General features: G+C 47.2%; 3 protein-coding genes and 1 pseudogene across 9 annotated transcripts; all 4 read right to left on the reverse strand.

The window, feature by feature from the left end:
• Window positions 1–2427: 2427 nt before the first annotated feature.
• Window positions 2428–22915, reverse strand: LOC110504893 (protocadherin alpha-C2). Of its 6 annotated transcripts, none has more exons than XM_021583755.3 (3): window positions 19400–22915; window positions 5971–6006; window positions 2428–4074 (listed from the first exon to the last, which is right to left on the reverse strand). In XM_021583755.3, exons 1-2 carry the CDS (start codon window positions 21806–21808, stop codon window positions 5995–5997), a joined length of 2421 nt encoding a protein of 806 aa, XP_021439430.1. In that variant the 5' UTR covers window positions 21809–22915; the 3' UTR covers window positions 2428–4074; window positions 5971–5994. The 6 variants fall into 6 exon arrangements, with proteins under 6 accessions (XP_021439430.1, XP_021439431.2, XP_021439429.3 ...); XM_021583756.3 differs by lacking the exon at window positions 19400–22915 and adding an exon at window positions 13382–18307; XM_021583754.3 differs by lacking the exon at window positions 19400–22915 and adding an exon at window positions 10417–13035.
• LOC149971602 (protocadherin alpha-C2-like) lies at window positions 15210–18909 on the reverse strand. Its single transcript, XM_090219554.1, has one exon. The coding sequence runs from the start codon at window positions 18712–18714 to the stop codon at window positions 16222–16224; it is 2493 nt and encodes an 830-aa protein (XP_090075680.1). The 5' UTR covers window positions 18715–18909; the 3' UTR covers window positions 15210–16221.
• On the reverse strand, window positions 22453–25063 carry LOC110504894 (protocadherin alpha-C2 pseudogene; annotated as a pseudogene). The gene has a single exon (XR_016491612.1). The product of XR_016491612.1 is annotated as a protocadherin alpha-C2 pseudogene (transcript).
• A 25068-nt stretch (window positions 25064–50131) lies between these two features.
• LOC110504896 (protocadherin gamma-C3-like) lies at window positions 50132–57585 on the reverse strand. Its single transcript, XM_021583760.3, has 4 exons — window positions 54679–57585; window positions 51730–51788; window positions 51470–51585; window positions 50132–51096 (listed from the first exon to the last, which is right to left on the reverse strand). Exons 1-4 carry the CDS (start codon window positions 57208–57210, stop codon window positions 50735–50737), a joined length of 3069 nt encoding a protein of 1022 aa, XP_021439435.3. The 5' UTR covers window positions 57211–57585; the 3' UTR covers window positions 50132–50734.
• Between the last annotated feature and the right edge of the window lie 13332 nt (window positions 57586–70917).

Consider the following 70917-nt stretch of genomic DNA (forward strand, 5'->3'; position numbering starts at 1 on the left):
TCCCACCATGCATTGGTCATGATTTGTTTGAGAGGATAGTGGCATATGAAGTGGCATATGACCTAGCCATTTATATAATGTACTTTGTTAAAGTAAATACATTCTTTACACACTCAGAGCTTAACCGCAGCATCAGGCAGTTTAGCTACCAAGGATCTCATGCCAATTCCACACCCTCAGAAGTTGGTGAAAAGGGAATTCAACTAGGTGGTCAGGCAACAGAAAACTGGTCTCTTTTGAGGCTCCTCCCTGTGATAATAGGCAAAAAGATTGCTGATACAGAAGATTGGGTATGGCAACTAACAATCCTACTTAAAGAACTTGTGGAATGAATCTGTGCCCCCTCCATTTCTGTGGCTCAAGTTACTTTGCTCAATGTTCTGATTCCTGAGTATACAGACAAGAAACAATCTGTTTCTTTTCACAAACTGAAACCAGAGCACCACTATCTGATCCACTATCCTGCTCTGATACTAATGTTTGGCCCACTTATAAGGCTGTGGACAATGAGGTTTGAAAGTAACAATTCACATTTCAAAAGATATGTCCGTATTTGATACCATTCAACTGTTTCCGCTCCAGCCATTACCACCAGCCCCTCCTTCCCAATGATAGTGGCATCAACCTCCTGTGATAAACACAGACTCAAGCATCAAGACCCCTCTGGCCATCATTTCCGTCAAGGAAATGGTCACATATGGTCATGAGCCATGGCCTGTCTCTCACTGTAAATGGTGAATAGCAGGATAAAACCACATTTACGTGAGCATGTATGTAAATCAAATCTGATGTGCCATTTCACCAGTAACTAGCCAGCTCCATCATATTTAAAGTGAAAATGTATCTGCCTCTTCCTCACGACTAGGCCTACAGAACATTTTAGACCACAAAGTGAAATAGCAAATATCCGCTAGTTAACGCCACTCGTTTTGCCATCAGAATAAACAGACCTGGGCTTATCAAAATATTGCACATATCACGATAACTGTATTGTTGACATATTCTCTGCGCTGAATTTACGCAATTTACGATTTGAAACAATATCGCATTGGTCATTGTTGGCCTAATTGAACGACGTTCCTGTTTACCTTTGTAGTAAAATCGTATTGTTTTCCTCAAATGCCCGAACTCACAGTTCAATTAAGTTAATATCGGGCAGATATTGTTCAGTTTTCCACTTATTGCGTGCATAAACACTCATTAGAATTACGGAAGTCAAGGAACAATTGAGGTCTGGACATGTTGGGGAGTAGGCCACCTCTTTACATACCAAATGTATTATTTTAAAAATCCTTTGTGATCAATATGATCTCTGTATGTATTACTTACTTTTTTGTGGGGGGGGGGGGGGGGGGGGGGCAGCCTATGGGTACATGTGGTATAAACTAAGTGTGCAACATGAATATTATAGCTGTAAACCCCCCAAACTAAAAAATTGTTGAAGCAAAAAATGAACCATAATGGATTTCTACCAGTCACTTAAAGAGAAATTCCACCCAATAACTATCTTTTGGTATTTGTTTCATTAGTCCATTGTTAATAAGGTTCCCAAAAGGTTTTGCTTGTCAGCAATCAAGTTTTCAACATATGTAACTATCAAAATACAGAAATCAGCCTTGTATGATGCATTTGCATAATAGGATGCAAAACACTGCATGATAAGACGCAAAATGCACCATCGAGGGCTTCCACCATGCCAATTTAAAGTAGTCCAAGTGTCAACTGCGTGGGGATTCCTATGGGTTGTAACCTCTATGGTGCTGCCCATGCTGTCACAGACGCCATAATGGCACAAATGTAAAGATGAGTGAGTCTTTTGTCACTTTACACACCTTCCATATCCACCTATCACGTTTCATCCATCGGTAAAGTATTAACCAATGAGATTCAATCATTTTAAAATGACTTTCTTCCTATCACTTTCCTGTTGTTGCTTCTGTTTTACAGATCACCACCTACACCCCAGCATCACCAGGTTAGGCCAGGGTTTCCCAAACTTGGTCCTGGGGCCCCGCTGGGTGCACGTTTTGTTTTTTTCCCTAACTAATTGTGCACCCAGGGGGGCCCCAGGACCAAGTTTGGGAAACACTGCGTCAGGCTATTGATATGTTTATTAAACATTTCAAATAATCAGTTCAACCGTGAAGCTTTAGTCTGGTAGAACTGCTAATGTACAGTTACTTCCAAAGTTGAATTGAGTAGGCTTCAGTAGCTAGCATGTCAACCAATGAGCTGCTGTGGAACTGCTCAGCTGACCTAGCAAAAGCTGCCCCTACACCACAGATCCAGGATCAGATACCTACCAACCTTGACCTTAACCATATCTGAAAAATATCTGACCTCGTATCAGCGGTTAGGGGCATCTTTTGTGTCCTACGGATGAGTGGGCCCACCTTGGAGAGCTAAAAGAACCAGAGAGCAAAGAGGTAATTCATCATGAATGTAATAGTCTTATACATCAGATCCACATGGCATGCAGTACAATACATAAAGACTGACTACATATGGCACCATCAATAGATACTACAGGCTACACAAAGCACATATATACTTGCCTTGATCAGAACTAAAAGCAGGAATAGTAGTTGCTGTAGTAATATTTTAAATACATATTGGAGTTTCATTTTGTTTAGCAGTCACATTTTGTACATAGTTTTAAAAATAAAGAAATGTAAACTTTAAAAACAGATTCATTTGGCCAGTGTATTGTTTTCTTTGTTTAGTTCAATACTAAAGCATTGGCATCAAATACATCCAGCATTACACATAAAATAACACAGTCATTCATTTCAGTGATTAAAATGAACTTATTCACTGATAAAGGTTTAAAGCGAACGTATAAGGCAGTGAAACAATATAAAAAATGTACTTATTATATTTGGATGAAACTGTATTTGCCATAGGGCCTAATTCAAAATGATACCAGATACTTCCAATACTTCCCCTCACTGGCAAAGCCCAGACATCCCCCAACCTCACATAGGAGTAGACCATGGATGTTTTTAGGAGGGAACTATGTGCAGTTTGCTCTGCTCTGGGGTGGAGGAGGAGGGTGAGAGGAGCTGTGCAGGGAGAGAGCATAGGCCGATGACCTCTGACCCCTCCTCCAGACCAGCAGTCTTTGATGTCAGAAGGGTGTCTTTGTCATTGCACCTTCATCAGAGAGGTGTCCTAATTGTGACTTCATCATAGTGGCTATAAGTATTCTTTGTAATGACACTCTTGTTATGAAAAGTAAAAAATAAAAAAAAAACAGAATAAACAGTGATGTTAGAGTGACACCTTGGTAGACACTGTGAGTCACTTCAAATATCCCGGACCACATCTAACACATTTCCCAACAAAGCAGTTACATTGAAATCTCCATGCACATGAAGGAAAGGGCTGATATACGTACATATACAGTATTGATAAAGAAGGGCTCACTCTTTGCTGTTTGATAAACGGATTGATGAAAGTATTCTAAATTCCTTTTTAGGATATATTGGTTTGTTTGATTCTACATTTACACACGTGTGCTCTGACCGAACAAGGACAAATACTTAAGTAAAAACCTAACATCCAAGGTCTTTCCTTTTGGAAAGGGGGTACAGTCTTTGAAGGCAATTCCACATTCCTATGTCTGTCTCTGTATATTCATAGTGGCTGTTTTAACTCCTGCAGTATGTCCTGTAGTACCCTCCTGCATTCTGTCTCTCTAGTGTATGTTCTCTTCACTGTGGTTAGTTGAAACGTGTGGGGCCCTCAGTGATGGGCCATAGCCATGCAGAACCATGCGTGTTGAATGGACGTTGAAGTTGATTGGGGCTAGTGTGTGCTTATAGAGAGATCATGGCTGGGGGATAGGGGGGCAGAGTGTCCTTTAGGTCCTTGGGATGACAGGCATTGTTTGGCCAAGGGGGTGTAGGTGAAGTGTCACTAGGGGCCTGGTTACTTAAGGGAGGGGGCTGAGTAGGGTAAGGACGGGGGTTCCTTTCATCAGTGGATGCGGGGTTCCTTCTGATGTAAATCTGGTGGACCAATGGGGATGGGTCCTTATGAGGAACTGCTGCCGCTGCCGGTGGTGGTGGACCCCTGAGAATGAGAGAAGAGGATTAGACAAAGGTGGGAGGGATCTGGGACAATCACAGCCTTGTGATTGGCCAGACTATGACACGTCTCATGCAGCCGAGGTCTGTCAGTCTGACAAGGCATCAGGCAGAACGACAGAGTGGAGGATTCTGGTGGTGGTGGGGCTATCGATGTACACCATGCTCCAAGATTTACGTGAGGGAGAGAGTGGTTGCTAAGTAACTGGGTGATACGTTTCATTTTCTGTCCCTCTGCACAAAGAATTAGGTCAGGCATCACATCGCAGTGAAGACGAATTCACAAGGATCATTGTGTTATTGTGAACTCATCAACAGTCAGTCAAACAATCAAACAGTTAATCATTCACACCACAAACAGTACAGTCCAATCCACCAAACAAACAGTCTAAGATACAGTACATGTCCCTGATCTGCATTAGTGATGGGAGTGAAGGAGATGAACACATATTAATATTACATGCAGAGGACAGTATAGTTCTGTTTAGGGTTGCAGAAATCCAGGAACTTTCCCAAAATCCCCTGTCTTTCCAGAAGCCCAGGTTGGAAGATTACCTGAATCAGGAGGGAAAAGCAGGAAATCCATCATCTTCCAACTAGGATTACTGGAAAACCTAGGGATTTGGGGGAAGTTCTGCTACATGCTAACGTGTATGTCAGCCTGGGTTGTAATGTGTCTGCGGTGGTTGCAGGGAGGGCCTGGGAGGGCCGGGGTAGGATGCTGTGAGATGCATCAGTCAGGGATCAGTTGTGGTGTGCAAGAGAGGGCCGGACAATTGTCAGATTTCCGGGGGGGGGGGGGGTTGTCTGTCATTCTGCGGCCCCCGGGGGCCAGATGCAGGGTTGAGTGCTCAGTAACTGGTTGCAATCAGGAGTTACACACAGGTGTGTGCCCTAAACAAAAAAGGAATCGCAGGAGAGAGGGCATACCGTCATCCATCCCCCTCTTTAATCTGGATTACAACTAAAGCCAGAGTTTCTGCCAAATAGATCACAGATTATTATTATTATCAGCAGCATTATGATTATCACAACGTCTCTGTCTGATGTCCTCTGAGGTCAATCAATGCCATTAGTTTGTTTCCCTGATAGGAAACCGTCCAAAGGTCACTGTTCCGCCAGAGAAGAAAAACCAAATGTACTTTAGAGTTAGGAAACTAGGGCAGCAGAACCTAGATATCAGCATTATAATAGTAGCATTGCTACAGAATATCATTATGTAGTCAGAGCTGAGACAGGCCCAATAGGAGGAGGATATTATTATGTAGTCAGAGCTGAGACAGGCCCAATAGGAGGAGGATATTATTATGTAGTCAGAGCTGAGACAGGCCCAATAGGAGAAGGATATTATTATGTAGTCAGAGCTGAGACAGGCCCAATAGGAGGAGGATGTTATTATGTAGTCAGAGCTGAGACAGGCCCAATAGGAGAAGGATATTATTATGTAGTCAGCACTGAGACAGGCCCAATAGGAGGAGGATGTTATTATGTAGTCAGAGCTGAGACAGGCCCAATAGGAGAAGGATATTATTATGTAGTCAGCACTGAGACAGGCCCAATAGGAGGAGCCTTGAGGATAAGAGTCTAACACGGGCAGCATTGGCTAGTTTGGGGATGAGGTTCTGTTAAAAAGGGGCAAAAGGTTGATGCAGGACAGACCCAATCTGGTGCTTTTCATGGATGAAGCCATTAGGAACGGGGCAGGGGTATCACCAGAGTGACATTTGTGATCAAAACCACCGCTCCTCTTAACGAGAGGGGAAAGACACAGAACGAGAAGAACTCCACTGAAACAAAACCAGACACGAAAAAGAAAACACATCATTTCTGTAAGGTCATTTAAAAAGGGTTCCCGGGGCGGTTGAGTGAGACTCCTCCATACCTCCAGCTGCACAGTGGACTTCCCTCATTTAGGGTACTTAAGAACAGGGAGAAAAGAAATAAGCATTTCAATGGTCAAGACATTGCAGAACACAAGGAATCTTTCTGTATGCATGGTTATGGCCTATGGCTATACTCTCATTTTGTCATATTAATCACTCCATTTCTACTGAAGCGATTATCTGATAAATCTTGGGGAAAGTCAATATTTCAAAAATATATAGCCTACAGCCCAAAACAGACAAAACAGGATAGAAGGAAAAATGCCATGGCAACCTGAAAAGGGTAACATGAGTTGGTTAGGAAAACAACCGTTTCAGCAATCCATTCACACACACACAGTCTCCCTCACACACAAGCGCACACACAATAACTTATTCTACAAATACTTACCTTTTTACAAGAACCAGCCTTGATCAAGTAAAACATTTGTTATACATTGGAACGAGCGCATAAATGTATAATAACATGAGAACAGATATTGCAGAACATGTAGGTAGACTATGGATAGGCTAAGGCTGGATTTTGAGAAATGACAGTGCACATTATTAGGTATAGAGAGAGTGGTGCACAGCAAAACAAGTTCACTACAACCCTGACCCCTCTCTTGCTGCAGACCTCCTCCTGCTCTCTCTTCCCTACTGAGTGACGTAAGAGGAGGAGAGACAACCTCTGCAGCATGGAGGCGGGAGTGGCCTCATTGAGGCGTTCAGCTTGACTGGGCTCACTGAGAGAGAGGGGGGGGGGGGGTTATTCTGATGCATTTTAATTCAGGGGATGGAGATATTTGATGAAATGAAAGTCTGTAAACAAATACCGAATTAGAAGAGATCATGTGATGTCAATAATGAGAGGAAGCCATTTGGTCCATCTAGACTAATAAAGGACAGGAAGTCTAATGTGAAAGCGTAACCTTGTTTGTTTTGAAAGCTCAAGGGGTTTCTGTCTCATTGTCTTGTAGGCTGTACCATATATAAACAACATTGCTGCTGGCGCTGTGTAATCTCCATCACGGTGAGTTAGCTCTACACGGATGCAGTATGCAGGCACAGTCAGTGCAGTGAAATATAAGCCACACGCCATTCAACCTGTCAGACCAAATTAGAGGCCTTTTTCCCAGCAGGTGCTGCAGCTGTTTGTTGAGGTGCTAGAGGGAGAAAATATAAATTCATAACAGATGAATGAATTTCAGAGATAAAGGAACTAGGCCTGATTACCCGGCAGAAGGGGACCTGTTTTTAGACTGGTAATGTGGTGGAAGGTGGAAAAGTAACACCTGCCCTCTCAACACCTGACACTTTGTATACGGTATAACTGGGTAAACAGTATGCGACAAGTTTGTGTGAAAAGGTTATATGATGCCAAAAACATTATCAAATTTGATCTTACACATTTTAAGTTTCAGTCATTTTCCAAGTTGCTGTTATTGAACAGTATTTTATAAAATCATCATTGCTTCTTCTCAGAAATAAACAGAACTTTTGCCCAAAGTGTTATATTTGTGTTATTCACGATGCCATCTTGGATTTACTTGTTGTTCTTACACAGTAGTGTGGTTCTAATGAACATTTGGTGTTGCTCTCTCATTACTGTAACTTCCCAACAACTTCACTGGGTTCACGCTACTTTGCTTGTTGTGGAACTGGAGGCGTATGCGTTGCCAATACAGTCATGTCCATAATTAACAGCACCCTTGATAAAGATGAGCAAAAAAGACTGTATAAAATAAATAATACAAATATTGAGATATATTGTATGCCCCAAAAATATAGATATTGTTGTAACCCAATGATAAAATGTATAGAATTGCAGGAAATAAGCTTTAAAGCTGCTAAATTATTTTCAGCAACAAGAGGGGTGTGAACAGTTTGTGTCATGAACTGTGCTTGTGCCCGTAGAAATAGACTTGGCGTGCGTGGGGGGGATGCAGGATATTCCCCAATGTTGGGGCCCCGAGTAAAAGAGTTTGGGAACTCCTGTTTTAGGGCACACACTCTTAGAAAAAAATGTGATGGAAACTTCCGTTCATATGGTCTCCAGCAGCTGACCGGACGTTCTGAGACCTCAAGCAGCGATTCACTACAGCGTCCATCTTAATCCATCCGGACCCATCCCGTCAGTTCGTGGTGGAGGTCGACACCTTGGACGTCAGAGTGGGGGCTGTCCTATCCCAGCGTTCTGCCCAGTACCAGAAGCTGCATCCCACTTCCTTTCCCATTGTCTTAACCCCGCTGAGAGGAACCACCTCAACTCCAAGCAGGCGAGATAGGGAAAAGGAAATTAGTGAATAAAAAGGACTATCTCCTACCGCCCGGGGTCCAAGAATGTGAAGCCTGACGCACTTTCAAGTCTGTACAGCCCTGCTACTACACCATCGGACCCCGAGACCACCCTCCCTACTTCCTGCACCGCAAGGTGTTCCCAGCCAACTGGATGTTTGTTTCCACACTTACCTGTCATCCTGGCTCCCATCGGACCTTTGCTTTCATCCAACAACATTTTTGGTGGCCCGGCATGGTTCCTGACATCTCCTCGTCCGTTGCCACCTGCACTGTGTGTGCGCAGAACAAGACTCCGGGGCAAACTCCGGCTGGCCTCCTTCAACAACTCCCTGTCCCTCACCGCCACTGGTCCCATATATCCTTGGACTTTATCACAATTCTCCCTCCGTCAGATGGCAACACCACCATCCTTACGGTGGTGGATAGGTTTTCCAAAGCCACGCTAAGTTGCCCTCAGCTAAGGAGACGGCCCAGCTCATGGTGCAGCACTCCATGAACTTCCGGACGACATTGTCTCCAATCACGGAGTTCTCATCCCGGTTCTGGAAGGCGTTCTGCACCCTCATTGGGTAGTCGGCCAGCCTGTCTTCTGGTTTTCATCCATCCAAATTTTAACGACCAGTCGGAAGCGAGACAATCAGGACCTGGAGATGACACTTTGTTGCCTCGTCTCCACCAATCCCACCTGGAGCCAGCAATTCGTGTAGGTGGATTATGCCTGCAGCACCCTTCCCTGTTCTGATACTGGTCTCTCGACTTTTAAGAGTTCTCTGGGATATCAGCCCCGCCTTTCCCAGAGCAAGAAAATTAAGATAGACATACCTTCTGCCCAGATGTTTGTCCGTTGCTGTCGCTGTATCTGGAAGAGAGCCCAGGCCGCTCTTCTCAGACCACCTCCAGGTATCGATGACAGGCGGACAGATCCCTGCTTCCCGCTACCGTCTTGGGAAAAGGGTATGACTTTCCACTTGGGATCTGCCCCTCCGGGTGGAGTTCCGCAAACTTTCCCCCCATTTTATCGACCTTTTCCCCATCTCTAAGATCCTTCTGTTGCCCCGCACCCTCCGTATACATCCAACTTTCCATGTATCTAGAATGAAACCCCTGTCTCACAGCCCTTTGTCTCCTGTTTCCAGGCCCACCCCTCTCCCCCGTCTCATCGATGGCCATATGGCATACACAGTTTGGCGACTCCTGAGTGTTCGACCGCAGGGCAGGGGATTCCAGTACCTGGTTGACTGGCCCGGAGGAGAGGTGTTGGGTCCCCACCAGGAATATCCTAGACCCAGCCGTCATCTCGGACTTCTGCCGGCGACAACGCGGTCAACCAGGTATGTCACCGGGTAGGACATCAGGTGGTGCTCCTGGGTGGGGTGGGGGGGAGACTGTCACACCCTGATCTGTTTCACCTGTCTTGATATTGGCTCCAACCCCCACCAGGTGTCTCCCATTACCTCATGTGTATTTATACATGCGTTTTCTGTTTGTCTGTTGCCAGTTCGTCTTGTCCCGTAAAGTCTTACCAGCATGTTCCTGTGGTTCCTATGCTCTACTTTTTGTTTTTCCTAGTCTTCCCAGTTCTGACCTTTCTGCCTGTCCTGACCCTGATCCTGCCTGCCGTCCGGTACCTGCCTGACTCTGATTTGGATTACGACTCTTTGCCTGCCTGAACCTACCGACTGCCTGCTCCTTGAACTAATAAACTCTGAGACTCATACTTTCCACCTCCTGTGTCTACATCTGGGTCTTAGCCTGAGCCGTGATAATTATGGCCTATTGTGTGTAGATTGATGAGGAAATTAAAAATATATATTTTAGAACAAGGCTGTTACGTAACAAAATGTGGAAAAAGTCAAGGGGTCTGAATACTTTCAGGTGGCACTGGAGAACCTAAAAGGGTTATTTGGCATTCCCCATAGGAGAATCCTTTGAAGAACTAGTTCTGGTTCCAGGTAAAACTATTTGGGTTCCAGTTAGAATCATTTTCGGTACCATGTAGAACCCTTTCCAAAGAGGGTTCTACATGGAAACCAAAAGGGTTCTCCTATGGGAATATCTGAAGAACCCTTTTGGAACCCTTTTTCTAAAATTGCAGTGACTCAGTCATACTGTTGTTGCATTGTGCTTTGCTGTGGAGGTCATTCAGAGGTGGAGGTCCTTCTTACCTGCAGAGTAGAGGCTGCTGATTCGCTAGTCTCTGTCAGGCCGGTGCTCCTTGGTAAACTGGACACAATGTATCTGGAGCCCGCCTTTGGCACAGGCTGTCTGACTACCAGCTTTCCTTTCCTGGTCTCTGCTAGAAACATACTGTACCAGTAGGCATCGTTGGAGACCAGAGTGGAATCTGCGATGGTCGAGTTCCTCTCGCTGATCACGCTGTTCCTACTGGGAGGAGCCGCTTTGCTGGGCATCGGTTTCTGACACTTCAGCACACAGGTGACCAATATGGTGATCAATAACAGAAAGGACACAGAGCCCAAGCCAATCACCAAATACAGGTTTAAGTCTGAAAATATGTCATATTCTAGAGGCACTTCAGTCATGTCAGAGTAGGCTTTAACGGCAGTCTCCACTGTTGACAGCTTGATGGTAACTGTAGCAGACAGAGCAGGTTCCCCGTTGTCCTTGGCGATGACAACCAGCCGTTGATGACGCGGATCTCTGTAACTGAACATTCTCATGGTCCGGATATCTCCATTGTATTGGTCCAGACTGAATAAGGTGGCGTCAGTAACCTGTAGAAACTGGTATGTAATCCGAGAGTTCTGGACCGAGTCCGTGTCTATGGCTATCACCTTGGAGACCAGGGATCCTTTATCAGTGGATCTGGGAATCTTTTCCTCCACAACGGAGCCGTGCACGCGCCACGGAGAGACTATGACCGGGGTGTTGTCGTTCTGATCTACAATAATGATGTGGACAGTCACATTACTTCTGAGCGGAGGAACACCAGAGTCTCTGGCCTCAATGTGGAAAAGGAACTCTTTCTCTATCTCATAGTCAAACGTCTTTAGTGCATAAAGATTACCATTCTCCGGATTGATGGAAAACAGCATGGACATGGAGGTGTTCACTATCTCCTTCTCTATGATGAAATAAACTAGATACTGGTTTTCATGGAGGTCTGGATCAAACGCAGTGAGGGAACTTAGCAAGGCCCCGGGCGCGTTATTCTCCATTACGGGAATAGTGTAGAACGACTTTGGGAACTGTGGAACGTTGTCGTTAACGTCTAGTAGTTCTAAAGTCATCGTTTCATTGTCAGATAGCGGAGGGGAACCCCTGTCTGTTACGGTAAAAGTTATGTCATATTCTGGGACCTTCTCACGGTCGAGAGGTTCTGATACTACTAACTCATAATAGTTATCGGAATTCTCTCTTAGTGCAAAAGGTAATTCATCCGCAATATGGATATCGACAATACCATTTTCACCTGAATCTTTATCGCTGACACTGACAACTGCTATCACCGTGTCTACCGCTATATCCTCCTTTATGGGACTTTGATATGATTTGATTGATATTTCAGGATGATTGTCATTCATATCCGTCACTAGAATAGTTATTTTACACTGACCTGACAATGAGTTGGTCCCCTTATCAGTTGCTATGACTTCCATATCATAGATCCTGAAGTCTTCATAATTGATCATTTCTTTCACCGTTATTTCTCCGTTATTAGGGTTTAAATTGAACGTTTCATGTGTTTTCTCTGATGTATACAAACTATATGAATATAATATTACCGAATTGATACCCTCATCTAAGTCTGTTGCATTCAATTTAACCACAAGGCTTCCTATTGGAGAGTTTTCCATTATATTTATATTATATGAATCTTTGTCGAACTGAGGGGCATTATCATTTGTGTCCAGGACACGAACAATTATGTTGGCTGTACCAGAGCGCGCGGGGACTCCACCATCTACAGCGGTGAGTATTAGGTTATGAACGGCGTGCTCCTCTCGGTTTAAAGCCTTTTTCAGTATCAAATCGGCAAACTTCGATCCATCCCTCCCGGTCTGAATTTCAATATCAAAATGATCACTTTCACTGATGTGGTAGGTTTTTACAGAATTCGTGCCCACATCGGGGTCAATTGCATTGCTTAGAGAAAAACGCTCCCCGGCTGGGGTCGATTCAGAAATATCTAGGTTTATGATATCTCTACGAAAACGTGGCGCGTTGTCATTTATATCAACGATTTCCAATTCTATGTTAAATATCCGAACTGGATTTTCAATGATTACCTCCATTTTTAGAAAACAAGTTGTAGCTGTTTTAGAACTACAGAGGTATTCCCTGTCCATATTTTCAACAATATACAGCTCCCCCGTCTCTTTGTTCACGTCAAGATATTTCTTACCGGCGATGACATCTAACCGCATCTTGCGTTTGCTCAAGGTTTTCATATCTAGTCCCAAATCAGCAGCTAAATTAGCAACAACGGATCCTTCCTCCATTTCCTCGGGAATAGAATAGTGAGTAACAGCAGACGCCGTATTCATGACTGCAGAGAGAAGAATAAAGGCCGAGACGTACCTTCTCCAGGACTGTCCATTAATACGCGAATCCATTGTTATAAATAGTTTGCTTTACTCCCAGTGTGAAGCAATTCCAAAACATACAATTTAACAGTGAAAATATTGAATAAGACAACAGTCGTTGTGACTGTTTCTAATAAGTGCCAGGTTGTGTTTCAAATGATCCGTTCAAACGTGGTAGTTTCAGCACCATAGAGCTGTCCATATCACAATGCTCCCCTCTCGTCCCTGTGACGCAGCTGCCATGGAGACTATTACATCACAAACTAATGCTTTTCACTGGTGAACAGCGACGCTTTGCGTGTTTAACAAAACTTTGCACCTTTCATTTTAAAGTACTACAGACCTCATAGTATTACTGTATTACCAGTTAATTAAAAGTGTGCACATTTAGATAGAAAATGAGTTGTCAAGTATATTAATTCAAACGTTTACATCAGCAACAAGGAAAACATGCAATGCATGTCAGAGCAAATAAGTTCCAACATTTAAGGTTGTATAAAATGGAGTAAGACTCTACCTGGGCAACACACACAGATAAAGTTATAGCAAATTATGTTGAATTCGAGGTGAAGATATTTCTTACCTGCAGAGTAGAGGCTGCTGAGTCGCTGGTCTCTGTCAGGCCCGTGCTCCTTGGTAAACTGGACACAATGTATCTGGAGCCCGCCTTTGGCACAGGCTGTCTGACTACCAGCTTTCCTTTCCTGGTCTCTGCTAGAAACATACTGTACCAGTAGGCATCGTTGGAGACCAGAGTGGAATCTGCGATGGTCGAGTTCCTCTCGCTGATCACGCTGTTCCTACTGGGAGGAGCCGCTTTGCTGGGCATCGGTTTCTGACACTTCAGCACACAGGTGACCAATATGGTGATCAATAACAGAAAGGACACCGAGCCCAAGCCGATCACCAAATACAGGTTTAAGTCTGAAAATATGTCATATTCTAGAGGCACTTCAGTCATGTCAGAGTAGGCTTTAACGGCAGTCTCCACTGTTGACAGCTTGATGGTAACTGTAGCAGACAGAGCAGGTTCCCCGTTGTCCTTGGCGATGACAACCAGCCGTTGATGACGCGGATCTCTGTAACTGAACATTCTCATGGTCCGGATATCTCCATTGTATTGGTCCAGACTGAATAAGGTGGCGTCAGTAACCTGTAGAAACTGGTATGTAATCCGAGAGTTCTGGACCGAGTCCGTGTCTATGGCTATCACCTTGGAGACCAGGGATCCTTTATCGGTGGATCTGGGAATCTTTTCCTCCACCACGGAGCCGTGCACGCGCCACGGAGAGACTATGACCGGGGTGTTGTCGTTCTGATCAACAATGATGATGTGGACAGTCACATTACTGCTGAGCGGAGGAACACCAGAGTCTCTGGCCTCAATGTGGAAAAGGAACTCTTTCTCTATCTCATAGTCAAACGTCTTTAGTGCGTAAAGATTACCGTTCTCCGGATTGATGGAAAACAGCATGGAAATGGAGGTGTTCACTATCTCCTTCTCTATGATGAAATAAACTAGATACTGGTTTTCATGGAGGTCTGGATCAAACGCAGTGAGGGAACTTAGCAAGGCCCCAGGCGCGTTATTCTCCATTACGGGCATAGTGTAGAACGACTGGGGGAACTGTGGAACGTTGTCGTTAACGTCTAGTAGTTCTAAAGTCATCGTTTCATTGTCAGATAGCGGAGGGGAACCCCTGTCTGTTACGGTAAAAGTTATGTCATATTCTGGGACCTTCTCACGGTCGAGAGGTTCTGATACTACTAACTCATAATAGTTATCGGAAGACTCTCTTAGTGCAAAAGGTAATTCATCCGCAATATGGATATCGACAATACCATTTTCACCTGAATCTTTATCGCTGACACTGACAACTGCTATCACCGTGTCTACGGCTATATCCTCCTTTATAGGACTTTGATATGATTTGATTGATATTTCAGGATGATTGTCATTCATATCCGTCACTAGAATAGTTATTTTACACTGACCTGACAATGAGTTGGTCCCCTTATCAGTTGCTATGACTTCCATATCATAGATCCTGAAGTCTTCATAATTGATCATTTCTTTCACCGTTATTTCTCCGTTATTAGAATTCAAACTGAAAGTGGCTTGAGTTTTCTCTGATGTATAGAGGCTATATGAATATAATATTTCCGAATTGGTTCCCTCATCTAAGTCAGTTGCATTCAGTGTAACCACAAGGCTTCCAATTGGAAAGTTTTCCATCACATTGATGGTGTAGCTTTCTTTATCAAATTGAGGGGCGTTGTCATTCGTATCTAGAACGGGAACAATGATGTTGGCTGTGCCTGTGCGGGCAGGGACTCCGCCGTCTACAGCCGTGAGTATTAGATTATGAACCTCCTGCTCCTCTCGGTCTAAAGCCTTTTTCAGAATCAAATCAGCAAACTTTGACCCGTCTCGTCCGGCCTGAATTTCTATATTGAAATGATCACTTTCTCTTAGATGGTAGGTTTTCACAGAATTAGTGCCAACGTCAGGATCCACGGCATTGTTCAGTGAGAATCGTTCTCCTATTGCAGTTGACTCGGATATATCCAAATGCATTTCGTCTCTTCGAAAATAAGGTGAATTGTCGTTGATATCCATGATTTCTAGCTCAATATTAAACATTCGTAATGGGTTTTCAATTGTAGCGTCCAGTTTTAGAAAGCAATTGGTTTTAGAGCTGCATAGATGTTCTCTATCCATTTTCTGTAAAATGTAAAGCTCTCCGGTTTCTTTGTTAACCTCCAGATATTTTTTATTGGCGACAACATCCAATCGCATCTTGCGCCTATTCAATGTTTTCACATCCAGTCCCAAATCAGTAGCTAAATTGGCAACTACGGAGCCTTCCTCCATTTCCTCTGGAATAGAATAATGGGTTACGGCAGACGCCGTGTTCATGGTGGTAGAGAGAAGAAGAAAGACCGATACGTACCTTCTCCACCGTTGAACGAGGCAATGCGACTCCATCGCTTGATTGTTGTTATCCGTGGGTAATGCAATACAAAAATCGGGACCTTCTGATGATGATTTGAGAAGCCAAACGAGTCGACTATTGTATCGATATGTATTTTAGATAATCGTTTTACAGCGATGGATTCAGCACCATGGAGATGTCCACATTCATTGCTTTGCTTTCTTCGCTGTGACGACCTGTCATGGCAACTGTTACTTCACAGAACAGTGCCTTTTATTGGTGAGCAGCGACACTTTGCGCATTTTACCAGCATTCACACATGCGAATTAAAACCTTGCAGGCAAGTTTTCAATTGCCTAAAATAGGTAGAATAGAAGAGAGAGTAGGCCTGTGCTCAGTTTTTTTTTTCGGTTATGATACTTGTTCACAACTACCCCAATATTATATGCATCAATGTCTCACCATTCCTTCACTTTGTGCCCTGGTTTTACACGAAGAGATCCAGCACATCAGTGTCAAAGCGATTGATGATAAGTAATTTGGTTAAAACAGATGGAGATTGTTTTCTTACCTGCAGAGTAGAGGCTGCTGAGTCGCTGGTCTCTGTCAGGCCCGTGCTCCTTGGTAAACTGGACACGATGTATCTGGAGCCCGCCTTTGGTACAGGCTGTCTGACTACCAGCTTTCCTTTCCTGGTCTCTGCTAGAAACATACTGTACCAGTAGGCATCGTTGGAGATCAGGGTGGAATCTGCGATAGTCGAGTTCCTCTCGCTGATCACGCTGTTCCTACTAGGAGGAGCCGCTTTGCTGGGCATCGGTTTCTGACACTTCAGCACACAGGTGACCAATATGGTGATCAATAACAGAAAAGACACCGAGCCCAAGCCGATCACCAAATACAGGTTTAAGTCTGAAAATATGTCATATTCTAGAGGCACTTCAGTCATGTCAGAGTAGGCTTTAACGGCAGTCTCCACTGTTGACAGCTTGATGGTAACTGTAGCAGACAGAGCAGGCTCCCCGTTGTCCTTGGCGATGACAACCAGCCGTTGATGACGCGGATCTCTGTAACTGAACATTCTCATGGTCCGGATATCTCCATTGTATTGGTCCAGACTGAATAAGGTGGCGTCAGTAACCTGTAGAAACTGGTATGTAATCCGAGAGTTCTGGACCGAGTCTGTGTCTATGGCTATCACCTTGGAGACCAGGGATCCTTTATCGGTGGATCTGGGAATCTTTTCCTCCACAACGGAGCCGTGCACGCGCCACGGAGAGACTATGACCGGGGTGTTGTCATTCTGATCAACAATAATGATGTGGACAGTCACATTACTTCTGAGCGGAAGAACACCAGAGTCTCTGGCCTCAATGTGGAAAAGGAACTCTTTCTCTATCTCATAGTCAAACGTCTTTAGTGCGTAAAGATTACCGTTCTCCGGATTGATGGAAAACAGCATGGACATGGAGGTGTTCACTATCTCCTTCTCTATGATGAAATAAACTAGATACTGGTTTTCATGGAGGTCTGGATCAAACGCAGTGAGGGAACTTAGCAAGGCCCCGGGCGCGTTATTCTCCATAACGGGAATAGTGTAGAACGACTGGGGGAACTGTGGAACGTTGTCGTTAACGTCTAGTAGTTCTAAAGTCATCGTTTCATTGTCAGATAGCGGAGGGGAACCCCTGTCTGTTACGGTAAAAGTTATGTCATATTCTGGGACCTTCTCACGGTCGAGAGGTTCTGATACTACTAACTCATAATAGTTATCGGAATTCTCTCTTAGTGCAAAAGGTAATTCATCCGCAATATGGATATCGACAATACCATTTTCACCTGAATCTTTATCGCTGACACTGACAACTGCTATCACCGTGTCTACCGCTATATCCTCCTTTATGGGACTTTGATATGATTTGATTGATATTTCAGGATGATTGTCATTCATATCCGTCACTAGAATAGTCATTTTACACTGACCTGACAATGAGTTGGTCCCCTTATCAGTTGCTATGACTTCCATATCATAGATCCTGAAGTCTTCATAATTGATCATTTCTTTCACCGTTATTTCTCCGTTATTAGAATTCAAACTGAAAGTGGCTTGAGTTTTCTCTGATGTATAGAGGCTATATGAATATAATATTTCCGAATTGGTTCCCTCATCTAAGTCAGTTGCATTCAGTGTAACCACAAGACTTCCGATTGGAGAGTTTTCCATTATTTCTATATTGTAGCTTTCTTTGTCAAATTTAGGGGCGTTGTCGTTTGTATCCAGCACTCGAACAATTATGTTGGCTGTGCCCGAACGCGCTTGTACTCCGCCATCTACAGCGGTGAGAATTAGATGATGAACCTCCTGCTGCTCGCGGTCTAAAGCTGTCTGCAAAATTAGATCAGCAAACTTTGACCCATCTCTCCCGGTCTGAATTTCTAAAGTAAAATGATTACTTTCGCTCAGGTGGTAGGTTTTAACAGAATTGTCTCCGACATCAGGGTCTATGGCATTGTTCAAAGAGAATCGCTCTCCAACTGCAGTTGACTCCGATATATCCAAATGCATTTTATCCCTTCGAAAATGAGGTGCATTGTCGTTGATATCCATGATTTCTAGTTCGATATTAAACATTCGTATTGGGTTTTCAATTGTAACATCCAATTTAAGGAAGCAAGATGCCGTTTTGATGGGGCAAAACAATTCTCTATCCATCTTCTCTAAAATGTACAGCTCCCCCGTGTCTTTGTTAATCTGCAAATACTTCTTATTTCCAACAACATCTAACCGTATCTCCCGTTTACTCAAAGTGTTAACATCTAGTCCCAAATCAGCAGCTAAATTAGCAACAACGGAGCCTTCCTCCATTTCTTCGGGAATAGTATAATGGGTAACGGCAGACACGACGTTCAGGGCAGCAGAGAAAATAAGAAAAACCGAGACATACCTTCTCCATGGCTGTCCGCGTCTGTGCGCCTCCATTGTTGTCTTTGTAAACTCTGTTTACAAGAAAGTAATCTCAAACACAATGTCAACCAGCAGAAAATATAGGTAAATTACAATATCGCAAGGCCTTAAGCGTTTTAGAGCGAACAGAGCAGAATAATATATTTTTTGACCGATTCAGCACCAGGAGTAGGTTACACTGCCTTCCTAATGACGAACTGTCATGGCAACCACTGCATCACAAACGTATGTGGTTAGCTAGTAAACAGCGACGCTTTGCGCATATTACGAGCTTGTACTTATCTACTGCTGTCTATGTTGTTGGGCTGTCTTCGTAATATAGCTGAATGTCGACGCAAATAAGCAAACATCTGGAGCACTATTGCCTGCAAGATTTTTATCGATTTCAAGATTGAAACAAGACCAAGGTAGCTGGTGGGATTTCATTTGTTTTGCCGAACATATTTTTGAATTTATATTAGACCTGAAAGGTAGGCATATTAACACGATGACCCCAGAAGTGTCTTCCATTGAATGACGAAGAAAAAAGGCATTTACGCATAAGGTGAATGCGTAAACAGTCACACACGGACCAATACCACTGGTCACAGAGGTCAATTCAACGTCTTTCCACGTTGGTTTATATGTGGAAACAAGGTTGATTCAGCTAGTCGGTTATAGAAACATTTGAGAAGATCTGAAATGAATGATCAAGTCTTACCTGCAGAGTAGAGGCTGCTGATTCGCTGGTCTCTGTCAGGCCGGTGCTCCTTGGTAAACTGGACACGATGTATCTGGAGCCCGCCTTTGGTACAGGCTGTCTGACTACCAGCTTTCCTTTCCTGGTCTCTGCTAGAAACATACTGTACCAGTAGGCATCGTTGGAGACCAGAGTGGAATCTGCGATGGTCGAGTTCCTATCACTGATCACGCTGTTCCTACTGGGAGGAGCCGCTTTGCTGGGCATCGGTTTCTGACACTTCAGCACACAGGTGACCAATATGGTGATCAATAACAGAAAGGACACCGAGCCCAAGCCGATCACCAAATACAGGTTTAAGTCTGAAAATATGTCATATTCTAGAGGTACTTCAGTCATGTCAGAGTAGGCTTTAACGGCAGTCTCCACTGTTGACAGCTTGATGGTAACTGTAGCAGACAGAGCAGGTTCCCCGTTGTCCTTGGCGATGACAACCAGCCGTTGATGACGCGGATCTCTGTAACTGAACATTCTCATGGTCCGGATATCTCCATTGTATTGGTCCAGACTGAATAAGGTGGCGTCAGTAACCTGTAGAAACTGGTATGTAATCCGAGAGTTCTGGACCGAGTCCGTGTCTATGGCTATCACCTTGGAGACCAGGGATCCTTTATCGGTGGATCTGGGAATCTTTTCCTCAACCACAGAGCCGTGCACGCGCCACGGAGAGACTATGACCGGGGTGTTGTCGTTCTGATCAACAATAATGATGTGGACAGTCACATTACTTCTGAGCGGAGGAACACCAGAGTCTCTGGCCTCAATGTGGAAAAGGAATTCTTTCTCTATCTCATAGTCAAACGTCTTTAGTGCATAAAGATTACCGTTCTCCGGATTGATGGAAAACAGCATGGACATGGAGGTGTTCACTATCTCCTTCTCTATGATGAAATAAACTAGATACTGGTTTTCATGGAGGTCTGGATCAAACGCAGTGAGGGAACTTAGCAAGGCCCCAGGCGCGTTATTCTCCATTACGGGAATAGTGTAGAACGACTTTGGGAACTGTGGAACGTTGTCGTTAACGTCTAGTAGTTCTAAAGTCATCGTTTCATTGTCAGATAGCGGAGGGGAACCCCTGTCTGTTACGGTAAAAGTTATGTCATATTCTGGGACCTTCTCACGGTCGAGAGGTTCTGATACTACTAACTCATAATAGTTATCGGAATTCTCTCTTAGTGCAAAAGGTAATTCATCCGCAATATGGATATCGACAATACCATTTTCACCTGAATCTTTATCGCTGACACTGACAACTGCTATCACCGTGTCTACCGCTATATCCTCCTTTATGGGACTTTGAAATGATTTGATTGATATTTCAGGATGATTGTCATTCATATCCGTCACTAGAATAGTTATTTTACACTGACCTGACAACGAATTGGTCCCCTTATCAGTTGCTATGACTTCCATATCATAGATCCTGAAGTCTTCATAATTGATCATTTCCTTTACAGTTATCTCACCGCTACCAGGATTTAATTTGAACGTGCCCTGTGTCTTTTCTGATGTATAAAGACTGTATGAGTATATTACTTCTGCATTTGACCCTTCGTCTAAGTCTGTTGCGTTTAACTTCACTACAAGATTTCCGATTGGGGAGTTCTCCGGTACGTTTATGCGAAAGCTTTCCTTTTCAAAATAAGGGGCGTTGTCATTTGTATCTAACACATGAACAATGATGCTGGCTGTACCGGAGCGCGTGGGTACCCCGCTGTCTACAGCCGTGAGTATTAGATTTTGAAACGCCTGCTTCTCTCGATCTAAAGCCTTTTTCAGAATCAAATCAGCAAACTTCGATCCGTCTCTTCCAGTCTGAATTTCAATACCAAAATGGTGGCTTTCGCTAAGATGATAGGTTTTCACCGAGTTCGCACCAATATCAGGGTCAACTGCATTGCTTAAAGAGAATCGCTCACCTAACGGTGTCGACTCGGATATATCTAAATGTATTGTATCTCTTCGAAATTGTGGCGCATTATCATTGATATCCATTATTTCTAACTCTATGTTAAATATCCTCAGTGGGTTCTCAAGGACAACTTCCATTTTTAGAAAACAAGTAGCTGTCTTCATGTTGCAAAGCAGTTCCCTGTCTATCTTCTCAGCGATATACATTTCTCCTGTGTCCTTATTAACGTCCACATATTTCTTATTAGCTATGGTATCTAACCGTATCTTGCGGTTGCTTAAGGTTTTCATGTCCAGTCCCAAATCAGTGGCTAGATTGGCAACAATAGAGCCTTCCTCCATTTCTTCGGGAATAGAATAATGGGTAACGGTAGATGCCATGTTCAGGACTGCAGAGAAAAGAAGAAAGACCGAGACGTACCTCCTCGAGGGCTGAATGATCCGATGTACATCCATTGTTTCAAATGATTGCTTATCATGCGCAGCGCAAAATTGAAAACGTGAGGATTATGATAATATGGAAATAGTCAACCGTTTGGGAGTAGAAGCGAGACGTGTTTCAGATAATCCTTTGTCAAAGAGATGGTTTCAGAACCAGGGAGCTGTCCAGATAAAAAAAAAATACCTTGCTTTCCTCCTTGTTACAAACTGTCATTGCGACTCTTACATCACAAGAGGTGTGTTTTATTGGTGAGCAGCGACACTTTGTGCATTTACCAGCATTTACACATCTCTACATTAAAAACGGTCCACTTTTTTTGTGGTCTATGAATGGTGTATAATGAGAAAGAAAAGTTGACGTCGTTATTTTTAATAAATAGTTTTTAATTAAAGGGCATGGGAATATATATATATTGTCCATTTCGCTATGGTTGTAAAATCTAATGTTGTCATAATTTTTATAAACATTGCATGGCATTGTATAATTGAAACGTTTGGTGGAGGGAGTAAAGCTTTATCAGTTTGTTGTTTTGGTCATTCTGGTTGCTCACAGCTACCCCTTATCAGATTTGATTTTTGTACCATATTACGCCCTAAATTATGGCTTTTACGCATTATGATTATCAAAAAAAGGATGTAGGTGATTTGTTTAAAACAGATTAAGATTGTTTTCTTACCTGCAGAGTAGAGGCTGCTGAGTCGCTGGTCTCTGTCAGGCCCGTGCTCCTTGGTAAACTGGACACGATGTATCTGGAGCCCGCCTTTGGTACAGGCTGTCTGACTACCAGCTTTCCTTTCCTGGTCTCTGCTAGAAACATACTGTACCAGTAGGCATCGTTGGAGACCAGAGTGGAATCTGCGATGGTCGAGTTCCTCTCGCTGATCACGCTGTTCCTACTGGGAGGAGCCGCTTTGCTGGGCATCGGTTTCTGACACTTCAACACACAGGTGACCAATATGGTGATCAATAACAGAAAGGACACCGAGCCCAAGCCGATCACCAAATACAGGTTTAAGTCTGAAAATATGTCATGTTCTAGAGGCACTTCAGTCATGTCAGAGTAGGCTTTAACGGCAGTCTCCGCTGTTGACAGCTTGATGGTAACTGTAGCAGACAGAGCAGGTTCCCCGTTGTCCTTGGCGATGACAACCAGCCGTTGATGACGCGGATCTCTGTAACTGAACATTCTCATGGTCCTGATATCTCCATTGTATTGGTCCAGACTGAATAAGGTGGCGTCAGTAACCTGTAGAAACTGGTATGTAATCCGAGAGTTCTGGACCGAGTCCGTGTCTATGGCTATCACCTTGGAGACCAGGGATCCTTTATCGGTGGATCTGGGAATCTTTTCCTCCACCACGGAGCCGTGCACGCGCCACGGAGAGACTATGACCGGGGTGTTGTCGTTCTGATCAACAATAATGATGTGGACAGTCACATTACTGCTGAGCGGAGGAACACCAGAGTCTCTGGCCTCAATGTGGAAAAGGAACTCTTTCTCTATCTCATAGTCAAACGTCTTTAGTGCGTAAAGATTACCGTTCTCCGGATTGATGGAAAACAGCATGGAAATGGAGGTGTTCACTATCTCCTTCTCTATGATGAAATAAACTAGATACTGGTTTTCATGGAGGTCTGGATCAAACGCAGTGAGGGAATTTAGCAAGGCCCCAGGCGCGTTATTCTCTATAACAGGAATAGTGTAGAACGACTGGGGGAAGAGTGGCGCGTTGTCATTGACGTCCAACAGATGTAAAGTTATCGTTTCATTATCAGACAAGGAGGGCCTTCCTCCGTCCGTCACAACGAGCGTGATATCATATTCTGGAACTTTCTCACGATCTAATGTTTCCGAGACAATGAGCTCGTAAAGGAAGTCAGACGACTTGTGCAAAACAAATGGCACCTGTTGGTTTATAGATAGGTTCATTTTGCCATTGTCACCTGTGTCCCTGTCGCTTATACCTACGATTGCTATGACTGTCCCAACTGGAATGTTCTCATTAACTGTACTCTTATATGATTTAACGGTTATCTCGGGATAGTTGTCGTTTGTATCTGTAACGCCAACTACAATTTTACATTGGCCGAATAGGGGATGCTGTCCTTTGTCCTTAGCCTCAACATGCATCTCGTAAAACTTCATATCTTCATAATCAATAGTTCCTTTCACTGTTATCTCCCCTGTGTTTGGATTCAGTGCAAATACGTATTGTGTTTTCTCTGACGTGTAAAGTGTGAATGAATACTTGATGTCTGCATTTGACCCTTCATCTAAATCTGTGGCGTTTAGCTTCATTACTAGAGTTCCAATCGCGGAGTTTTCTGTCACATTCACGGAATAAACCGAACGGTCGAATCTAGGGGCGTTGTCGTTTGTATCCAGCACTCTAACAACGATATTAGCTGTACCAGATTGCGATGGGACCCCGCCATCTACAGCCGTGAGTATTAAGTTATGAACGGCGTGCTCTTCCCGGTCTAAAGCCTTTGTCAAGACCAGGTCAACATATTTAGTACCATCACTTCCAGTCTGGATTTCTATGGTAAAATGCTCGCTAGCACTGAGCTGGTAGGTTTTGACTGTATTTATACCAACATCCGGGTCCACTGCATTAGGAAGGGAGAATTTCTCTCCTGGTGTAGCTGATTCTGAAACATCAAGCTCTATTTTGTCCCTGCGAAAATGAGGTGCGTTATCGTTAATATCTGTTATTCCCAATTCTATGTTAAATATGCGTAAAGGGCTTTCAATGATAACGTCCAATTTTAAAAAACAGTCGGTAGTCTTAGTAGTACAAAGATACTCCCTGTCTATTTTCTCTACAATATACAGCTCACCTGTCTTTTTGATGACGTCCAAGAACTTCTTGCTATGGAAAATATCAAGTTTTACCTCGCGATGAGCCAGACCTGCAAGTTCCAGTCCCAAATCTGCGGCTAAATTGGCCACTACAGAACCTCTCTCCATCTCTTCGGGTATGGAATACCGCGTCACAGACAAAGCGCTGCCCCATAACGCGCAGAACACAAAGACAGCGGCGAAAAACCTTCTCTCCCGATGCATCCTGGACGTTGAACTCCAGTCAGATTTAGCTAGACTCCTTATATTCGGATGCTATTAAGGCGTGTATAAAATCCTATATAGTAGCCTGATGTTCAGACCAGTGTTGTTGTTGTAAATTAAATAGCCATGTTTGTTTATGCTAAAACAGGTCTGTCCTACAGCAGAGATGGATGAGAATGTCATGGCTCCCTCTAAGCAGAGCTGAGATATTTACTGGTGAACAGCGACACCATCTGGCTAACGCAGAAGGGGAGTCAAGGAGAGGCCACGGATTGTTGTGATGTTGCAGAATTGGCTACTTAAGCAAGACAGTATTGATAGATATATAAAGAATAGTAAATATTGTGCTGTACTACTAAGTAGGCTGTTGATATTCATTTTACTAAGAATGAAGGACATGTTAACCTGTACTATTGTATTAGGCCTATCTATTGTTTTCACGGTTGATGTGATAATCACTGAATAAATCAAAAAGAGTGAAATCAAAACCCCACTTATTTTTCATAGTCCTAGTCCAAATCTAAAATGTATTTAGCATCTAGCCCACAATCGTTATTTTATCTTCCTAGACACTAAATGTATGTTGCTTTTATTGCATATAGTTGTATGTTTTTCAATATAACTCTGTAATGAAAGCGCAATACAAATTAAATGTATTATTATTAAATCTGGCACCAAATCCATGTGATTGAAATTATCTGACTTCCATTCACTGATTATGACATCACCGGTGATTTAAAAAAAAAAAAACATTTTTGCTGTCTAGAATCTTATAATATGACGCAACAATAGACCATTGGCTTGAATTTCAGCACTGCGCCAGTGGACAGCTCCCGGAGAACACGTCATAATCACAAACTAGGTTTCCATCCAATTTGTGATAGATTTTCAAAAATCTGCCTAAAACAATATGCGCATTTCCCCACCAGAGATGTGTTTCCATTGAACTGATTTTTTGCGGATTAAAGACTGTGCGTGATGACATTGTGCACCGGATGAAAAATACAAGTTAAATGGGTTTCCAGGGCGTGACACAAACCTAGATGCACAATACGGTAATGTACATTCAGGAAGTATTCATACATACCCCTTGTCATTTTCCACATGTTGTTACCTTGCAGCTTTATTCTAAAATAGATTCAATTACATTTTCCTCATCTATCGACACACAATACCCCAGAATGACAAAGTGAAAACAGATTTTTTGAAATTTTGGCAAATGTTATAAAAAAAAACATTTAAAAAACTGTATTCAGACCCTTTGCTATGAGACTTGAAATTGAGCTCAGGTGCATCCTGCTGCCATTGATCATCCTTGAGGTGTTTCTACAACTTGATTGAAGTCCACCTGTGGTAAACTCTTTTGATTGGACATGATTTGGAAAGGCACACACCTGTCTATGTAAAGTCCCACAGATGACAGTGCATGTCAGAGCAAGAACCAAGCCATAGAGGTTGAAGGAATTGTCCGTAGAGCTCCGAGACAGGATGGTGTCGAGGCACAGATCTGGCCAAGGGTACCGAAACATTTCTGCAGCATTGAAGGTCCCCAAGAACACAGTGGCCTCCATCATTCTTAAATGGAAGAAGTTTGGAACCACCAAGACTCTTCCCAGAGCTGGCCGCCCGGCCAAACTGAAGAATTGGGGGAGAAGAGACTTGGTCAGGGAGGTGACCAAGAACCCTATGGTCACTCTGACAGAGCTCCAGAGTTCCTCTGTGGAGATGGGAGAACCTTCCAGAAGGACAACCATTTCTGCAGCACTCCACCAATCAGGTAGAGTGGCCAGACAGAAGCCACACCTCAGTACAAGGCACATGACAGCCCACTTGGAGTTTTCCAAAAGGCACCTAAAGACTCTCAGATCATGAGAAACAAGATTCTCTGGTCTGATGAACCCAAGATTGAACTCTTTGACCTGAATTCCAGCATCATGCTGGGGGGATGATTTTCAGAGGCAGGGACTGGGAGACTAATCAGGATCGAGGGAAAGATGAACGGAGCAAAGTCTAAAGAGATCCTTGATGAAAACATGCTTCAGAGCGCTGAGGACCTCAGACCAGGGTGAATGTTCACCTTCCAATAGGACAACGACCCTAAGCACACAGCCAGGAGTGGTTTCGGGACAAGTCTCTGAATGTCCTTGAATGGCCCAGGCAGAGCTCAGACTTGAACTAGATCAAACATCTCTGGAGAGACCTGAAAATAAATTTGTAGCGACGCTCCCCATCCAACCTTACAAAGCATGAGAGGATCTGCATTGAAGAATGGGAGAAATTCACGAAATACAGGTGTGCCAAGCTTGTAGAGTCATACCCAAGGAGACTCGAGGCTGTAATCGCTGCCAAAGGTGCTTCAACAAAGTACTGAGTAAAGGGTCTGAATACTTATTTAAATGGGGCTGCTGAGAGGAGGACGGCTCATAATAATGGCTGAAACGGAGCAAATGGAATAGCATTGACCACATGGAAAACACGTGTTTGATGTAGAGTATGTCAATTTGATATATTATTTTTTATTTGTAATACATTTCCAAAAATGTATAAAAACACGTTTTTGCTTCGTCATTATGGGGACTTGTGTGTAGATTGATGAGTAAAAAAAACAAATGTAATCCGTTTTTGAATAACTCTGTACTGTAACAAAATGTGGAAAACGTCCAGGGGTCTGAATACTTACTGAATGCACTTTATATCAGGAAATTAAAAGTTCAAAAATGGCTGTGGCAATTGCAGATTACCCCTTTCATTAATATAATGTATTGCAATGCTGTATGTAAATATATATATATATACAGCTTTTTTCCCCCACTCTGTCACTATCTAACTTGCGCTGTATTCTGTGTTATTTTGTCATCACAGGTCACTTCCTGATGAACCAGAGGATACCTCAGTCAACAGATGACTCTACAGACTACCTCTACAGATTACCGCTACAGATGACCAGCAAGCCACAGAATCCACAAACTGATATCGCCTTTCTCAAATCAATATCCAACACGTGTTAACTTCTGCAAACATATCTGTAATTTCTGAAACACAACTAGGCCTTATGTGCTGTCTGAGATTTAGTCATGTTTGTTATGTGATCTGTTCCATTATTATATTGAAGGTGTACTTTACGTGATTAAATCTTTATTGTGAAATGCAACAAGCTCTCCTATTCCATCATGTCTGCTCCTTTTCCATCTTTCTCCCTCTGTGACTGAATGGTGCCCCCTGGTGGAGATACAGCAGGTAGACCACACATACAGATCTACTGTCTTTACACTATACAGATACTGTATGTCTAGATACATACTGTGCCATGCCTGATCACATTGGTCATGCCTTGTGAAACCACAATGTGTTTCATTCAGTTCTCTAAATGGTTTACTATCCTTGTATTCAGTCACAATAACACATATCTAGGTCATGGTGTTCCCTGCTGGTTTGAAAGAGCATTTTTGCATTTACTTCAACTTTATGTACGTGTTTTGTTTACATAACTATTGTTGTGGTCTCTGTGTATTTAATAGACTTTTATTGATCCAGTGATCGGGAAGAGGGAAGCTGACATGGAGGAGAATGTGTGGGGGGAGGTGAGGATGGGCTATGTATTGGGGGGAGGTGAGGATGGGCTATGTATTGGGGGGAGGTGAGGATGGGCTATATATTGGGGGGAGGTGAGGATGGGCTATGTATTGGGGGGAGGTGAGGATGGGCTATGTATTGGGGGGAGGTGAGGATGGGCTATGTATTGGGGGGGGGGGGGTGGGGGGCTATGTATTGGGGGGGGTGGGCTATGTATTGGGGGGGTGAGGATGGGCTATGTATTGGGGGGAGGTGAGGATGGGCTATGTATTGGGGGGGGAGGTGAGGATGGGCTATGTATTGGGGGGGGGGGGGGGTGAGGATGGGCTATGTATTGGGGGGAGGTGAGGATGGGCTATGTATTGGGGGAGGTGAGGATGGGGATTAGAGGGACGTGAGGATGGGACAGGGATTAGAAGGAGGTGAGGATGGGACAGGGATTAGAAGGAGGTGAGGATGGGACAGGGTTTAGAAGGAGGTGAGAATTGGACAGGGGTCAGAAGGAGGTGAGGATGGGACAGGGATTAGAGGGAGGTGAGGATGGGACAGGGATTAGAGGGAGGTGAGGATGGGACAGGGATTAGAGGGACGTGAGGATGGGACAGGGTTTAGAAGGAGGTGAGAATTGGACAGGGGTCAGAAGGAGGTGAGGATGGGACAGGGATTAGAGGGAGGTGAGGATGGGACAGGGATTAGAGGGACGTGAGGATGGGACAGGGATTAGAGGGAGGTGAGGATGGGCGAAGTTTTGGGGAGATGAACAGTATGTTTATGGGGAGGAGGTAGGTACAGTATGATGAGAGGAGAAGAACATTGTACCACGCAGAAGAAGCCCCATGGCTCACAGAGCTGCTGGAGGTACACATTGTGCAATGAGACAGACTGTAGGTGTTCCCTCTGAGGTTCAGGTGAAGAGGCTTGACTAGGCCTCAATAAGGTCAAGACTTTATGTCCTGAGGGGAAATGTAATTTAGCAGCCCTCGTCATTATGAATGTGGGGTACTTCGTTTATTAGACCATGAGAAGAATGCCTGTTTGTTCATGCATCCTATGGAACGCAACACTGCTTCAGAATCATTCGAACCATGAAATCTACTAAACAACACCCCAGTTTTTTATACCAGGCTTTGGTTTCCATTCACAGACACATATTGCTTGGTGATATTTTAGTGGGTGTGAAAAATTGTATGTCTCTATTTTGCAAGCTGATACAGTAGCTCCACGTGCCATATCACGCTGATTGAAATTATGTCTAGCTGACCTGTAACTCCAGGCCTGCTATACCGTCCCTATGGTTCTCCTCCTCCTCTCCAGCCCTGCTATACTGTCCCTATGGTTCTCCTCCTCCTCTCCAGCCCTGCTATACTGTCCCTATGGTTCTCCTCCTCCTCTCCAGCCCTGCTATACTGTCCCTATGGTTCTCCTCCTCCTCTCCAGCCCTGCTATACCGTCCCTATGGTTCTCCTCCTCCTCTCCAGCCCTGCTATACTGTCCCTATGGTTCTCCTCCTCCTCTCCAGCCCTGCTATACCGTCCCTATGGTTCTCCTCCTCCTCTCCAGCCCTGCTATACTGTCCCTATGGTTCTCCTCGTCCTCTCCAGCCCTGCTATACCGTCCCTATGGTTCTCCTCCTCCTCTCCAGCCCTGCTATAATGTCGCTATGGTTCTCCTCCTCCTCTCCAGCCCTGCTATACTGTCCCTATGGTTCTCCTCCTCCTCTCCAGCCCTGCTATACTGTCCCTATGGTTCTCCTCCTCCTCTCCAGCCCTGCTATACTGTCCCTATGGTTCTCCTCCTCCTCTCCAGCCCTGCTATACCGTCCCTATGGTTCTCCTCCTCCTCTCCAGCCCTGCTATACCGTCCCTATGGTTCTCCTCCTCCTCTCCAGCCCTGCTATACCGTCCCTATGGTTCTCCTCCTCCTCTCCAGCCCTGCTATACTGTCCCTATGGTTCTCCTCGTCCTCTCCAGCCCTGCTATACCGTCCCTATGGTTCTCCTCCTCCCAGCCCTGCTATACTGTCCCTATGATTCAGCTCCTCTCCAGCCCTGCTATACCATCCCTATGGTTCTCCTCCTCCTCTCCAGCCCTGCTATACTGTCCCTATGGTTCTCCTCCTCCTCTCCAGCCCTGCTATACTGTCCCTATGGTTCTCCTCCTCCTCTCCAGCCCTGCTATACCGTCCCTATGGTTCTCCTCCTCATCTCCAGCCCTGCTACACCGTCCCTATGGTTCTCCTCCTCCTCTCCAGCCCTGCTATACCGTCCCTATGGTTCTCCTCCTCCTCTCCAGCCCTGTTATACCATCCCTATGGTTCTCCTCCTCCTCTCCAGCCCTGCTATACCGTCCCTATGGTTCTCCTCCTCCTCTCCAGCCCTGCTATACCGTCCCTATGGTTCTCCTCGTCCTCTCAAGCCCTACTATACTGTCCCTATGGTTCTCATCCTCCACACCAGCCCTGCTATTAGGTCCCTATGGTTCTCCTCCTCCTCTCCAGCCCTGCTATACTGTCCCTATGGTTCTCCTCATCCTCTCCAGCCCTGCTATACTGTCCCTATGGTTCTCCTCCTCCTCTCCAGCCCTGCTATACCGTCCCTATGGTTCTCCTCCTCCTCTCCAGCCCTGCTATACTGTCCCTATGGTTCTCCTCCTCCTCTCCAGCCCTGCTATACCGTCCCTATGGTTCTCCTCCTCCCAGCCCTGCTATACTGTCCCTATGATTCTCCTCCTCTCCAGCCCTGCTATACTGTCCCTATGGTTCTCCTCCTCCTCTCCAGCCCTGCTATACTGTCCCTATGGTTCTCCTCCTCCTCTCCAGCCCTGCTATACTGTCCCTATGGTTCTCCTCCTCCTCTCCAGCCCTGCTATACCGTCCCTATGGTTCTCCTCCTCCTCTCCAGCCCTGCTATACTGTCCCTATGGTTCTCCTCCTCCTCTCAAGCCCTGCTATACTGTCCCTATGGTTCTCCTCCTCCTCTCCAGCCCTGCTATACCGTCCCTATGGTTCTCCTCCTCCTCTCCAGCCCTGCTATACTGTCCCTATGGTTCTCCTCCTCCTCTCCAGCCCTGCTATACCGTCCCTATGGTTCTCCTCCTCCTCTCCAGCCCTGCTATACTGTCCCTATGGTTCTCCTCCTCCTCTCCAGCCCTGCTATACTGTCCCTATGGTTCTCCTCCTCCTCTCCAGCCCTGCTATACTGTCCCTATGGTTCTCCTCCTCCTCTCCAGCCCTGCTATACCGTCCCTATGGTTCTCCTCCTCTCCAGCCCTGCTATACTGTCCCTATGGTTCTCCTCGTCCTCTCAAGCCCTACTATACTGTCCCTATGGTTCTCATCCTCCACACCAGCCCTGCTATTAGGTCCCTATGGTTCTCCTCCTCCTCTCCAGCCCTGCTATACTGTCCCTATGGTTCTCCTCATCCTCTCCAGCCCTGCTATACTGTCCCTATGGTTCTCCTCCTCCTCTCCAGCCCTGCTATACCGTCCCTATGGTTCTCCTCCTCCTCTCCAGCCCTGCTATACTGTCCCTATGGTTCTCCTCCTCCTCTCCAGCCCTGCTATACCGTCCCTATGGTTCTCCTCCTCCCAGCCCTGCTATACTGTCCCTATGATTCTCCTCCTCTCCAGCCCTGCTATACTGTCCCTATGGTTCTCCTCCTCCTCTCCAGCCCTGCTATACTGTCCCTATGGTTCTCCTCCTCCTCTCCAGCCCTGCTATACTGTCCCTATGGTTCTCCTCCTCCTCTCCAGCCCTGCTATACCGTCCCTATGGTTCTCCTCCTCCTCTCCAGCCCTGCTATACTGTCCCTATGGTTCTCCTCCTCCTCTCAAGCCCTGCTATACTGTCCCTATGGTTCTCCTCCTCCTCTCCAGCCCTGCTATACCGTCCCTATGGTTCTCCTCCTCCTCTCCAGCCCTGCTATACTGTCCCTATGGTTCTCCTCCTCCTCTCCAGCCCTGCTATACTGTCCCTATGGTTCTCCTCCTCCTCTCCAGCCCTGCTATACTGTCCCTATGGTTCTCCTCCTCCTCTCCAGCCCTGCTATACCGTCCCTATGGTTCTCCTCCTCTCCAGCCCTGCTATACTGTCCCTATGGTTCTCCTCTTCCCAGCCCTGCTATTCGGTCCCTATGGTTCTCCTCCTCTCCAGCCCTGCTATACCGTCCCTATGGTTCTCCTCTTCCCAGCACTGCTATACTGTCCCTATGGTTCTCCTCCTCTCCAGCCCTGCTATACCGTCCCTATGGTTCTCCTCCTCCTCTCCAGCCCTGCTGTACCGTCCCTATGGTTCTCCTCCTCCTCTCCAAACCTCCTATATCGTCCCTATGGTTCTCCTCCTCCTCTCCAGCCCTGCTATACTGTCCCTATGGTTCTCCTCCTCCTTTCCAGCCCTGCTATACCGTCCCTATGATTCTCCTCCTCCTCTCCAGCCCTGCTATACTGTCCCTATGGTTCTCCTCCTCCTCTCCAGCCCTGCTATGCTGTCCCTATGGTTCTCCTCCTCCTCTCCAGCCCTGCTATACTGTCCCTATGGTTCTCCTCCTCCTCTCCAGCCCTGCTATACTGTCCCTATGGTTCTCCTCCTCCTCTCCAGCCCTGCTAAACTGTCCCTATGGTTCTCCTCCTCCTCTCCAGCCCTGCTATACTGTCCCTATGGGTCTCCTCCTCCTCTCCAGCCCTGCTATACCGTCCCTATGGTTCTCCTCCTCTCCATCCCTGCTATACTGTCCCTATGGTTCTCCTCCTCCTCTCCAGCCCTGCTATACTGTCCCTATGGTTCTCCTCCTCCTCTCCAGCCCTGCTATACCGTCCCTATGGTTCTCCTCCTCTCCAGCCCCGCTATACTGTCCCTATGGTTCTCCTCCTCCTCTCCAGCGCTGCTATATCGTCCCTATGGTTCTCCTCCTCCCAGCCCTGCTATTCCATCCCTATGGTTCTCCTCCTCCTCTCGAGCCCTGCTATACCGTCCCTATGGTTCTCCTCCTCCCAGCCCTGCTATACTGTCCCTATGGTTCTCCTCCTCCTCTCCAGCCCTGCTATACCATCCCTATGGTTCTCCATCTCCTCTCCAGCCCTGCTATACTGTCCCTATGGTTCTCCTCCTCCTCTCCAGCCCTGCTATACCGTCCCTATGGTTCTCCTCCTCCTCTCCAGCCCTGCTATACCGTCCCTATGGTTCTCCTCCTCCTCTCTAGCCCTGCTATACTGTCCCTATGGTTCTCCTCCTCCTCTCCAGCCCTGCTATACTGTCCCTATGGTTCTCCTCCTCCTCTCCAGCCCTGCTATACTGTCCCTATGGTTCTCCTCCTCCTCTCCAGCCCTGCTATACCATCCCTATGGTTCTCCTCCTCTCCAGCCCTGCTATACTGTCCCTATGGTTCTCCTCTTCCCAGCCCTGCTATTCGGTCCCTATGGTTCTCCTCCTCTCCAGCCCTGCTATACCGTCCCTATGGTTCTCCTCTTCCCAGCACTGCTATACTGTCCCTATGGTTCTCCTCCTCTCCAGCCCTGCTATACCGTCCCTATGGTTCTCCTCCTCCTCTCCAGCCCTGCTGTACCGTCCCTATGGTTCTCCTCCTCCTCTCCAAACCTCCTATATCGTCCCTATGGTTCTCCTCCTCTCCAGCCCTGCTATACCGTCCCTATGGTTCTCCTCCTCTTCTCCAGCCCTGCTGTACCGTCCCTATGGTTCTCCTCCAGCTTTCCAAACCTCCTATATCGTCCCTATGGTTCTCCTCCTCCTCTCCAGCCCTGCTGTACTGTCCCTATGGTTCTCCTCTTCCTCTCCAGCCCTGCTATACCGTCCCTATGATTCTCCTCCTCCTCTCCAGCCCTGCTATACTGTCCCTATGGTTCTCCTCCTCCTCTCCAGCCCTGCTATACTGTCCCTATGGTTCTCCTCCTCCTCTCCAGCGCTGCTATATCGTCCCTATGGTTCTCCTCCTCCCAGCCCTGCTATTCCATCCCTATGGTTCTCCTCCTCCTCTCGAGCCCTGCTATACCGTCCCTATTGTTCTCCTCCTCCCAGCCCTGCTATACTGTCCCTATGGTTCTCCTCCTCCTCTCCAGCCCTGCTATACCATCCCTATGGTTCTCCTCCTCCTCTCCAGCCCTGCTATATCGTCCCTATGATTCTCCTCCTCCTCTCCAGCCCTGCTATACTGTCCCTATGGTTCTCCTCCTCCTCTCCAGCCCTGCTATGCTGTCCCTATGGTTCTCCTCCTCCTCTCCAGCCCTGCTATAATGTCCCTATGGTTCTCCTCCTCCTCTCCAGCCCTGCTATACTGTCCCTATGGTTCTCCTCCTCCTCTCCAGCCCTGCTAAACTGTCCCTATGGTTCTCCTCCTCCTCTCCAGCCCTGCTATACTGTCCCTATGGGTCTCCTCCTCCTCTCCAGCCCTGCTATACCGTCCCTATGGTTCTCCTCCTCTCCATCCCTGCTATACTGTCCCTATGGTTCTCCTCCTCCTCTCCAGCCCTGCTATACTGTCCCTATGGTTCTCCTCCTCCTCTCCAGCCCTGCTATACCGTCCCTATGGTTCTCCTCCTCTCCAGCCCCGCTATACTGTCCCTATGGTTCTCCTCTTCCCAGCCCTGCTATACCATCCCTATGGTTCTCCTCCTCCTCTCGAGCCCTGCTATACTGTCCCTATGGTTCTCCTCCTCCCAGCCCTGCTATACTGTCCCATTGGTTCTCCTCCTCCTCTCCAGCCCTGCTATACCATCCCTGTGGTTCTCCTCCTCCTCTCCAGCCCTGCTATACTGTCTCTATGGTTCTCCTCCTCCTCTCCAGCGCTGCTATATCGTCCCTATTGTTCTCCTCCTCCCAGCCCTGCTATTCCATCCCTATGGTTCTCCTCCTCCTCTCGAGCCCTGCTATACCGTCCCTATGGTTCTCCTCCTCCCAGCCCTGCTATACTGTCCCTATGGTTCTCCTCCTCCTCTCCAGCCCTGCTATACCATCCCTATGGTTCTCCATCTCCTCTCCAGCCCTGCTATACTGTCCCTATGGTTCTCCTCCTCCTCTCCAGCCCTGCTATACCGTCCCTATGGTTCTCCTCCTCCTCTCCAGCCCTGCTATACCGTCCCTATGGTTCTCCTCCTCCTCTCTAGCCCTGCTATACTGTCCCTATGGTTCTCCTCCTCCTCGCCAGCCCTGCTATACTGTCCCTATGGTTCTCCTCCTCCTCTCCAGCCCTGCTATACTGTCCCTATGGTTCTCCTCCTCCTCTCCAGCCCTGCTATACCATCCCTATGGTTCTCCTCCTCTCCAGCCCTGCTATACTGTCCCTATGGTTCTCCTCTTCCCAGCCCTGCTATTCTGTCCCTATGGTTCTCCTCCTCTCCAGCCCTGCTATACCGTCCCTATGGTTCTCCTCTTCCCAGCACTGCTATACTGTCCCTATGGTTCTCCTCCTCTCCAGCCCTGCTATACCGTCCCTATGGTTCTCCTCCTCCTCTCCAGCCCTGCTGTACCGTCCCTATGGTTCTCCTCCTCCTCTCCAAACCTCCTATATCGTCCCTATGGTTCTCCTCCTCTCCAGCCCTGCTATACCGTCCCTATGGTTCTCCTCCTCCTCTCCAGGCCTGCTGTACCGTCCCTATGGTTCTCCTCCACCTCTCCAAACCTCCTATATCGTCCCTATGGTTCTCCTCCTCCTCTCCAGCCCTGCTATACTGTCCCTATGGTTCTCCTCCTCCTCTCCAGCCCTGCTATACCGTCCCTATGATTCTCCTCCTCCTCTCCAGCCCTGCTATACTGTCCCTATGGTTCTCCTCCTCCTCTCCAGCCCTGCTATGCTGTCCCTATGGTTCTCCTCCTCCTCTCCAGCCCTGCTATACTGTCCCTATGGTTCTCCTCCTCCTATCCAGCCCTGCTAAACTGTCCCTATGGTTCTCCTCCTCCTCTCCAGCCCTGCTATACTGTCTCTATGGTTCTCCTCCTCCTCTCCAGCGCTGCTATATCGTCCCTATTGTTCTCCTCCTCCCAGCCCTGCTATTCCATCCCTATGGTTCTCCTCCTCCTCTCGAGCCCTGCTATACCGTCCCTATGGTTCTCCTCCTCCCAGCCCTGCTATACTGTCCCTATGGTTCTCCTCCTCCTCTCCAGCCCTGCTATACCATCCCTATGGTTCTCCATCTCCTCTCCAGCCCTGCTATACTGTCCCTATGGTTCTCCTCCTCCTCTCCAGCCCTGCTATACCGTCCCTATGGTTCTCCTCCTCCTCTCCAGCCCTGCTATACCGTCCCTATGGTTCTCCTCCTCCTCTCTAGCCCTGCTATACTGTCCCTATGGTTCTCCTCCTCCTCGCCAGCCCTGCTATACTGTCCCTATGGTTCTCCTCCTCCTCTCCAGCCCTGCTATACTGTCCCTATGGTTCTCCTCCTCCTCTCCAGCCCTGCTATACCATCCCTATGGTTCTCCTCCTCTCCAGCCCTGCTATACTGTCCCTATGGTTCTCCTCTTCCCAGCCCTGCTATTCTGTCCCTATGGTTCTCCTCCTCTCCAGCCCTGCTATACCGTCCCTATGGTTCTCCTCTTCCCAGCACTGCTATACTGTCCCTATGGTTCTCCTCCTCTCCAGCCCTGCTATACCGTCCCTATGGTTCTCCTCCTCCTCTCCAGCCCTGCTGTACCGTCCCTATGGTTCTCCTCCTCCTCTCCAAACCTCCTATATCGTACCTATGGTTCTCCTCCTCTCCAGCCCTGCTATACCGTCCCTATGGTTCTCCTCCTCCTCTCCAGGCCTGCTGTACCGTCCCTATGGTTCTCCTCCACCTCTCCAAACCTCCTATATCGTCCCTATGGTTCTCCTCCTCCTCTCCAGCCCTGCTATACTGTCCCTATGGTTCTCCTCCTCCTCTCCAGCCCTGCTATACCGTCCCTATGATTCTCCTCCTCCTCTCCAGCCCTGCTATACTGTCCCTATGGTTCTCCTCCTCCTCTCCAGCCCTGCTATGCTGTCCCTATGGGTCTCCTCCTCCTCTCCAGCCCTGCTATACTGTCCCTATGGTTCTCCTCCTCCTCTCCAGCCCTGCTATACTGTCCCTATGGTTCTCCTCCTCCTATCCAGCCCTGCTAAACTGTCCCTATGGTTCTCCTCCTCCTCTCCAGCCCTGCTATACTGTCCCTATGGGTGTCCTCCTCCTCTCCAGCCCTGCTATACCGTCCCTATGGTTCTCCTCCTCTCCATCCCTGCTATACTGTCCCTATGGTTCTCCTCCTCCTCTCCAGCCCTGCTATACTGTCCCTATGGTTCTCCTCCTCCTCTCCAGCCCTGCTATACCGTCCCTATGGTTCTCCTCCTCTCCAGCCCTGCTATACCATCCCTGTGGTTCTCCTCCTCCTCTCCAGCCCTGCTATACTGTCTCTATGGTTCTCCTCCTCCTCTCCAGCGCTGCTATATCGTCCCTATGGTTCTCCTCCTCCCAGCCCTGCTATTCCATCCCTATGGTTCTCCTCCTCCTCTCGAGCCCTGCTATACCGTCCCTATGGTTCTCCTCCTCCCAGCCCTGCTATACTGTCCCTATGGTTCTCCTCCTCCGCTCCAGCCCTGCTATACCATCCCTATGGTTCTCCTCCTCCTCTCCAGCCCTGCTATATCGTCCCTATGGTTCTCCTCCTCCTCTCGAGCCCTGCTATACCGTCCCTATGGTTCTCCTCCTCCTTTCCAGCCCTGCTATACCGTCCCTATGGTTCTCCTCCTCTCCATCCCTGCTATACTGTCCCTATGGTTCTCCTCCTCCTCTCCAGCCCTGCTATACTGTCCCTATGGTTCTCCTCCTCCTCTCCAGCCCTGCTATACCGTCCCTATGGTTCTCCTCCCCTCCAGCCCCGCTATACTGTCCCTATGGTTCTCCTCCTCCCAGCCCTGCTATACCATCCCTATGGTTCTCCTCCTCTCCATCCCTGCTATACTGTCCCTATGGTTCTCCTCCTCCTCTCCAGCCCTGCTATACTGTCCCTATGGTTCTCCTCCTCCTCTCCAGCCCTGCTATACCGTCCCTATGGTTCTCCTCCCCTCCAGCCCTGCTATACTGTCCCTATGGTTCTCCTCCTCCCAGCCCTGCTATACTGTCCCATTGGTTCTCCTCCTCCTCTCCAGCCCTGCTATACCATCCCTGTGGTTCTCCTCCTCCTCTCCAGCCCTGCTATACTGTCCCTATGGTTCTCCTCCTCCTCTCGAGCCCTGCTATACCGTCCCTATGGTTCTCCTCCTTCCAGCCCTGCTATACTGTCCCTATGGTTCTCCTCCTCCTCTCCAGCCCTGCTATACCGTCCCTATCGTTCTCCTCCTCCTCTCCAGCCCTGCTATATCGTCCCTATGGTTCTCCTCCTCCTCTCCAGCCCTGCTATACCGTCCCTATGGTTCTCCTCCTCCCAACCCTGCTATACTGTCCCTGTGGTTCTCCTCCTCCTCTCCAGCCCTGCTATACCGTCCCTATGGTTCTCCTCCTCTCCAGCCCTGCAATATCGTCCCTATGGTTCTCCTCCTCCTCTCCAGCCCTGCTATACCGTCCCTATGGTTCTCCTCCTCTCCAGCCCTGCTATACTGTCCCTATAATTCTCTTCCTCCCAGCCCTGCTATACTGTCCCTATGGTTCTCCTCCTCTTCTCCAGCCCTGCTATACCGTCCCTATGGTTCTCCTCCTCTCCAGCCCTGCTATACTGTCCCTATGGTTCTCCTCCTCCTCTCCAGCCCTGCTATACTGTCCCTATGGTTCTCCTCCTCCTCTCCAGCCCTGCTATACCGTCCCTATGGTTCTCCTCCTCTCCAGCCCCACTATACTGTCCCTATGGTTCTCCTCCTCCCAGCCCTGCTATACCATCCCTCTGGTTCTCCTCCTCCTCTCGAGCCCTGCTATACTGTCCCTATGGTTCTCCTCCTCCCAGCCCTGCTATACTGTCCCATTGGTTCTCCTCCTCCTCTCCAGCCCTGCTATACCATCCCTGTGGTTCTCCTCCTCCTCTCCAGCCCTGCTATACTGTCTCTATGGTTCTCCTCCTCCTCTCCAGCGCTGCTATATCGTCCCTATGGTTCTCCTCCTCCCAGCCCTGCTATTCCATCCCTATGGTTCTCCTCCTCCTCTCGAGCCCTGCTATACCGTCCCTATGGTTCTCCTCCTCCCAGCCCTGCTATACTGTCCCTATGGTTCTCCTCCTCCTCTCCAGCCCTGCTATACCATCCCTATGGTTCTCCTCCTCCTCTCCAGCCCTGCTATATCGTCCCTATGGTTCTCCTCCTCCTTTCCAGCCCTGCTATACCGTCCCTATGGTTCTCCTCCTCTCCATCCCTGCTATACTGTCCCTATGGTTCTCCTCCTCCTCTCCAGCCCTGCTATACTGTCCCTATGGTTCTCCTCCTCCTCTCCAGCCCTGCTATACCGTCCCTATGGTTCTCCTCCCCTCCAGCCCCGCTATACTGTCCCTATGGTTCTCCTCCTCCCAGCCCTGCTATACCATCCCTATGGTTCTCCTCCTCTCCATCCCTGCTATACTGTCCCTATGGTTCTCCTCCTCCTCTCCAGCCCTGCTATACTGTCCCTATGGTTCTCCTCCTCCTCTCGAGCCCTGCTATACCGTCCCTATGGTTCTCCTCCTTTCAGCCCTGCTATACTGTCCCTATGGTTCTCCTCCTCCTCTCCAGCCCTGCTATACCGTCCCTATCGTTCTCCTCCTCCTCTCCAGCCCTGCTATATCGTCCCTATGGTTCTCCTCCTCCTCTCCAGCCCTGCTATACCGTCCCTATGGTTCTCCTCCTCCCAACCCTGCTATACTGTCCCTGTGGTTCTCCTCCTCCTCTCCAGCCCTGCTATACCGTCCCTATGGTTCTCCTCCTCTCCAGCCCTGCAATATCGTCCCTATGGTTCTCCTCCTCTCCAGCCCTGCTATACTGTCCCTATAATTCTCTTCCTCCCAGCCCTGCTATACTGTCCCTATGGTTCTCCTCCTCTTCTCCAGCCCTGCTATACCGTCCCTATGGTTCTCCTCCTCTCCAGCCCTGCTATACTGACCCTATGGTTCTCCTCCTCCCAGCCCTGCTATACCATCCCTATGGTTCTCCTCCTCCTCTCGATCCATGCTATACTGTCCCTATGGTTCTCCTCCTCCTCTCCAGCCCTGCTATACTGTCCCTATGGTTCTCCTCCTCCTCTCCAGCCCTGCTATACCGTCCCTGTGGTTCTCCTCCTCCTCTCCAGCCTTGCTATACTGTCCCTATGGTTCTCCTCCTCCTCTCCAGCCCTGCTATATCGTCCCTATGGTTCTCCTCCTCCCAGCCCTGCTATACCATCCCTATGGTTCTCCTCCTCCTCTCGAGCCCTGCTATACCGTCCCTATGGTCCTCCTCCTCCCAGCCCTGCTATACTGTCCCTATGGTTCTCCTCCTCCTCTCCAGCCCTGCTATACCGTCCCTATGGTTCTCCTCCTCCTCTCCAACCCTGATATACCTTCCCTATGGTTCTCCTCCTCCCAGCCCTGCTATACTGTCCCTATGGTTCTCCTCCTCCTCTCCAGCCCTGCTATACCGTCCCTATGGTTCTCCTCCTCCTCTCCAATCCTGCTATATCGTCCCTATGGTTCTCCTCCTCCTCTCCAGCCCTGCTATACCATCCCTATGGTTCTCCTCCTCTCCAGCCCTGCTATACTGTCCCTATGGTTCTCCTCTTCCCAGCCCTTCTATTCGGTCCCTATGGTTCTCCTCCTATCTAGCACGGCTATACCGTCCCTAAAGTTCTCCTCTTCCCAGCACTGCTATACTGTCCCTATGGTTCTCCTCCTCCCCAGCCCTGCTATACCGTCCCTATGGTTCTCCTCCTCCTCTCCAGCCCTGCTATAACGTCCCTATGGTTCTCCTCCTCCTCTCCAGCCCTGCTATACTGTCCCTATGGTTCTCCTCCTCCTCTCCAGCCCTGCTATAATGTCCCTATGGTTCTCCTCCTCCTCTCCAGCCCTGCTATACCGTCCCTATGGTTCTCCTCCTCCTCTCCAGCCCTGCTATACTGTCCCTATGATTCTCCTCCTCCTCTCCAGCCCTGCTATACTGTCCCTATGGTTCTCCTCCTCCTCTCCAGCCCTGCTATACCATCCCTATGGTTCTCCTCCTTCTCTCAAGCCCTGCTATACCGTCCCTATGGTTCTCCTCCTCCTCTCCAGCCCTGCTATACCATCCCTATGGTTCTCCTCCTCCTCTCCAGCCCTGCTATACTGTCCCTATGGTTCTCCTCCTCCTCTCCAGCTCTGCTATACTGTCCCTATGGTTCTCCTCCTCCTCTCCAGCCCTGCTATACCGTCCCTATGGTTCTCCTCCTCCTCTCCAGCCCTGCTATACCGTCCCTATGGTTCTCCTCCTCCTCTCTAGCCCTGCTATACTGTCCCTATGGTTCTCCTCCTCCTCTCCAGCCCTGCTATACTGTCCCTATGGTTCTCCTCCTCCTCTCCAGCCCTGCTATACTGTCCCTATGGTTCTCCTCCTCCTCTCATGCCCTGCTATACCATCCCTATGGTTCTCCTCCTCTCCAGCCCTGCTATACTGTCCCTATGGTTCTCCTCTTCCCAGCCCTGCTATTCGGTCCCTATGGTTCTCCTCCTCTCCAGCCCTGCTATACCGTCCCTATGGTTCTCCTCTTCCCAGCACTGCTATACTGTCCCTATGGTTCTCCTCCTCTCCAGCCCTGCTATACCGTCCCTATGGTTCTCCTCCTCCTCTCCAGCGCTGCTATACCGTCACTATGGTTCTCCTCCTCCTCTCCAGCCCTGCTATATCGTCCCTATGGTTCTCCTCCTCCTCTCCAGCCCTGCTATACCGTCTCTATGGTTTTCCTCCTCCTCTCCAGCCCTGCTATACCGTCCCTATGGTTCTCCTCTTCCTCTCCAGCCCTGCTATACTGTCCCTATGGTTCTCCTCCTCCTCTCCAGCCCTGCTATACCGTCCCTATGATTCTCCTCCTCCTCTCCAGCCCTGCTATACTGTCCCTATGGTTCTCCTCCTCCTCTCCAGCCCTGCTATACTGTCCCTATGGTTCTCCTCCTCCTCTCCAGCCCTGCTATACTGTCCCTATGGTTCTCCTCCTCCTATCCAGCCCTGCTAAACTCTCCCTATGGTTGTCCTCCTCCTCTCCAGCCCTGCTATACTGTCCCTATGGGTCTCCTCCTCCTCTCCAGCTCTGCTATACTGTCCCTATGGTTCTCCTCCTCTACATCCCTGCTATACTGTCCCTATGGTTCTCCTCCTCCTCTCCAGCCCTGCTATACTGTCCCTATGGTTATCCTCCTCCTCTCCAGCCCTGCTATACCGTCCCTATGGTTCTCCTCCTCTCCAACCCCGCTATACCGTCCCTATGATTCTCCTCCTCCTCTCCAGCCCTGCTATACTGTCCCTATGGTTCTCCTCCTCCTCTCGAGCCCTGCTATACTGTCCCTATGGTTCTCCTCCTCCCAGCCCTGCTATACTGTCCCATTGGTTCTCCTCCTCCTCTCCAGCCCTGCTATACCATCCCTGTGGTTCTCCTCCTCCTCTCCAGCCCTGCTATACTGTCCCTATGGTTCTCCTCCTCCTCTCCAGCGCTGCTATACCGTCCCTATGGTTCTCCTCCTCCTCTCCAACCCTGATATACCTTCCCTATGGTTCTCCTCCTCCCAGCCCTGCTATACTGTCCCTATGGTTCTCCTCCTCCTCTCCAGCCCTGCTATACCGTCCCTATGGTTCTCCTCCTCCTCTCCAATCCTGCTATATCGTCCCTATGGTTCTCCTCCTCCTCTCCAGCCCTGCTATACCATCCCTATGGTTCTCCTCCTCTCCAGCCCTGCTATACTGTCCCTATGGTTCTCCTCTTCCCAGCCCTTCTATTCGGTCCCTATGGTTCTCCTCCTATCTAGCACGGCTATACCGTCCCTAAAGTTCTCCTCTTCCCAGCACTGCTATACTGTCCCTATGGTTCTCCTCCTCCCCAGCCCTGCTATACCGTCCCTATGGTTCTCCTCCTCCTCTCCAGCCCTGCTATAACGTCCCTATGGTTCTCCTCCTCCTCTCCAGCCCTGCTATACTGTCCCTATGGTTCTCCTCCTCCTCTCCAGCCCTGCTATAATGTCCCTATGGTTCTCCTCCTCCTCTCCAGCCCTGCTATACCGTCCCTATGGTTCTCCTCCTCCTCTCCAGCTCTGCTATACTGTCCCTATGGTTCTCCTCCTCCTCTCCAGCCCTGCTATACCGTCCCTATGGTTCTCCTCCTCCTCTCCAGCCCTGCTATACCGTCCCTATGGTTCTCCTCCTCCTCTCTAGCCCTGCTATACTGTCCCTATGGTTCTCCTCCTCCTCTCCAGCCCTGCTATACTGTCCCTATGGTTCTCCTCCTCCTCTCCAGCCCTGCTATACTGTCCCTATGGTTCTCCTCCTCCTCTCCAGCCCTGCTATACCATCCCTATGGTTCTCCTCCTCCTCTCCAGCCCTGCTATACTGTCCCTATGGTTCTCCTCCTCCTCTCCAGCCCTGCTATACTGTCCCTATGGTTCTCCTCCTCCTCTCTAGCCCTGCTATACTGTCCCTATGGTTCTCCTCCTCCTCTCCAGCCCTGCTATATCGTCCCTATGGTTCTCCTCCTCCTCTCTAGCCCTGCTATACTGTCCCTATGGTTCTCCTCCTCCTCTCCAGCCCTGCTATACTGTCCCTATGGTTCTCCTCCTCCTCTCCAGCCCTGCTATACCGTCCCTATGGTTCTCCTCCTCCCAACCCTGCTATACTGTCCCTGTGGTTCTCCTCCTCCTCTCCAGCCCTGCTATACCGTCCCTATGGTTCTCCTCCTCCTCTCCAGCCCTGCAATATCGTCCCTATGGTTCTCCTCCTCCTCTCCAGCCCTGCTATACCGTCCCTATGGTTCTCCTCCTCTCCAGCCCTGCTATACTGTCCCTATGCTTCTCTTCCTCCCAGCCCTGCTATACTGTCCCTATGGTTCTCCTCCTCTTCTCCAGCCCTGCTATACCGTCCCTATAATTCTCCTCCTCTCCAGCCCTGCTATACTGTCCCTATGGTTCTCCTCCTCCCAGCCCTGCCATACTTTCCCATTGGTTCTCCTCCTCCTCTCCAGCCCTGCTATACCATCACTGTGGTTCTCCTCCTCCTCTCCAGCCCTGCTATACTGTCCCTATGGTTCTCCTCCTCCTCTCCAGCGCTGCTATATCGTCCCTATGGTTCTCCTCCTCCCAGCCCTGCTATTCCATCCCTATGGTTCTCGTCCTCCTCTCGAGCCCTGCTATACCGTCCCTATGGTTCTCCTCCTTCCAGCCCTGCTATACTGTCCCTATGATTCTCCTCCTTCTCTCCAGGCCTGCTATACCGTCCCTATGGTTCTCCTCCTCCTCTCCAGCCCTGCTATATCGTCCCTATGTTTCTCCTCCTCCTCTCGAGCCCTGCTATACCGTCCCTATGGTTCTCCTCCTCCCAGCCCTGCTATACTGTCCCTATGGTTCTCCTCCTCCTCTCCAGCCCTGCTATACCGTCCCTATGGTTCTCCTCCTCCTCTCCAGCCCTGCAATATTGTCCCTATGGTTCTCCTCCTCCTCTCCAGCCCTGCTATACCGTCCCTATGGTTCTCCTCCTCTCCAGCCCTGCTATACTGTCCCTATGCTTCTCCTCCTCTCCAGCCCTGCTATACCGTCCCTATGGTTCTCCTCCTCCTCTCCAGCCCTGCTATACCGTCCCTATGGTTCTCCTCCTCCTCTCTAGCCCTGCTATACTGTCCCTATGGTTCTCCTCCTCCTCTCCAGCCCTGCTATTCTGTCCCTATGGTTCTCCTCCTCCTCTCCAGCCCTGCTATACTGTCCCTATGGTTCTCCTCCTCCTCTCCAGCCCTGCTATACCATCCCTATGGTTCTCCTCCTCTCCAGCCCTGCTATACTGTCCCTATGGTTCTCCTCTTCCCAGCCCTGCTATTCGGTCCCTATGGTTCTCCTCCTCTCCAGCCCTGCTATACCGTCCCTATGGTTCTCCTCTTCCCAGCACTGCTATACTGTCCCTATGGTTCTCCTCCTCTCCAGCCCTGCTATACTGTCCCTATGGTTCTCCTCCTCCTCTCCAGCCCTGCTATACCGTCCCTATGGTTCTCCTCCTCCTCTCCAGCCCTGCTATATCGTCCCTATGGTTCTCCTCCTCCTCTCCAGCCCTGCTATACCGTCTCTATGGTTTTCCTCCTCCTCTCCAGCCCTGCTATACCGTCCCTATGGTTCTCCTCCTCCTCGCCAGCCCTGCTATACCGTCCCTATGGTTCTCCTCCTCCTCTCCAGCCCTGCTATACCGTCCCTATGATTCTCCTCCTCCTCTCCAGCCCTGCTATACTGTCCCTATTGTTCTCCTCCTCCTCTCCAGCCCTGCTATACTGTCCCTATGCTTCTCTTCCTCCCAGCCCTGCTATACTGTCCCTGTGGTTCTCCTCCTCTTCTCCAGCCCTGCTATACCGTCCCTATGATTCTCCTCCTCTCCAGCCCTGCTATACTGTCCCTATGGTTCTCCTCCTCCCAGCCCTGCCATACTGTCCCATTGGTTCTCCTCCTCCTCTCCAGCCCTGCTATACCATCACTGTGGTTCTCCTCCTCCTCTCCAGCCCTGCTATACTGTCCCTATGGTTCTCCTCCTCCTCTCCAGCGCTGCTATATCGTCCCTATGGTTCTCCTCCTCCCAGCCCTGCTATTCCATCCCTATGGTTCTCGTCCTCCTCTCGAGCCCTGCTATACCGTCCCTATGGTTCTCCTCCTTCCAGCCCTGCTATACTGTCCCTATGGTTCTCCTCCTTCTCTCCAGGCCTGCTATACCGTCCCTATGGTTCTCCTCCTCCTCTCCAGCCCTGCTATATCGTCCCTATGTTTCTCCTCCTCCTCTCGAGCCCTGCTATACCGTCCCTATGGTTCTCCTCCTCCCAGCCCTGCTATACTGTCCCTATGGTTCTCCTCCTCCTCTCCAGCCCTGCTATACCGTCCCTATGGTTCTCCTCCTCCTCTCCAGCCCTGCAATATTGTCCCTATGGTTCTCCTCCTCCTCTCCAGCCCTGCTATACCGTCCCTATGGTTCTCCTCCTCTCCAGCCCTGCTACACTGTCCCTATGCTTCTCTTCCTCCCAGCCCTGCTATACTGTCCCTATGGTTCTCCTCCTCTTCTCCAGCCCTGCTATACCGTCCCTATGGTTCTCCTCCTCTCCAGCCCTGCTATACTGACCCTATGGTTCTCCTCCTCCCAGCCCTGCTATACCATCCCTATGGTTCTCCTCCTCCTCTCGATCCATGCTATACTGTCCCTATGGTTCTCCTCCTCCTCTCCAGCCCTGCTATACTGTCCCTATGCTTCTCTTCCTCCTCTCCAGCCCTGCTATACTGTCCCTATGCTTCTCTTCCTCCCAGCCCTGCTATACTGTCCCTATGGTTCTCCTCCTCTTCTCCAGCCCTGCTATACCGTCCCTATGGTTCTCCTCCTCTCCAGCCCTGCTATACTGACCCTATGGTTCTCCTCCTCCCAGCCCTGCTATACCATCCCTATGGTTCTCCTCCTCCTCTCGATCCATGCTATACTGTCCCTATAGTTCTCCTCCTCTTCTCCAGCCCTGCTATACCGTCCCTATGGTTCTCCTCCTCTCCAGCCCTGCTATACTGTCCCTATGCTTCTCTTCCTCCCAGCCCTGCTATACTGTCCCTATGGTTCTCCTCCTCTTCTCCAGCCCTGCTATACCGTCCCTATGGTTCTCCTCCTCTCGATCCATGCTATACTGTCCCTATGGTTCTCCTCCTCCTCTCCAGCCCTGCTATACTGTCCCTATGGTTCTCCTCCTCCTCTCCAGCCCTGCTATACCGTCCCTGTGGTTCTCCTCCTCCTCTCCAGCCCTGCTATACTGTCCCTATGGTTCTCCTCCTCCTCTCCAGCCCTGCTATATCGTCCCTATGGTTCTCCTCCTCCCAGCCCTGCTATACCATCCCTATGGTTCTCCTCCTCCTCTCGAGCCCTGCTATACCGTCCCTATGGTCCTCCTCCTCCCAGCCCTGCTATACTGTCCCTATGGTTCTCCCCCTCCTCTCCAGCCCTGCTATACCGTCCCTATGGTTCTCCTCCTCCTCTCCAGCCCTGCTATACTGTCCCTATGGTTCTCCTCCTCCTCTCCAGCCCTGCTATACCGTCCCTATGGTTCTCCTCCTCCTCTCCAGCCCTGCTATATCGTCCCTATGGTTCTCCTCCTCCTCTCCAGCCCTGCTATACCATCCCTATGGTTCTCCTCCTCTCCAGCCCTGCTTTACTGTCCCTATGGTTCTCCTCTTCCCAGCCCTGCTATTCGGTCCCTATGGTTCTCCTCCTCTCTAGCCCTGCTATACCGTCCCTAAAGTTCTCCTCTTCCCAGCACTGCTATACTGTCCCTATGGTTCTCCTCCTCCTCTCCAGCCCTGCTATAATGTCCCCATGGTTCTCCTCCTCCTCTCCAGCCCTGCTATACCGTCCCTATGGTTCTCCTCCTCCTCTCCAGCCCTGCTATACCGTCCCTATGGTTCTCCTCCTCCTCTCTAGCCCTGCTATACTGTCCCTATGGTTCTCCTCCTCCTCTCCAGCCCTGCTATTCTGTCCCTATGGTTCTCCTCCTCCTCTCCAGCCCTGCTATACTGTCCCTATGGTTCTCCTCCTCCTCTCCAGCCCTGCTATACCATCCCTATGGTTCTCCTCCTCTCCAGCCCTGCTATACTGTCCCTATGGTTCTCCTCTTCCCAGCCCTGCTATTCGGTCCCTATGGTTCTCCTCCTCTCCAGCCCTGCTATACCGTCCCTATGGTTCTCCTCTTCCCAGCACTGCTATACTGTCCCTATGGTTCTCCTCCTCCTCTCCAGCCCTGCTATACCGTCTCTATGGTTTTCCTCCTCCTCTCCAGCCCTGCTATACCGTCCCTATGGTTCTCCTCCTCCTCTCCAGCCCTGCTATACCGTCCCTATGGTTCTCCTCCTCCTCTCCAGCCCTGCTATACCGTCCCTATGATTCTCCTCCTCCTCTCCAGCCCTGCTATACTGTCCCTATTGTTCTCCTCCTCCTCTCCAGCCCTGCTATACTGTCCCTATGGTTCTCCTCCTCCTCTCCAGCCCTGCTATACTGTCCCTATGGTTCTCCTCCTCCTCTCCAGCCATGCTATACCATCCCAATGGTTCTCCTCCTCCTCTCCAGCCCTGCTATACTGTCCCTATGGTTCTCCTCCTCCTCTCCAGCCCTGCTATAATGTCCCTATGGCTCTCCTCCTCCTCTCCAGCCCTGCTATACCGTCCCTATGGTTCTCTTCCTCCTCTCCAGCCCTGCTATAAAGTCCCTATGGTTCTCCTCCTCTCCAGCCCTGCTATACTGTCCCTATGGTTCTCCTCTTCCCAGCCCTGCTATTCGGTCCCTATGGTTCTCCTCCTCTCCAGCCCTGCTATACCGTCCCTATGGTTCTCCTCTTCCCAGCACTGCTATACTGTCCCTATGGTTCTCCTCCTCTCCAGCCCTGCTATACCGTCCCTATGGTTCTCCTCCTCCTCTCCAGCCCTGCAATACCGTCCCTATGGTTCTCCTCCTCCTCTCCAGCCCTGCTATATCGTCCCTATGGTTCTCCTCCTCCTCTCCAGCCCTGCTATACCGTCTCTATGGTTTTCCTCCTCCTCTCCAGCCCTGCTATACCGTCCCTATGGTTCTCCTCCTCCTCTCCAGCCCTGCTATACCGTCCCTATGGTTCTCCTCCTCCTCTCCAGCCCTGCTATACCGTCCCTATGATTCTCCTCCTCCTCTCCAGCCCTGCTATACTGTCCCTATTGTTCTCCTCCTCCTCTCCAGCCCTGCTATACTGTCCCTATGGTTCTCCTCCTCCTCTCCAGCCCTGCTATACTGTCCCTATGGTTCTCCTCCTCCTCTCCAGCCATGCTATACCATCCCAATGGTTCTCCTCCTCCTCTCCAGCCCTGCTATACTGTCCCTATGGTTCTCCTCCTCCTCTCCAGCCCTGCTATAATGTCCCTATGGCTCTCCTCCTCCTCTCCAGCCCTGCTATACCGTCCCTATGGTTCTCTTCCTCCTCTCCAGCCCTGCTATAAAGTCCCTATGGTTCTCCTCCTCTCCAGCCCTGCTATACCGTCCCTATGGTTCTCCTCCTCTTCTCTAGCCCTGCTATACCGTCCCTATGGTTCTCCTCCTCCTCTCCAGCCGGACAGAAGGTTTACACTACAGATCCAGAAGCGTCTTGTCTCCATGGAGACCGTCTCATTATTAAGATAATTATTTTCAGTCTGTGGCACCTGCCGACCTAATTACTCTTCTGGATCCGGCCGATACTCATCTGTTGACATTCGGAACTCATTCCCCGGTATTTTAAAAGGAAAAGTGCATGGAGAGAGGATGGAAGAACTGTTGGCAGATTTCGTCCAGGTGTGGCATTTAAGCTCCCAGCCCAGTCCCACTGTCTTTAATGAAAATTATATTATGTTTGTTCAATTAAGGAACCTCAACCATTCTCTGAGGCCAAATGGAAATGCAAGCACTCCAGTGGGCATGTACTGGCATTTTACTAGGTTTATTATTTACAGAAAGCTTTCCCCGGTGTTATTGCGCCTTGCAACTTTTTTTACCCTAAAACAATTTCCCAACTTTAAAGTGGATGTGTGACTGATGCTCATTGACATTGAAAAGGTTTCTCAATCAATTTATCCCAGAAGAGCGTATTATGAGAAAAAATACTTTATTCTCAGAAATGTATATACAATATATGTGTTGGGGAGATGACTGTTTAAGCATTTGGGGATCGCCTGCATCAGAAATGTAGTTTGCATATCTACAGGTATATTCATACATATTCTCACAAGTTCTGCTGAACAGAAGCATACATTTCAAACAGTTTTAGATGAATAAACACAACCTGGTTATTTGTGTCCGTTTTTGGAAACATTCAAAAATATAATTGATATTTATAACAACGTGCAAAGCGCTGTCCGATCTTAGGCTAATTGGATATTTCTCATCATTTTTCTTTGCTCCAGGCTGATTGTCAAAACAATAAATAATAAGAATAACAATAATACATGTTATCAATTGAAAAACAGACTGTGGAAAACATGTGACAGTAATGTATACAAAATAACAATGGCCAACAGTGGCAGATCTTAAACGGTTTAATGATCACTCTTCTTGGATTCATCCATCCATCTCCCTCTTTCCATTAGCATGGAGGTCGAACGTTGATTTATTCATTCCTCCGTTTGTACACATGTTGAATGAATTCAGTCATGAATGAATCCCTTTCATTTAACTCTCTGTCCCGCCCACTATTAATCGTTATACAGGTCGTTGTTGATGACGGCTGCTGCTGCTTCTGTCCGGGGCTCGTAGTTGTGGATGAAGCGCCTCTTCTTGCCGAAGGTGGAGAAGGAGTTGTGGACATCCAGCTCGCTGCGGTGGTGGGTGGCTGCTGGCCTCAGGGTGCACAGAGCCGACAGCGTGCCAGGGATGTACACGTTGTGTTGGTAGTCTGGAGGTGGCTGGGGGTGAGGATGGAGGTGAGGATGGGGATGAGGGGGGAGTGGAGGTTGCTGAGGCTGCTGGGGTTGGGGCTGTTGCTGGGGTGGAGGGGTGCACCGAGGGGTGCAGCAGCGAGGAGGAGGGCCAGTGGCAGGAGGAGACATCTTGTAGTCTATGGAAGAAGAAACATAATGTTGATTAATATACTGTATGACTGAAATCAAGGATAGTACAGACACACATGTAAACGCTGTGGAAGTAGTGCTTATGTAGTCATAACATTTTTTTTGTTAATAAAGGAGAGTCGCACACTCTAGGAGCTCAGATGCTAAAATATTTCTGTCCAACGTTTCGACAGACAAGCTGTCTTCATCAGGGTGCTCATAACATAGCTGCTCATTGTCTGTTTGCTATTATCCAGGGAGAGGCATTAGCTCTCTGTGTGTGTGTGTGTGTGTGTGTGTGTGTGTGTGTGTGTGTGTGTGTGTGTGTGTGTGTGTGTGTGTGTGTGTGTGTGTGTGTTTCAAGCCCAGGCCCTCACGTGCCCCTCATGCGGGTGCCCCAGGTCCAGTACTGGCCCGTCATGGGTGTCATGTAGTTCTCTGGGTCTGCATGCATGGCCTTCCTCATCAGAGTGCCGTCCATGTTGATAGAGTTATAGCTGCGGAGGATATAGATCCATCCATGAAGAATCACATAATATGTTCTGGCATGACCACACACAAGTCATTCATTAATAACATTCTGTCTCAAAGACGGGTGTGCTGAGTTAGTTGGAAGTGTACATGTCAAAGGTGACTGTTACCTTTTCAGAGAGGACTTCTGGTTCTTTGGGAGGGTCCAGTCGGTGATTGGTTGCTTGAGCTATAGATTAAGAGAGAAAATAAGATCTTAAAACCACATGTCTAAAAACCTTGTTAAAGAGATGAGCTTTGACACGAATAGGGATTCAATGTTTTCTCAGTAAATATTAGTAGAGTTCTATTAATTTGCATATTCTACATTATATTCATGTCACTTTAAAGGACCAGTGCAGTCAGAAACGTGATGTTCCTGTGTTTTGTATATATTTCCACACTGTGAGGTTGGAATAATACTGTGAAATTGTTACAATTATGATAATGTCCTTTTAGTGTAAGAGCTGTTTGTGGTGGGATGGTTTTTGGTCTGCCAGGTGACATCACCATGTGATAAATTAGTTAATAGACCAATAAGAGAGTTCCAAACCTCTCTGCTGATAACATCTAGTTTTTAGTTTCCCACTCAGACCACTCCCAGAGTCCTAGCTAAATTATTGCTTGAGAAATGTATCTTTGCTCCTTTTTGTCTCCTTTTGACCATTTTAATTTAAACAATCAGAGTAAGGTACTTAATTGTAACCCAAATTGAATTGGACATTTAAGGAACGGTTGTCTAAATGAATTGGGGAAATTATATTTTTTCCATGGAGCTTGACTGCCTCCCTGTGGCTTTTTTTCAGAAGGCAGCGAGGATGTGCGCCGTGCCTTGAGCAGTGACTCGCCTGTCATTTATTTCGCTTTCATCCACTGCAGCACAACACAGCAGGGGAGGGGACGGGCACTCCGGAGTGATATGTATTCCGGGAATAAGTCTCATAGTGCGGATTCCATGCTCTATTAATTCACTATTATTAGAATCGGTATTGAAAATACATTCCGCGCCAGCTCTGCACAAAAAACAATTAGAACCCAACCGGGATGAAACGAAAACACCATTTTAATATTCAAAGGAAACCGTGGGACTCAGGAAATTCTCAGGAAATTAATACAATTATACACGTAATTGTTTTTTGTGTTTTATGTATAATTTTTCACATGAATATTGCCCTGATTCTCCGAGAAGATCAGCTTTGAATTATGTATTGCTGAGAGGCGAGAAAAGTTGTGCCGTCCTGCTTTACGCACTTATCTAGGTCATCTCAGCTGATCAGTCTGTTTCACAGAACAGTTGACCTGTGAGTAGGAGAGGCCTAATCTGTCTCCTCTTTCACTTTCAATGTATGTATTTTGTATCACCCTGCTGAGATTACACTATGCCGACATGTAGGTCTACATACAACATGGATATGGTTGTCAATAGGCTATATAACTATCCCACTGTTTAGTTGGTAAGTCTGTGAGCTGGTATCGTGTCATCCGCAGATCCGCGGCATGCTGTGCACCCATCCAATTTGACTCATATGGGAGAGTGACTCTCGGCGAACTCAGGTGTGATTTAAGGGAACCAATTAACGTCATCAAGGACACCAAGCCCCTGGAGGGACATAGCTACGAGCAGAACAATCAGCATGACCTCGAATCAAGCTCTTTATATGGCCAGAGGTGTTCCTGCTATGAATGGGACTGACATGTTTAGTCTTCAGTCTATACGGAGATGGGATATTCTAGGAAGAAAAGGGTCCCTTTATCCGTCACTGTCTGCATACATTGTGCCAGATTATAGAGATGTACACTGGGCAATACGCACACATCACATTCACGGTTTGCCGGTCCAATCTAGTGACTCCGACAACAGCAGTCTCGCCTTCCTCTCTCTCTCTCCGTCCCTCCCTCGGTCCCCCCCACCCTTCCTTCGCTCAGGACAAAACACGGATCCACATCTCTCTCCTCGCCGGGGCAATCTACAGGCGCGCCACGTCCCAGCCAGGGCCATGCCCCCCCCCTCATCCCCCCTACCCCTTATCCTCCCCAGTACCCCAGAAACCAGCCCTTTGCCATTTTTCATCAATAATGGACGCGACCCCCTTTCGTATGCACCGCGTTGTGTGCAGTATAACGGCTCGACCGTGTCTGTGCCCTTGAGGCATAGTTAGTGAGGTGATCTGTCCAAACAAATGAGAGGTGGACGATTCTCCAGAACGGTCGTTGACAGCATACTTTAGCCCAGAAAAGTGGAGTTCTATTTCCGAGATGGGCTATCATTCACCTTGTCTGTCAGCCCTTAACCTTGTGCTTATGGTAACAACTCTATTCGCAGACACTACTAGAAATCAATTCCAACTGGTGGTTTGCGAAGGAAAAGTATGGGCGATGTCTTTCTCGTCGTATCACATAGCAGGAGACAGAACATGCAATGACATTGATTGTATGCTACCACACCAATACACAAGCATACAAACGTTATGGGATTTGTCATTTACTGTATTACTCGGAAAATGTCTTCAAAATAACAATGGACAAATCATGATCATAGACAGCTCAAATAGCTTATAAACAAAAATTGATTAGGGATCGATGTATAAGCATCGAAACAAACAGGACTGAGGTTGATTCATCTCCGTTGCTCTGTGAAACTGATATTTCTGGCAGACGGTTCTGTTCTGTGCGCGACGAGAGAGACATAAGCTCCACAACTAGCTCATTCATATTCCTTTCATAGCCTCTGTGAATAGAATATCCACTCTCTTATTATAAAAACAAAATATTTTATCACGTCATTACTGTAGGTCTATAACTAAGGTATAAACACTAACAGGCATGGAATATAAAAATGTGTAGGTTGCATTAGTAGAGAATTTTACTCAGCCTGATGAATATTGACCTCTGAATATTGTGTCGTTCAACTCAGATAAAGTCACATTGCCGCATGTATGATTTCAACTGTATTAGATAGAATGTGAAGTACTTGATTATGTTTTAAACAAAAATGGGCAATACCACACCATTCGTGAAAGTATAAGTGAAGGGGATAAATGATTTATATAAATGTGCTAACACATTCACTCTCAATCTACCTCATTCGGAGTGGTGGCTCCGGAATTGTTATTCGCGGATGCGCTCCCGTTGTGCGCGCTCCAAGCAAAGTTGTCTGCCCCCTTGGTCTCGTTGTTCCTCGAGGTCCTGCTGGGGCTGCACGGCTTCAGGAACATAAATTCACTCTTAGCTGACTCGGGGGTCAGACACACTTTATAGCAGTAGGCTTGGGACAGAGTACCGTTGCCATTTACCTCCATGCAGTTGGTAGGCACTTTAGCCCCGGTGGAGATTTGCAGGTTCAGGTTAGATTTTTTGAATACCTCGGGGGGTGGCTCTGGCTGGAAGCCCCCGCAGCAGCAGCAGGCGAAGGGAGGGAGGCTGTACCCGCTGAGTGTGTCTTTGTCCTTGTAACATTTGACCGCAGCCAGCACAATGATAGCCACCAGGAAGATTAGCGAGATGGTGCTCAGTGACACGATCAAGTAGAGGGCGAGGTTGGAGGGGGGCTGCGGGCTCAGAGTGAGGTCGCCGAAATCAGACAGGGACTCGGGCACGTTCTCGACCACGGAGAGGAGGATGGAGACGGTGGCGGAGAGAGGCGGCTGGCCGTTGTCCTTGACCAGGATGACGAGTCTCTGCCTAGTAGCGTCCTTATCCACGATCCGGCGAATTGTTCTGATTTCTCCTGTGTAGAGGGCGACACTAAACAGCCCCGGGTCCGTAGCCTGGAGCACCTGGTAGGAGATGCGGGAGTTCTGTCCTGCGTCCGCATCTAGCGCAGTGATCTTGATGACTAGGTACCCCGCATCCACTGACCTCGGGACCACCTCTGTCGCTACAGTCCCGTTCTTGGGTAAGGGGGACACGATGACCGGAGAGTTGTCGTTCTGGTCCAATACAAACACATTTACTGTGACATTGCTGCTGAGTGGGGGGAAACCGGCGTCCTGCGCCTGCACCCGTATCTGAAAGTTCCTTAGCTGCTCGTAGTCAAAGGAGCGCAGCGCGTAGATGTTTCCGTTGTCCGAGTTGATGGAGACGTAAGTGGACACGGGCATGCCATGGATATGAGCCTCTAGAATCGAGTAGGACAGATAGGCGTTCTGATTAGAATCGGGGTCGAAAGCAGTGACTGAGCAAATGGATGCGCCCGGGGCGTTATTCTCAGTCACATAAACTGTGTATGATGGCTGGGCGAAGCGCGGGGGGTTGTCGTTAATGTCAGACACTTGGACGAGGATGGTTTTCCTCGTGGAGAGCGACGGGGAGCCCAGGTCCCGGGCCGTGAGGGTGATGTTGTACTCGGAGAAAGCTTCTCTATCGAGAAACTCGCTAGTTATCAGAGTGTAGTAGTTCTTAAAGGAGGAGTGGAGCTGGAAGGGAACGTTGCTGGAGATCTGGCAGTGCACATTCCCGTTCTCTCCCGAGTCCCGGTCCATGACGCTTATAACGGCTATCACCGTTCCCGGTGGCGAATCCTCCTGGACAGGCGTGGACACGGAGGTGAGGATGACTTCCGGCGCGTTGTCATTCACATCTAAGATATCCACCAGTACCTTACTGTGCACGGCCACTGCGGAGGGACCCCTGTCTTTAGCCTGCACATACAGCTCATACACACTCGCTTTCTCATAGTCCACAATCCCCTTCACTCGGATCTCACCTGTGTACTGGTCTAAACTGAACAGCTCGCGCACTTTGAGTGGTGCGTGCCCACTGAATGCATAGGACACCTCCCCGTTCGCACCCTCGTCCAAATCAGTAGCATTTAGCTTCCGCACTAATGTCCCTCTCGGTGCGTTTTCTACCAGGCTCGCCCGGTAAACAGACTGGTCGAAAACGGGCACGTTATCGTTGGCATCCAGCACCGTGATGGTGATGAGAGCTGTACCCGAGCGCTCAGGCGACCCCCCGTCCACGGATGTGAGCACCATCTCTTGCGTCTTCTGCTGCTCCCGGTCCAGTGGGGTCTCCAGAACTAGCTCGGCAAACTTGCTCCCATCATTACGCGTCTGGATGTTCAGCACAAAGTGTTCGTTGGAGCTCAGCTGGTAGGAGCGGAGCGAGTTGGTGCCCACGTCCTGGTCCTGCGCACTTTCCAACGGGAACCGAGACCCGGGCGCCGCCGACTCTGTAATCTCCAGATTAAACTCGCTCCATGGGAAATTGGGAGAGTTGTCATTCACATCCAAAATCTCCACCTCCACTCGGTACAGTTCTAACGGATTCTCGATCACCACTTGCAAGTGCAAGAAGCAGGTCGGACTCCGTTCACACAGTTCCTCGCGGTCAATCTTCTCGTTAACGAACAAAATACCGTTTTCCAGATTCACTTCTAAGTATTGTTTTTTGGCCCCGGATACAATCCGAAACCGACGAGAGGATAGCTTGGCTACATCCAAGCCCAGGTCCTCGGCGATATTACCGACAAAAGCTCCGTGCTCCAACTCCTCGGGGATAGAGTACCGAATCTGTGCGAGAACCAGGTCCACCACACAATTGCACACCAGCAGGCACCCCACCAGCCCGGTTAACGGTGTCGACCGGGTGCTCACGAGCCTGTGCGCCATCTCAAACGCGCACCAGAAAATCGTCAAGAGTGAAAACAGCACAGAATGAGTTTACCCGTCACTGACATTATGCACTTTATACAATGATTTGTCGATTTGTTTCCAGTTGTTGTAGAAACAAATAAAAAGGCCAAACGTCCTATCAGATTACTCCATTGCGCAAGTACAATATACTTTCATCAAATTATTGCATTTTAGAATAATATAAAACGGGAACGTAAACTTGGATGATATGAGTAAAGCGTCTCTGCTACACGCGCGCAGTAGCAGTGTGTGAGCGGGGGAGGCTCGCACTATGATTTCCCAGTGTATTAGATATTCCGAGAAGCCGATGGGGAGGTGTGTGTGCGTGCATGTGTGTGTGTTAGGAGAGGTAAGCGTCCGTGGCTACGCCCAGCACTATATTGGAGGACGACGACATGAGAGCAGCGACTAATTACAGTAGCACAGTTAACCCTTTATCTGGCGCGGCTCCTCGGAGCGATTAGAGACGCGACAACAGCGTCACTTTCATTCGAGACATCAGGGGCAGATTTGGATTAGGGGTAAATCACTTTCCATCGAGGGTGTCGTTTTCTAGTTATTTCACGCAGATTTCAAAGGTCTCGTCCGGCACATGGTCCTTCAGGCCTTTCAAATAAAACAATTTATAAAAACACAGTGTTGGGAATACAACTATAACAACAACTAAAAAGGCTCTTCTTGTATCATATAGCTATTGGCCACTGTAGGTCTACATGGGATTGCATGGGATTGCAAATGTTTCTTTGAAAATTAATGACCAAAATGACCCCATGGATTTATCATCATAGAGTATTTGGGGTTTACAAAAAGAATCCTTAATGGGTTATTCAATTTTAATGATTGTTTGTGAGCATCTATTTTCCAGCTAAAAATAATGAAGGCAAAAAAAAGAGGCACTGGTAAAAACAAACACGCATTACAACGATGTATCTGTATCGGCAGACCTGAACACGTATCAACTCAATCAACATAAAAACGACTTCAGAAAACCATATTCACACCGTTTAATCGCAGGTAGGTATTACTGTTGGGATTATATCATAGTCACATTTTACATGATTATTTACAGGGATACTTGCGATCATTTTACGGAGATAACATAAAACCGTGGCAAAAGACAGGGGGTTATTTGTACAGACAAGAGGCACAGTCTTAGCCAAGGTAATTTGAACAGATGTATGTATATGATGGAATAACTTTAGAAGATTATGGAGATGGCAGTTTTGGCTCTGAAAAGACAAAGAGGAAAGCCCGCGACACTTAGATAGTGGCACATGTTTGCTCAAATCTAATCTTTCCCATTTAATCCTGGTCAGTCAGTCAGACATCAAAAACACACACACATTAGGCATACGGAATCCCTCGGCTCGCTCGGCGTCTTCTCTTGACAGACTCAAGTCACATTCCAATTAAACCCCGTGGCTCGAGCTCAAATATCTCCACTTGAGCTGACGACACAGCCACCGAGACCAAATAAAACAAATTCCCACACCCTCTCTTAGCGACGAGCCCCTTCATCCCCCAGAGACCACCCACCCGCCTCTTCTTCTAGTAGAAAAAAGGGAAATCCACGGGTTTAAATAACCAGAAAACACAATCTGCTCACAGACTTAACCTCCAGCAGATGGTTAAGCTTCTCCAGAAATGATTACATTTCTGAAAAAACACCAGTTCCATTGGTTTCCTCGTCTTTTTAATTAACGGAGTGGGGGATTAGTGTGTAGCTATCCGGGATCAACCGTTCCCCAACAGAAGAATACAAATGTTTTGTGATAAATAATCCCAAAACACTCCGTTGGATGCACCGACAGTCCCTCGGTGCCTGTTACATGAACATGCATTACAGGGCGCATTAAGATCGTTTCATCCGCCCTCGCCTCTCCTCCCACTTGCATTGTCCGATGGCAAAAGCACCACGGCATTCTCTGATCTGCTCTCACACTCAACAATCACCTTAACCGTGACCCGTCCGAGCACACAGAGGTCATTTAATTGCTTTCTCTGTCTCTACCGTTCCCTCCCTCTATCTCACGTACACGCACACACACACACACACACACACACACACACACACACACACACACACACACACACACACACACACACACACACACACACACACACACACACACACACACACACACACACACACACACGCGTAACAGGGTTATATTGGTGATTTGAGTTTGTCTTGCCTTCACCTACTCAACATGGCAATTTATTGGCTGGTTTGCGTAGCTTGCTTACGAGGGGGGTGTTCCAGTTAGAATCGTCCCAGTGAACAAGCACCAAACCAGCGGTAAGTTGTTGGTTGCCAAGCACTGTACATCAAAAGTGATTTGTATACTCTCAAGTGATGATTTAAATGTACAATTTATATCAAATTGTTTGTAAATGTTATTCGAACATCACACATAAGATTCAGCGGTTTTTGGAGAATATTTGTTGTGCATTTTGTTGTAGAGAATTCCCGCCAGTGCTAGCTAGCAACTCACCGTGTCTGGTGGGGGGGTTTCATATATTTTGTACAGTGCGTGAGTAAGACGTGCATTGCATGACGTGCAATTTTGTGTCGTTCTTATCAGAAAAAAGCTACATGACTGGTGCTACATGTTGGAGTTCCGTGTCGATGACTGATTGTACACAACGCAAGACGAGTATTGTTACACACACACACACACACACACACACACACACAATGAGAGAGGAGAGCTGATAGAGAGCCAGGAGAGAGGCAGGAGAGACGATTGGCGGCAGTCCGGTGATAGGCTAACTAAACCGAGAGTTAACCGGCTGAACCGCAGTTCGTTCTTATCTATGTTGACAAAGAGGCAATATGTGCCATCACTGAGTGGGCTTGGAGTTCAATGAACAACAATCCGTGACAGCAACTATACTTGTTATAAACATTACATGAAGCTGAAGATAATTTGTTTGCAAAGATTTCTAGAACGAGAAAAAAACATGTTAATATGCATAGTCTACTATATAGCCTCTCCCCCGTTGACATCCTCCCTCTGCTCAAGTCATGTTGTTCCATCTTGACTCTCAATCTGCTGGAGGCTTGAAACACGTATTACTTGATTCTTGTTTGTAGAAGTTGAGTACATTATTATTTAATTAGCCAAATGTCAGTAAAGTAGGCTATAAATCATTTGTCATAACATTACAAATTAATAAGAATATTAACTGAAAAGACTGAAAATCTTAAACTGCGGCTCATTCACTTCCTAAATTCTGAATTGTACTGAAATGGACTTGACCTTAAACCATGTGGAAAGTCTAACACAGTTAATTTACAGGCTTACTGACATGCGTTTTTATTCGTGATCCGAGAGCGCCATCTGCCGGATAATTGTTTGAGGAGAAATGTCAAAGTAGACAGTACTGCAATACTGTAGCCTGCAATCATAATCTTTGTTTTCTTTACATTGAAACAACAAAAACCCTTCAATTTCATATTAAACTATATCCTCAAAACAAAGCTTAAATATGTATTTTTAAAATACGGCAACGTACAGCGTGAAGGCAACGTACAACGTAACAACTCTCTAAGGGGAAGTTCTCCCAATCGTAATGCTGAACCTTCACCAATAACAACAATTTCTCATTTGTAGTAGATTTTTTTCATTTTTTGGTGGTTCGTATGTGGGCCCACATGAGGTCCTTTAGATCGTTTCACAGCTGAAGTAACCTCTGTAGTAACCCAGCGCCGAGAGGGGAGCCTGCAAAATGGCGTAAGACCTCGGTTATGATTTAGGCGACGTTAATCAATGTATTGTAAGTCTTCCCTAACCCATAGGTCAATGGGGGACTGCAGGTTCCCAGTGAACGAGATAGAAACTATACTGGGAAAAAAAACTATATGATTATAAGATTTAAATAATTTGGTAGACCTAAATCAGAAATATCGTTTTTTTTATGCCCCAGGCCAGGATAAATACATTTAACAAAATAAAGATCCCCACAGGGTCACTATTTATTGCTGTTAATTCAGTTACTGCTATTGGCTTAATGTTATTACTAAATGTCCATAATACAAATGGAAAATGTAACCTATCAACTGAATTGTAATAGTCTACTTTACATTGAATCAACATATTTGTTTAGGAGACATTGTTTCGATATCAAAAAAAAAAAAACGCAGGACAGCGCCCGTGGTTCGTACTTCTGGCCCGCGGACCGTGAAACAGGATTTTCGATTGAAGTAACCACTGAGCTAAACCAGCGTCGAGAATCTCGGGCTGCAGAAGGAGTTTTGTATGAGATAGAGCCTGATGATTCTCTGCGCCATCTACCGGTTAAACAGCGTACATTCATAAAGACTGCAAAAACATTTAATAGGGACTATGGATTAGATTTCTTTAAAGATAAATACATTTAACAAAATTAAGATACATCGGGGCCACCATCTATTGCTGTCAATTCAGTTAATGTTCAGTTAATGTTATTAACATACCTCCCTAATCTGCACACACTGTACATAGATTTTTCTATTGTGTTATTGATTGTACGTTTGTTTATCCCATGTGTAACTCTGTGTTGTTTGTGTTGCACTGCTTTGCTTTATCTTGGCCAGGTCACAGTTGTAAATGAGAACTTGTTCTCAACTGGCCTACCTAGATAAATAAAGGTGACATGTTATATTTTTTTATGCTGTTATTAAATGTCAATAATACAAATTAAAAAATGTAACCTATAAACTGAATTGTAATAGTCTACTTCAAATTGAATCAACATATTTGTTTTGGAGACATTGTTTCGATATCAAAAAAAAAAACGCTGGACAGCGCCCGTGGTTCGTACTTCATAGCCCGCGGACCGTGAAAAACAGGTTGAAGTAACCACTGAGCTAAACCAGCGCCGGAAATCCAGGGCTGCAGATAGACCTTTGTATGAGATATAGCTTACGTCACAGAGCTCTTCAATAACACGGAACTGACAGGTCTGACTCATGCTATGAGGAAAAAAAACAGAAACTAACGCGGCCAAACTTAACAATAAAAATAATGATTAAGATTGTATTCAAGTTTACTGCGGTAAAGTAACCAACCTGTTTAACTCCATGTGCCGTTAACCAAGTGCTTAAATCACACAGGCATATGACAATATAAAAATAATTTACAATATACATATCATTTCCATTGGAAAAACTCAATAAATAATTATGTTTTAATTGTGTTTGCAGGTTTCATTTTTACTAGGCCCTATATATCTAAAGCTGGTTGCCCAATTGCCTCTCATTTGAAATACAATAAATAATTGCAGTTTGTTCATGTTTATTAGGCCTATCTGATATTCCGTGGTCTCAGAGCGACTCCTGCTGGTACATTCAGGTAAATCAGGCAGCATACACACAGGACAATGTACTGTAGATTCTGGTAGTGCAGATAAGCACAGACTGGGTTTCGTTCAAATGGTTTAGACGGTTTTGTGAAGAAGTGAAGGATGCAGTGTAATTGTTGGACTAGATAGGCTACTGATATATCACAAACTTTTCAGAATGTATTTATTTATTTAAAGATAAATACACTTAACAAAATAAAGATACCCACGGGGTCACTATGTCACTCATTATTAAATGTCCATAATACAAATGAAAAATGTAACCTGAATTGTAATTGTCTACTTTAAATGGAATTGAAATATTTGTTTGTGTAATCTATAAAAAAACAAAACAATAATAAAACGCAGGACAGCTCCCGTGGTTCGTACTTAAGGCCCGCGGACCTTAAAACAGGATTTTAGTTGAAGTAACCACTGAGCTAAACCAGCGTCGAAAGTGTCGGGTTGCAGATTGACATTTGTATGAGATAGAAAATAGGTCAGCTAGATTTTCAATAACAAGGAATTGACTCCACACAACTGGCCAAATGGCTTTTCTCACTGACCAGATGGAATAGCCTACCCATTTCAAGACTGTTTTCGTTTTGATAGGCCTACTACTACGGATGGAAAGACATAGGGCCTATAAGACTACAACACATTTACAATAAATAAAACTAGGCTAACGTCTGTTTCATAATGAAAGGATATCCCAACGAAAGAAAAATAACTATAGAGTAACAGGAGAGCGAAGTCAGCACCCACGGTTCGACCTCTCAACCCGCTGACCGCCGAGGAGTGGAAACTTGAGCTGAGGAGTATTTTTTTAAAAATTTGATTTAACTTGCCAACTCAGTTAAGAACAAATTCTTATTTACAATGACGGCCTACCCCGGACAAACCCGGACGACGCTGGGCCAACTGTGCGCCGCCCTATGGGACTCCAAATCACGGCCGGATGTGATGCAGCCTGGGTCCGTAGAGCTAAGCTGGCAAACCTTTGTCATTAGCTCCACAGTTATATTACTGCTACAGGTGTATTGTCACGTCAAGGGATGAGAATGTGCATTAAGATCGAAGTGCCTTAATCAACTCCAACCAGTGGCGGTTCTAGCTTGTATCCCTGGGCGAACCCCGCTAAAAAAGCACCATTCTGCATTAACTGTCATTTTTATTCAGACATTTGGATCAACACAAATAAATAATCAGAACATTTTAAACTATATGAATGTAAATATATATACAAAAATAAGACACAAATATAAAAAAGAAGTAACAAAGACAAATAGAAACAAATTGTAGTATATAAATACAAATAAAAATAATCTAATTATTACGCTATTACCCTATTTCTAACAAAAAACACACAGATAAAACTAAATTGCACAAATCCTATATCACACAAATACATAAATAGAATAACACACTTATGAAGAAGAAAACCATATTATTACACTATTGCACTTCAATCAAGTAACACAAACTAAATTACATTAAAACCGATTGCGCAAACCCAACCTTCATGTGTGCTGAAACATTACTAAGCTTAGCTTAAGCAACTATGTCGGCCTAGCTTTTGCCCAACTGAATAATGTCACCACTATCAGCAGTCGACACAGGTATATATACCAGCCTCATGCATGATCATGAAGTGTGTAGTTCATTTGACCAGCAGCACTGTAACGTGAATGGCGTGTTGTTGTACCTATGAGCTATATCCTGTAGGGGGGGACAGAGACCAGTAAACCCAGCAGTGGGCACAAGTACTGCAGCTTTCCATAGACTGATATCAGACATGACACACATACACACACACTAGAACCCTACGTACTTCATATGTCACACACTTCATTTAGGTGGAAAGGCATAATTAGAACCTCACCAGGTGCGACAGCAGTCTTGCATCATTACAAAAACAAGGGTTTCCCCTAGTGGATGCTGGATAATACACAGACACCCAGTCTCCTTACTATGTGTGTGTGTGTGTGTGTGTGTGTGTGTGTGTGTGTGTGTGTGTGTGTGTGTGTGTGTGTGTGTCCTTGACCATGCACGTGTGTGGCCAGGCGTGTGCATGCATGGCCCCTATGGGGAGATAACTGTTGATTACTGCAGCAGATGTTAAGGAGAACAAGAGGAGAGGCAGAGCTTGTAACAAGGAGAGAGACAGACAGTAAGAGAGGGAAGGAGAGGACAGAGACAGACAGACAGTAAGAGAGGGAAGGAGAGGGGAGAGACAGACAGAGAGAGAGAGTGAGGGAGAGCCTGTAACAGGAGAGAGACAGACAGACAGACGAAGGGAGGGAGGGAGAACCTGTAACAGGAGAGAGAGACAAAAAGAGAGGGAGAGGAGAGCGACAGACAGAAAGAGATTTAAAAAGTGAGGGAAGAGAAGGAGATGAGAGAATGAGATGGGAGAGAGGAGGAGAGAAGGAGATGGGGAAGAAGAGGAGAGAAGGAGATGGGAAAGAAGAGAGAGAAGGAGTTGGAGAAAGGAGAGAAGGATTTGGGAGAGAGGAGACCGAGAAGGACATGGAGAGAGGAGGCGAGAAGGAGATGGGAGAGGAAGAGTGAAGGAGGGGAGAAGGAGATTGGAGAGAGGAGAGAAGAAGATGGGAGAGAGGAGGAGAGAAGGAGATGGGGAACAGAAGGAGGGGCGAAGGAGAGAGGATGAGAGGAGGATATGGGAAAGAAGAGAGAGAAGGATATGGAGAGAATAGAGGAGGAGATGGAGAGAGGAGAGAAAAATGTAACCTGAATTTTAATTGTCTACTTTAAATGGAATTAACATATTTGTTTGTGTAAACTATAAAAAAACAAAACAATAATAAAACACAGGACAGCTCCCGTGGTTCGTACTTAGGGCCCGCGGACCTTAAAACAGGATTTTAGTTGAAGTAACCACTGAGCTAAACCAGCGTCGAAAGAGTCGGGTTGCAGATTGACATTTGTATGAGATAGAAAATAGGTCAGCTAGATTTTCAATAACAAGGAATTGACTCCACACAACTGGCCAAATGGCTTTTCTCACTGACCAGATGGAATAGCCTACCCATTTCAAGACTGTTTTCGTTTTGATAGGCCTACTACTACGGATGGAAAGACATAGGGCCTATAAGACTACAACACATTTACAATAAATAAAACTAGGCTAACGTCTGTTTCATAATGAAAGAATATCCCAACGAAAGAAAAATAACTATAGAGTAACAGGAGAGCGAGAAGGAGATGGAGAGGAGGAGAGAATGAGATGGGAGAGAGGAGAGAAGTAGATGGAGAGAGGAGGAGAGAATGAGATGTGTGAGAGGAGAGAAGTAGATGGAGAGAGGAGGAGAGAATGAGATGTGTGAGAGGAGAGAAGTAGATGGAGAGAGGAGGAGAGAATGAGATGTGTGAGAGGAGAGAAGTCGATGGAGAGAGGATGAGAGAAGGAGATGTGTGAGAGGAGAGAAGTCGATGGAGAGAGGATGAGAGAAGGAGATGAAGAGAGGAGGGACGGAGATGGGAAGGGGAGGAGAGAATGAGATTTGTGAGAGGAGAGAAGTAGATGGAGAGAGGAGGAGATGAAGAGAGGAGGAGAGAAGGAGATGAAGAGAGGAGGGAGGGAGATGGGAAGGGGAGGAGATGGGAAGGGGAGGAGAGGAGATGGAGGGAGGAGGAGAGAAGGAGATGAAGAGAGGAGGAGATGGGAGAGAGGAGGAGAGAAGGAGAGAAGGAGATGGGAGAGAGGAGAAGATGGGAGAGAGGAGAGAAGGAGATGGGGAGAGGAGTAGAGAAGAAGATTGGAGAGAGGAGGAGAGAAGGAGATGGGAGAGAGAAGGAGATGGGAGAGAGGAGGAGATGGGAGTGGAGGAGAGAAGGAGATGGGGAGAGGAGTAGAGACGAAGATTAGAGAGAGGTGGAGAGAAGGAAATGGGAGAGAGAAGGAGATGGGGGAGAGGAGGAGATGGGAGACAGGAGAACCACTTCACCTCAATTCCACAAGCAGACCCTCTCCTGCCTTCATACACCATGGCAGCAGTATCACCCTCATATCATTCACATTGAAAAGAAAGAAAGAGACAGAGAGGAAAGGGAGGATGGAGAAAAAGAGAGTAGCAAGCTGCAGGGGCAGGGCAGGGCAGGCAAAGAGGTGGAGTGGTAGGAATGAAGAGAGGGATAGAAAGAAAGGAGGAGAGACGGAGGGAGAGTTTCTTCCACATGCTCCTCAGCTGTGTAAACTGAAGTTCTGTGCTGCGTCTCGGATTCCCCCAGAAAAGGGGGGATATTTATAGAAGTCCTGGCGGTGTCAGCCCATGGATCCTAGCTATGTCACACCCGCTAATATTATTATTATTACTTTATACGTGCAAAAATTGAATATGTCAGCAACCTGAGAGGCCTGGAGAGACAGTGTGTGTGTGTTCGTGTGTGTGTGTGCATCTGTCTGTCTGTCAGTGTGTGTCTGTGTGTGTTGGTGAAGTAGTGAATATGTATGTATATGTGTGGGAAAGGGGAAGAGAACAGAGGGAGAGAAAGAACAGAGGGAGAGAGCGAGAACAGAGGGAGAGAGAGAGAACAGAGGGAGAGAGAGAACAGAGGGAGAGAGAGAACAGAGGGAGAGAGAGAACAGAGGGGGAGAGAGAACAGAGGGGGAGAGAGAACAGAGGGGGAGAGAGAACAGAGGGGGAGAGAGAACAGAGGGAGATAAAATAAAGAAACTGGGGACAGAGAGAAAGAACAGAGGGAGAGAGAGAACAGAGGGAGAGAGAGAACAGAGGGAGAGAGAGAACAGAGGGAGATAAAATAAAGAAACTGGGGACAGAGAGAAAGAACAGAGGGAGAGAGAGAACAGAGGGAGAGAGAGAACAGAGGGAGAGAGAGAACAGAGGGAGATAAAATAAAGAAACTGGGGACAGAGAGAAAGAACAGAGGGAGAGAGAGAACAGAGGGAGATAAAATAAAGAAACTGGGGACAGAGAGAAAGAACAGAGGGAGAGAGAGAACAGAGGGAGAGAGAGAACAGAGGGAGATAAAATAAAGAAACTGGGGACAGAGAGAAAGAACAGAGGGAGAGAGAGAACAGAGGGAGAGAGAGAACAGAGGGGGAGAGAGAACAGAGGGAGAGAGAGAACAGAGGGAGATAAAATAAAGAAACTGGGGACAGAGAAAGAACAGAGAGAGAGAGAGAGAACAGAGGGAGAGAGAGAACAGAGGGAGATAAAATAAAGAAACTGGGGACAGAGAGAAAGTACAGAAAAACTGGGAGAAGATGGCATGGACGGAGGGGTGTAACCTGACCTACTGAACTTATTAGAGCTGTCAAAGAACAAGGGTATGAGAGAAAAGAGGGAAGGTGTGAGAGGGGTGGAGTGGTGGCAGACAGACATGAGCACATATTCCAGCTCCAGATGATCATTTTCCCTTAAATTACATAGACGTGTTGAAACAGACTGCACACACACACACACACACACACACATTGACATCCACCTGGTAACAGATGTGAACACACACATACAGACACACAAAGCTTCTCATAGACATAACACACCCGTACACACACCCGCTGCCAGGAGAGGAACATTCCAGACAGAACAGGTGGGTGGAACCAGACAGATCAATCAGGACACTTTGATCCTCCCCATTCCACCTTCCCTACTGTCACCAACATAGAAATACACACAATAGATTTAAACTATCCCTACTGTCACCAACACAGAATTACACACAATAGATCTGACCTATCCCTACTGTCAACACAGAAATACATACGATAGATCTGACCTATCCCTACTGTCACCAACACAGAAATACACACAATAGATCTGACCTATCCCTACTGTCACTAGTGCTAAGCGATACTGTATAAAACCTCTTGAGTGTAGGGGGCAGTATTTTGATGTTTGGATGAAAAACATACCCAAATGAAACTGCCTATTCATCAGGCCCAGAATCTAGAATATGCATATACAGTGGGGCAAAAAAGTATTTAGTCAGCCACCAATTGTGCAAGTTCTCCCACTTAAAAAGATGAGAGGCCTGTAATTTTCATCATAGGTACACTTCAACTATGACAGACAAAATGAGGGGGAAAAAATCCAGAAAATCACATTGTAGGATTTTTTTATGAATTTATTTGCAAATTATGGTGGAAAATAAGTATCTGGTCAATAACAAAAGTTTATCTCAATACTTTGTTATATACCCTTTGTTGGCAATGACAGAGGTCAAATGTTTTCTGTAAGTCTTCACAAGGTTTTGGGTAATTTGGCCCATTCCTCCATGCAGATCTCCTCTAGAGCAGTGATGTTTTGGGGCTGTTGCTGGGCAACACGGACTTTCAACTCCCTCCAAAGATTTTCTATGAGGTTGAGATCTGGAGACTGGCTAGGCCAACAAACTAACAAACTAACAACAATTAGAAACACTTATAATAAGGTCTGTGTTTTGTGTAGGCATACCCTGGTGTGACGTTTTGATAAAAGTCTACATTTCTATCAGAAAAAGTGACTTTTATCACTATATGCGGCTCTATTTACTCTCAGATTAGAATAATGCTAATTAGCATCAAAGTAGGCATCATGCAAAACTACAAATCCCTGCAAGCTCCGGCATGTCATCTCTTGCTGACACCTTTGCTAACAGGTATTGTGTCAATTTAAAACTTTTTCAAGACAGTTCACAGAATTGTCAATTTAAATAAATGTTGCCAATTTATTCATTACTACATTTAGCTAACATTAGATAGTTAATTGAGAGATTCTTACCATTACCTCGATACGGCAGTCTATTCCCGATCATCATGGCAATAAGTAATAACTACACCATCGCCACTGTTATCATCTCTAGGTGTAGTAATAACACCATCACCACTGTTATCATCTCTAGGTGTAGTAATAACACCATCACCACTGTTATCATCTCTAGGTGTAGTAATAACTACACCATCACCACTGTTATCATCTCTAGGTGTAGTAATAACACCATCACCACTGTTATCATCTCTAGGTGTAGTAATAACACCATCACCACTGTTATCATCTCTAGGTGTAGTAATAACACCATCACCACTGTTATCATCTCTAGGTGTAGTAATAACACCATCACCACTGTTATCATCTCTAGGTGTAGTAATAACACCATCACCACTGTTATCATCTCTAGGTGTAGTAATAACACCATCACCACTGTTATCATCTCTAGGTGTAGTAATAACACCATCACCACTGTTATCATCTCTAGGTGTAGTAATAACACCATCACCACTGTTATCATCTCTAGGTGTAGTAATAACACCATCACCACTGTTATCATCTCTAGGTGTAGTAATAACACCATCACCACTGTTATCATCTCTAGGTGTAGTAATAACACCATCACCACTGTTATCATCTCTAGGTGTAGTAATAACACCATCACCACTGTTATCATCTCTAGGTGTAGTAATAACTACACCATCACCACTGTTATCATCTCTAGGTGTAGTAATAACACCATCACCACTGTTATCATCTCTAGGTGTAGTAATAACACCATCACCACTGTTATCATCTCTAGGTGTAGTAATAACACCATCACCACTGTTATCATCTCTAGGTGTAGTAATAACACCATCACCACTGTTATCATCTCTAGGTGTAGTAATAACTACACCATCACCACTGTTATCATATCTAGGTGTAGTAATAACTACACCATCACCACTGTTATCATCTCTAGGTGTAGTAATAACTACACCATCACCACTAGTAGAGTAGTAATAAGCTATTAATTGATATATTTCACAGTGACACTTAGCATCATCAATGACGGGTTCTGTCCTGAAGGTGGCAGTATTGAAAGGGTCTTTCGGCCGCATGGCTGCACTTGAGAGGCCTAAGGTAAAACAGCCAGAAGTGCTTAACAACACCCTCCGTGAAACCATCTTTCTTCTCATTGTTGTCATAATCCTTGCAACATGATTTTTTTATTACTGTCCTTTTCAGCATCACTGTCATCCTCATCTTCCTCATCGTCGTCGTCATCATTGTAAATCTTACCCAGAACCCCCTCCCCCCACGTGAGATGGAATAATAGCTAGGAATGGAAGGCAGGAAAAGAAAGGAAGGTGAAGGAGAAAAAAGAGTGGCGACTGACCGTCTGTACTCCTCAGTGAGGATACTGAGAACATGAATCAATGTTCAAAATGTGTGTGTGTGTGTGTGTGTGTGTGTGTGTGTGTGTGTGTGTGTGTGTGTGTGTGTGTGTGTGTGTGTGTGTGTGTGTGTGTGTGTGTTTGTGTGCGTGTGTGTGTTCAGACTGACTTGAACTTCAGGGCACATTCCAGCAAATCATTCAGTACAAGGTCACTTCACTGGGAGAAATATCAGAATCTCCCTC

This window comes from Oncorhynchus mykiss, chromosome 25, assembly GCF_057628025.1.
Source record: "Oncorhynchus mykiss isolate SJ-2025 chromosome 25, ASM5762802v1, whole genome shotgun sequence".
In the NCBI taxonomy this organism is placed as follows: domain Eukaryota; kingdom Metazoa; phylum Chordata; class Actinopteri; order Salmoniformes; family Salmonidae; genus Oncorhynchus; species Oncorhynchus mykiss.

Bases quoted from the DNA above. Each gene is read 5' to 3' on its own strand.
- LOC110504893 (XM_021583750.3), bottom strand. From the start codon at position 12,828: ATGGATTCGCGTATTAATGGACAGTCCTGGAGAAGGTACGTCTCGGCC. The intron at 4,075-10,416 runs GTAAGAAGGACC...TCTCATTCTCAG, and splicing joins CAGCAGCCTCTACTCTGCAG to GGGTCCACCACCACCGGCAG.
- LOC110504896 (XM_021583760.3), bottom strand. From the start codon at position 57,210: ATGGCGCACAGGCTCGTGAGCACCCGGTCGACACCGTTAACCGGGCTG. The intron at 51,789-54,678 runs GTAGATTGAGAG...CTTAATCTATAG, and splicing joins GAGCCACCACTCCGAATGAG to CTCAAGCAACCAATCACCGA. The intron at 51,586-51,729 runs GTAACAGTCACC...TATCCTCCGCAG, and splicing joins CAGAAGTCCTCTCTGAAAAG to CTATAACTCTATCAACATGG.
- LOC149971602 (XM_090219554.1), bottom strand. From the start codon at position 18,714: ATGGAGGCGCACAGACGCGGACAGCCATGGAGAAGGTATGTCTCGGTT.